This window comes from Chelonoidis abingdonii, chromosome 26 (assembly GCF_003597395.2).
Source record: "Chelonoidis abingdonii isolate Lonesome George chromosome 26, CheloAbing_2.0, whole genome shotgun sequence".
Taxonomy (NCBI): Eukaryota; Metazoa; Chordata; order Testudines; family Testudinidae; genus Chelonoidis; species Chelonoidis abingdonii.
The window spans coordinates 13904260-13972594 of record NC_133794.1 but is presented as its reverse complement, the minus strand read 5'-3'; the positions used below and the strand labels follow the sequence as shown (position 1 = coordinate 13972594).

Below are 68335 nucleotides of genomic sequence, written 5' to 3'. Positions count from 1 at the left end.
TAGGGTCACAGCATCTATTCCACCCTGCCTTGTCCAGAATGTCTGATCCGGACAGAGAGACCTGTGATCCTTGCACATTCCACTAGTTCAGTAGTATCAGCCTGGGTCAGTACTTGGATGGGAGGCCATCTGAAAGCACCCAGGTGCTGTCCAAAATGGTGTTGCTGCCCCTACAAGGTGGCATTCCTTCCTGTGAATTGACACCCAGTACTCTGTGGCATGCTCAGCAGCTGGAAGAGGCTAACGGGGAAGTCAGAGGAACTGGACTGAACTCCGTTTTAGTGTTGCACGGGCTAATGCCCTAAGGGAAGAAGCTTGGTTGGTTGGTTGATTTTTTTTGCTGAGTGGTCAGTTTTAGCCCTGACTTCTTAACGGCAGAAGGGCCGGGCTGACCAACTTCACAGCTGTGTTGTAAGACGAGGTGAAATACTGCGTGATTGTTACACGCTCCGGGCGGCCTGTACCGCTCCGGGCAAGCCCTAGGTTAGATTGCTGGTGCGACTCCATTTCCTCTGCAGTTGTGGCATTCAGTAGGTGGCCCTCCTGAAGACCATCATAAGGGTATGTCTACACTGCCCTTATACACCCAGGCCTGGTCCATGCCAGCTGGCTCGGGCTAAGTGGCTGTTCAGTTGCAGTGCAAATGTTGAAACCCTCCCACCTTGCAGGGACCTAAAGCCTGGACTTCAGCCCGAGCCCCAGCATCTACACTGCAATTAAACAGCCCCTTTGCCTGAGCCCAAGTCAGCCAGCATGGGCCAGCCACCACTGCATCTAATGGCAGTGGAGCCATACTCTTGAGTGTGTTGTTCAGCAAGGCCTGCTGGTTCCTGTAGAAAGTAGAGCGCTATGGAACTAACAGGCCACTTCAAGCAGGAACTTGCCCCTGTACCCAATCGTCCCGACACCCCAGAATCTCTGCAACATTAGCAGCACAGTTCTGTCCTCCAGTGGGTTGCTACTAGAAGTAAGGCACAAATTTGTAACAGGGTGATTGACTACTGGAACAAACTACGTATGGAAGAGGTGCATTTTCCATCTCTTGATATCTTCAGACCCAGACCAGAAGAGATGCTTTAATCACCCAAAAGTTCTTAGGCTCAGTATAGGAATACCTGGGTGAAATTCTCTGGCTGGTGTCATACAGGAGGTCAAACCAGATGGTCTGATGGTCCCTTGTGGTGGGAAAATGTAGACTTCAAAAAATGTTCCCTCATAAGAGGCTAAAGTTCAGTGGTAAGGCAAAGTGGTGCAGAAACTGGCTAAGAGTCAGGAAACTAAGAATAGGAATAAATGTTCAGTTTTCATTCCCAGCCAAAAGTCCAGTCAATGCTTCAAGGTTCTGTGCTTGGACAGGTGAGCTGTGAGGTTCTGGGGAAGGCAGGGGAGAAGGAAGGTGCAGAGAAGATGGTGAGGAACTTCAGAGAAACCTGACCAAGGTAAGTGAGTGGGGAACATGGGCGCAGATTGAATTTAATGAGTAAAGTAATGCATGTCGGGAGGAGGGTGGGGATGGAACTCCTAAATCTTACTAGATTTTGAATCAGGAAAGGGGCAGGGTCGAAATAGTAAATAGCTCCATGAAGTCCTCTGTTCAGTGTGCTGTTGCAGTTGAGAATAGCTAACCGGATTAGAACACGGAAGGAATGGATGGTGAATAATCCTGAGAAGATAACGCCATTAGAGGAATCAGTGGTGCAGACTCATCTGGCTACGGTGCTCAGCACTGGCAAGCCCATGAAAAGAAAGGCAAGTGCAGACCAAGGGTGGCTCCGAGAAGGGTGGTGAGAATGTCCGAGGGCCTGGAAAAACTCTTGTAGGGAGCGTGAGATTGTTTACCATTGAGAGGAGGTGAACAGGAGCGGAAGGATCGATGTGCACAATGCAGTGAATGGGATGGAGAAGGTGAGTTGGGAGCTTCTGTTCTTGTCTCAAGAGACAAGAGCAAGGGGACATTCCGGGAAAGATGACAAACACTGATCAAGGAAATATTTTCCCATAGAATGGGATGTAGACTCTGGAACTCCCTGCCACATGACACTGTTGAACCCAAGAGCTATGCAGCACCCAGAAAGGCCCTGGACGTTTCTCTGGCCAACTGGAGTATGCTGATATTGGAAGGATTATGAAACCTCAGCCAATCTCTGCCAGGGGGTTTGAAGATACAGCCCTGGAGGTAGATTATCCCCCAGCAGCAGCCTATTACGACTCTAGCACCTTCCTGGTGGCCACTGTCAGAGACAGGACACTGGACTCGGGGGACTTTAGTCTGGCAATTCCTCCGTTCCCAAGGAGCTGTGCCTCAGTGGGCCTTGCAGGTGAGTCACATACACATCTCTCTCACGCTTCCTCAGCAACTGGCTTCAGGCCACGGCTCTCACTGTGGCTGGACCCAGAGATCTCAAGGGGTGGAGCATTCTTAGCCCTGCAGCCCTCCCCTGGGGCTATCCTGGATGAAGGAGCGATGTGACAGGAGTGAGGGGAAGATGTCGCAGTGATGAGTACTCCAGCTGTATGGGTACTGCTTGGCCCTGGCACGCAAGGGGTTAATTCCAGTTCCTTTTCTTGGGGACAGGGTGCAGGGGAGGCGCTGCTGCCCGGACACATGGGGCAGAGGCTTGTGGGAAGGAGGGTTCTCTCCCCCAGGCTTGGAGAGTGAGCCCCAGCTGGGGCAGTGATTGTTCTGCCCCACGCGTGGCAGGTGCTGGACAGACCAACCTGTCTTCCATTTTGACTCAGTTGTACCCTAGGTCTCCTGGCTTCCAGTCCCCTGACATCACCCCTCAACAGCTCATGGCTTTGGCCTTGGAGCCCGAAAGGCAGAGAGAGGACACTGGCAAGGGCCAGAACAAGCCCACCCACCACCTTCCTCTAGGGGGCTGTGGGTTCCAATCATGCACTGGTGGGCCTGAGGGGGAGAGACCCAGTTGAAGTCTAAGGGGAGATGGGATGGTGCAAAGGCAGTAGCCTCTGATGTACTGCTGCAGAGCAGTGACAACTCCCCCACCATCTCCTTGCTGTGAGCCATGAGGGTCCCGGACTTGGCCCCTGTCCAGTCATTTGAGGGTTTGGAGATGGTTCAAGGTTTCAGTTCCCACCCACCCTGCCATTGGAGCTACACCCTGAGGAAACCTCCATGTGTCCTTTATCCCCCTCCTCTACCCTGTGCCTGTCTTGGCAACTGCTTGGGGGCAAGGAATGGATGCTAATATAATGGGGCCCTGAACTGGGGCGGGCTCTAGCCTGCCACTTTAATAAACACTATTAACATAAGAATGGCCACACTGGGTCAGACCAATGGTCCATCCAGCCCAGTATCCTGTCTTCTGACAGTGGCCAATGCCAGGTGCCCCAGAGGGAATGAACAGAACAGGGAATAAAGTGATCCATCCCCTGATGCCAGTTCCTGGCCTAATAACAAACAGGTGGTAAAATTCTTTCACTGCACCCACACCTTAGGGCTGTCTTCCCCAAACTGCCAAAACCCAAGTCCTCGCTTCAGGAAAATGAGAACAAGGTAACTGGCCCATGTGTGCATTACAGGTCCCCTGCGGTACCAATTTGCACAGCATAGCAGGTGTTACAGCCCCCAGCTCTGCTCTTCAGCTCCAGCTGAAGCAGCTCATGCTTTTAGTTCTGGAGGGGTCTGGTTTAACCTCTGGGGTGCTGGCCAAGAGGCCACCTCTCAGGTATTCACCTTTCTGCAATCTGGCCATATGTTGATCTTAGCTGAGCCATCTTCCACCCACTTACCCCAGCCTCAGCCTTCATACACCACATACTTTGGAAGGCACCAGTGGAAGTCTCCAACATGATCTTTCCTCTCCTTTGTGCCATGCTCTGATGAGCGGCGAAATACTTCACAACGTTGCATTTAAAAAACTAACTCGGATGTGAACGATGACACCCACTGAAATGTGACCTACACAGAGCTGTCCTCTGAGACTCTCTGCAAACTCTGGCAGGTGGTGGTGTGTTAGTTACTCTGCTCAGGACAATTCCCCCATCTCAGAGCCGTTGGCTCAGGCTCTCTGCAAACTCAGACCAACATCTTGGCCTCAGTCACACTGGGATCACATCCTCAAAGATTTCTTTGCAACTCTAACACCTAGAGAATGATTTAAAAAAAAGAAAAAGATGAAAGCTGAGATGCTAGGGAACGATTAGGAAGTCGGTCTGCTCTCAAGGGCTTGTCCTCAGCACACACTCACCCCGACAGCGCCCATCCCACCTCTGAGAAACACTGCCCTATGGGAATGCATGGGGAAACAGGCTTTGTAAGTTGTCCTAAAAAGTCCCAGGATCCTGGGGTTGAGGAATTAAATTCTGAAGTCTGTGCCCTAAGCTGTTATGCATTTGGAAATCAGTTGCACTCACCATCCATATTTGGGCTTGGACACAACAACTCCCACCGTGCAAACCTAGTCTGCTCTGAATTTCAAGGCAGACCATGATCATTTTAAGACTTGGGGTTGCGATTGAGCATAGTGTCCACTAGATGGCAGCTGTGCTCCACCACCCCAACCCAGAGTGGCTGCATTTTATTTAACCTGTTTTTTAATTTTTCAAGGGGGCGGGAGATAGGAGAAGAAACACAATCCACAATGCACCTGGGCAATTCATTTAAGCCCCAAAGCCCTGATCCCTGCAAATCATTGCATGCACATGCGTAACTTAACCCAGACATCACTGAAACCACTCATGGGCTGCGTTAATTGTCCTGCTCTACTGGGCGCTGACGAGGCCCCAGCTGGAGCCCGGTGTCCAGTTCTGGCGCTTTAGGAAAGACGTGGACAAACTGGAGAGAGTTCACAGGAGAGCAGCAAAAATGACAAGAGGTTTAGGAAACCTGATCTAGGAGGAAAGATTAAAAAACTGGGTATGTTTAAGTCTTGAGAAAAGATTGGGGGAGGGGAGGGGGCTGATAAAAGCCTTTATAGACTTTAAACCCAGTAGGAACCACCATGATCACCTAGTCTGACCTCCTGCACATCGCAGGCCACAGAACCTCGCCCGCCCACCCACCACAGAAGAAACGTCTAAAAGCTGTGATAGAGCTACGACAGGCCCTTGATTTCAGGATAGCAAACGGAATTTGGTACAAGTGGCTTATCAGATGTTCCTCATACCCAGATTAGAGCCACTTCAGCAGTAAATTCTGTCGCAGGGTATCCCTACACGGTATGTTACAGGCTGTTATAGAGAGGGCCTGTTCGATTGTGCTCCGTGGCCACTGGAGGTAGGACAAGCAGTGATGGGCTTAATCTGCAGCAAGGGAGATTGAGGTTAGATATTGGGAAAAGCTTTCTATCTCCATGGGGAGTTCAGCTCGGGAGCAGGCTTCCAAGGGAGGTTGTGGAATCCCCATCAGTGGAGGGTTTTAAGAACAGGGTGGACAAACCCCTGTCGGGGGCCATCTAGATTTGCTTGGCCCTGCCGCGGTGCAGGGGTTGGACGGGTGATGCCTCAAGCTCCTGTCCAGCCCTGCATTGCTAGGATTCCCTTCTCGCACACGAGCGGAAGAGTTTGCGGGATCCAGGGCCTTGCTGAACTTTGAACAGTAAGAGTCTGCAGGATGGGAGCCTTCTCAGCAACCCTGTGCTCCCGCTGACTGACCTCTGCCCCCAGCAAGGCCAGGATTTGCATCTGCCTCTGTGACACTTCCAATGATACAATAATCAATGCCCAGCTCTTACCATCATCCGTCCCACACCATCAGCTGCATAAGGCAGGAGTTCAAAGGTGACAGTTGTCCCTAGCCTAGGTTGTTTTCCCAGGCCTTCTATATTCAGCTGTAATAATGACGCTTCAGCCATTGTGCTAGGGTGCGTAACTCTCCAGCTTCTCTGTCCCTTGCCCTGCCTGGGGCAACAGAGAACTGCTTGCTTAGGTAGCCTGCTGTCGGGCAGTCATAAAAGATCCCCCAAACAGATCCATCTCTTCCTCCCGATTCTCGTATTGTGGAATCATAGAAGATTTAGGGTTGGAAAAGACCTAAGGAGTTCACCTAGTCAAAGCAGGACCAGCACCAACTAAATCATCCCAGCCAGGGCTTTGTCAAGCCGAGCTTTAAAAACCTCTAAGGAAGTAGATTCCACCACCTCCCTAGGTAACCCATTCCAGTGCTTCACCACCCTCCTAGTGAAATAGACCTCCCCGGTTGCAACTTGTTCTGTCATCTGCTACCACTGAGAACAGCCGAGCTCCATCCTCTCTGGAACCCCCTTCAGGTAGTTGAAGGCTGCTATCAAATCCCCCCTCACTCTTCTCTTCTGCAGACTAAATAAGTCCAGCTCCCTCAGCCTCTGCTTATAACTTATGTGCCACTTAATCATTTTCGTTGCTGTCTGCTGGATTCTCTCCAATTTGTCCACATCCCTTCTATTCTATCCCTTCTGTCCATCTATTCTAGCACCTCTTCATTACTCATCCTATCAGTCCAGTTTACAACATCGCTTCTCGAGATCTGAGATGTGGCATTTTTACTGATCCTGTGGGACTGCCATACTAGACTGAACATTTGGAATAAAGCCCTTGGTTCCCTGTTCCGGCTTTGATGGCAAACGTACCACCACCAGGATCTCAGAAGATGCCACCCAGATAAGTACGTTGATGAATGTTTTCTAGATAAAATCAACAGGAGCTAAGCTAAGTTTCATGACTTCTGCCTTTGATTCATTGGTCATAGGATCTACTTGCTTGGCAGCAGTTGCAAGATCACCTACCTTCCGCTGCACCTCTTCAGGGGATGAACTGCCCAAAGGCTAACACCAAACAAAGGGTTCACAGAGCTGCTCGATTCCCACTTCCAGCCCTCTTGGATCCCAAGGGCCCAAAACTCTGCTGGGTCATCCTGGCCAGGAGCTGGCCTGAAGCAGAGGTGGTTTAGCTGCCTAGGCTGCAGTGCCGTGCCTCAGTTTCCCAGTTAGTGTAATGGGGATAGGGATACTCAACGTGGGGGATGAGGAGAGTTTGTCTCTTGATTCTTGTAATGTGCTTTGACATCCTCAGCTGGGCAGTGCTGCTATTTCCCTCACCTCAGTGACTCGCTCCCGCCCCCATTTTACAGAGGGGGAAACTGAGGCACAGGGAAGGCCCAACCCCTTTGCTTTCAATGGGAGTTAGACATCTCTGAGCAGAAGTGACTTGCCCACAGTCCCCCAGCATCCCCAGGTCACCGCTAGGACTAGAACCAGGGGGTCCTGTGCACCTGTCCTGTGCTTATGCCACTAGGCCACGCTGCCTCCCTGCAGGTGCTGCCCCTCATGCTCCACTGAAACTGCCCTCGACAAACTCTCTGAGCTCAGCACTGGTGGCTCCAGCCTCGGTCTGCTGGCTGCCTTCCCCAGCTGGCCATGCTGCTCTCTGGGGTGAGCCTGTCCCCATCCCCTCAGCCCAGAAGCCCAGGGCCACCCCAACACAAGGACTACACAGGGATCCCGAGGCCCACAGTTAGGGGCCCCTCGAGTCACGCAGCTCCAGGCTAATTCACTGGCACCACCTCCCCACCCTGGCAAGCTCTCAAGGGTGGGCAGGGCTTTGCTCTGGGGCTGATGGATGGCACCTGCCTCCTGATGGTGCTGGCGAGAGCAGCCTGGCGCTGTGGCCAGCCGAGCACAGGCCGGTTATTGGGAGCATCCATCAGGTGCTGTACGTGATTGTCCCAGTGGGGCCCTGCCGCCCCCTCAGCCTCTGGTGAGCACAGCTGAGTGGCAGCGAGATCCATCACAGGGCTGCGCGGCCTCTGCTGCTGGCGTTGGGCATTCAAGGGGTGGGGGCAGGAGCCAAGCTGCAGGAGGAGGGTAGGGGCTGGAGCTTGGCTCCTCTGGGACAGACCCAGCCTGCCTGCTGCGGGGGCGGGGCACCCAGCAGACAGCGCTTGGAGGGGTGAGCCCGGCTGGTGCCACCCCAAGGCAGGGTGAGGCCAGGGCACAGGAGTGAGGATTTGTCCAGGCTCCCGTTGCCTGAATCCACCCTGGCAGAGGTTGTTGGCATCATCCCCTGCGACTGCGCAGAGGCTTTTGCCGGCAAGTGAGGTTGGCCTGAGTACGGCCCATGTGTGAGTGCTAGTGAGGTGCCCGTCGGCAGGCGTGCAAGGCTTCTGGCTTACAGTGCCCGTTGGTGTCAGCATGCACAAGCGAACATGCACGTGTGTTTGCCTGTGGGCGTGTAGTTCGGTGTCCATGTCACTGCTTTGGGCTAGCCCCAGCAGGGAGCATGCCCAGGCTACCCTGAGATCTTTGCACTGGGGGCCTGTCCCAGATGCTTCCACGCTGCAGCCGGCTCGCCCATTGCAGCCATGCCTGGCCCTAGCTGCTGGGTCTAAGCAGGATCAGACCTAGCAGCCCATCTCCCTGGCACCCCCCTCCCTTCCCCTGGCTCTGACAGGCTCCACCCTGGTAGGAGCCCCCCGTTCTGCCCAGCACATCGCTCCTCTGGCGAGGGGTGTGAGTTGCAGCTGGGGCAGAGCCCAGGAGCGATGGGGCCCAGTGGGATCCTGGCTCCCTGTCTGGGGGCGAGGGGGTGTCAGAGCTGTCCTGGGCCTAAGGGTATCTGGACACCCCTCCGGCCAAGCCCTGTGCCCTCAGCACCACCTTTCTCTAGCCCCTGGGGGGAGCTGGTCTGTCCAGAGGGCTGAGCAAACCCGATGCCCTTGGGCACTTCGAAAATCTCCTCCCCCTGCCCGGCAGGGTCTTGATCCTGTGGTGGATCTACCCTCACCCCCCATCCCCGGCCCTGGCAGGGAGAGCGGGAGGTTCTCCAGCGCTTGTGTTCCTGTCTCAGCCTGTCACTGTCACCAAGCCCCAACCGCTTGGTAAATGGGTTTCATTAAGCGGGGAAGCAGCGCCGAGGGAGCCAGGCGGAAGTGACAAGGTGGGGACCGTTAACCAGACAGATGACGCCGTGACAAATGCGTGGACTGGAGCGGGTGGGGGGATGGGGAAACCGAGCCAGTCTAACAAGGTGACCGCGGGGCAGGGCAGAGGCTGCAGGTGAGCAATCAGTGGCTGAGGGGCCCTGGTGTAACCCCCCAGTGGGCCGGCCCTGGCAAGCCGCTGTGATAAACCAGCATCAATTAGCTGTTGCTTTTAGTGGGGCTTAAAGGGCCATTTGAGTGGATTTATCCCTGTAATAATGTACAAACAGCCCGGCCCGCGGGCTCAGGCCGGTGCTGGCGCTGGATCTCCTGGGGCCGCCGGCTCCTCTCTGGGCCTAGCGTGGCAATCAGTTCTGCAGCTCCGGTCCCCAAGCCCCCGCCTTACAAATGACTGGTGAGGCTCCCCCATCAATCCCACTCGCAGAGCCCAGCCCGTGTGGTGAGCTGGGCTCTGGGTTCGGGGGGATATAAGAGCTGCAGCCGGGGAAGGCATTTGCACAGCGCAAGGCGGGAGAGGGAGCAGGACGGGGGACCATACTGCAGCCATGGAGGGGCGCCTGGCACTGCTGCTGGCCCTGCTCTCGGGCACCGTGACGACGGGCCAGTGCCTGGAAGGAGGGAGCATCTCCAAGGAGACCCTGGCGAACGAGCCCAACAGCTACCTAGAGAGACTCTCCGACTTGCTGGTGAGTGGGCGCCGCCCAGGGAGGTGGTGGCGGGCTGGGTAGGCAGGGACCACAGGTTTTGGGTGCGCACAGCTGATCGTCACTCCCCACTGGGTCCAGGCCAGTGGCCAGAACAGGGACTCAGGACTCCGGGCTCTCTTTCCAGTGCCAGAAGGGAGCGTTGGTCAGTGGTTAGAGCAATGAGCTGGGTTGTCTGGGGTCTATTATTGGCTTGCTGTAACCTTGAGAAGAACCACACCCCTGACCCCCTCTGTGCCTCAGTTTCCCCATCTTTCACAAGCCCAACCTACCTCATGAGGCTGAATTAATGAAAGGGCTCTGAGTTGCTGGTGGGAAAGATGCAACAGATGGGCAGTGGCTCCCTACTCCCCGACTTGAGTCATGGAGCACCCCCGGCATTGCAAACAATGGGAGTGGCTGAGTGCTGGGCTCTCATTCCAGGCTGGCCCTGGTGCTGTCTTGCTCGGTCTCAGATCTGATCCACTAGTTGCAAGGGGCCATGTGTGTGTGACAGGTGCTTCGCACCAGCCCAGCCCCTCCTGGCCAGCGGCGTTGGTGGCTTTGCACGGGGACAGTTATGATGCTGTCACACCCCCTCCCCCCCGCTGCCCTGCCCTGGTATCAAGCACCCTGTGCCCTTACCTACACAGAAAAGACCTTGACCCATCTGCAGTGACCCCCATCCCCAGCTGCTGGGCTCTGGGGGACCCACCCCTGAGATCATCTCCCCCAGTGGGGCTGGAGCTGCACCCGGTGCTGCAGGAACACAATGAAATCCTGTCTGTCCCAAGGCAGATCTGAGACACTGGGGGCATACCCCATCCCCAGCCAAGCAATGCCCTGGCAGAGCCACGGGGATCCATTAGGCTCTGCATCGCTCCTTGGGTGCCCCATGCTGATAGGGTGGGGCTGACCTTTTCCCCTGGGAAGCAGGAAGGTTGCAACAGACAGGGAGGAGAGACACAAGCATCTCTCCATCTGCTGGCTTCTTGCATTTCAGGTGAGGTGCCTAAGGATTTGGGCACTTGGACCCTTCTAGAATGCTGTAGGAATTGGGGGATGGGATCCCCTGGGGTTTGGTGGCAAAGCCCAGGCTCCAACCTTGAGACCAATAATATCAAAAGAGGCCACCGACCTTGGGGTGGGGTGGGAAAGAACCTCAGGCTGTTCCTTCCGAATGGAGCTAGAGCCGCCCACAAGGGGGCACTGCTGAGAATCTGGGGGCCCAAAGAATTAGTCTTCCACCCTGCCCTGGTCAGTATCATCATCCCCTTTGTACAGAAGGGGAAACTGAGGCACATCAAAGGCCAGTAGCTTCCAGGGTCACCCAGCAGGCCTGTGGCTATGCTGGGAATGGAACCCTGGTTTCCTGGCTCCATGTGCTAACCACGACTGAGCTTAGATAGTAGCTGGAGCATCTCCTGGGAGTCCATCCTGGACCCCGGTTAGCGCTGGGGGGACGGGGCAGGAGGCAGCATCCCTGTGAAGCTCATTAAAGCACATCTGTTTTTCCCTATGGGCATGGCAGCGGGGTTTGAGGTGCCCATTAAAAGGTACCTGGTGCTGCATCCAGGGGAGTCAGGGCGTGAGATGGAATCAGCCTTCCCTGTCTGCCTGTAGTGTGGTGGTTAAACATGGCTGCCGCGCCCTGTGCTCCACCCCAGAGGTAGCTGCCTCCCAGCACAGGGCAGCACCAGCCCGGGCTGCACACACTAAGGAACAGTTTGGGTTCCTGCTGGTTAAAAAGGCTGAGGAGGAATGAACAAAATTCTAACCCCCCCACCCCTGTCCCTGGGGCGTATGTGTAAATATTGCCCTTCTGCCGCAAGGGGGTGACAGGCACTCAGTGCAAATTCTTGGGAGGGGGCTCAGTGAGCCTTCATCTCCCTGCAGTCAGCCTCCCACACCACCCCCTAGATCTCTGGGGTGGTTTGGCTCTGGGGCCGCAGTTTGCAGCGTGGGGCTCTCTGCTGGGAGGCTGGACTCAGAGACCCTCGCAGGGTGAAGAGTTTGGCCTAATGGCTGGTTGGGGGCGGGGGGGCCTTGATTCCTTGATGGGAGAGTTTCACCAAGGGGAGGGGGGTGGGGGTACCCTGCCTGGCTGCCTCTTGGGGGTGTTGAGAGCCAGGCCATGCTGCCCAAGTGTGCAGGGTTGGGGGCTAATGGGCAGGGGCACTGGGCTGTTTGCCCCACTACGCTGCAGGTTGGGAGGACTGGATATGGGGGGGGGGCCAAGCACAACCCCCAGAACCACCTAGCTCCTGCTCGCCCCTGGTCTGTGCTGGCACAATCAGTGCTCTCCTGGAGCCATTGAATAGGGTGGCACTGCCCGCTGGGGGCCTAAACACCATCCCTGGGCCAAATACCCCCCCCCAACTCCTTTCCTGCGCTGGGACCCCTCTGCAGGCAGGGAGCTGTGTAACCACATCCTGTTCCCCACCCCTTGCAGCAGGAGAGTGAGGATCACGCCCTTTGGCCCCTCTCCGACACGCGCCCACCGGGCACCCTGCTTCACTCGCTGCTCTACGCCCTGCAGCGACCCAGCCGCAGCCCCTCCTTCCTGTTCCAGCCCCAAAGGTAAGGAGGGGAGAGGGGAGCACTGGGGCCCACCCACACCCCAATCTCAGCCTCCCCCGGCTGCTCTTTACAGCAGCCTGGAATTAGTGGCTCTTGGCTCTCCAACACTAAGCAGCGTCAGCCTTGCTCACTGCCTGGCTAGGAGTCCACACACCCCTCCCCCCCGGTTTTCAAGGTGAGGGTTCATTTTACCAGTATACCTGCCCCTGCCCCCCCATAGCGCCTCATACACGGGACTGGATCCTGGTTAGCTCAGGCCCCTTCCCCAGGGCTACACACTAAAGCCCCTTTGCTACTGGAAGAAGCGTCCACACTCGAGGTTAGACTAGGGGTGGGCAAACTACAGCCCGTGAGCCCTATGTGGCCTGTGGGACCATCCTGCCCAGCCCCCTGAGCTCCTGGCCTGGGAGGCTCGCCCCCTCCCCCGCAGCCTCAGCTTGCTCGCTCCGCCACCAGCACGATGCTCTGGGCAGCGGGACTGCGAGCTCCTGGGCCAGCGCAGCTGCAGAGCCTGGCCTGACCAGGTGCTCTGAGCTGTGCCGTGGCAGTGTAGCCTGGCTCCAGCCTGGCAGTGTGACTGTAGCGCTGCCAGCCACCGGTGCTCCAGGCAGTGCAGTAAGGGGGGGTCGGACAGAGGGCAGGGGAGTTCAGGGTGGTGGTCGGGGCAGGGTTTCCGGGACAGTCAGGGGACAGGGAGAAGGAGGGGTTGGATGGGGCAAGCCCAGGACTTTGGTTAGACCAAAGCAGCCAGGCTCAAGGCATCGACACTATTGTGAGCCCAGGCAGAGAGCAGTTGAGGTGCCAGAGGCCCCTGCCAGGGCAGGGGACTGAGTAGCTGAGACAAGCCCACATGATCCCAGCAGGTGACCTGTGCCCCACACTGCAGGGGAGGCAGCCCCCCCGCCCCCCAAAGGACCCTGCCGATTTGACCTGGGGGAAAATTCCTCCCAGCCCCCAGTCTGTCCCTGGTTCATCCCAGAGCATGCGAGTAAGAAAGACCCACCAGCCAGGCAACAAGAGAGGCTCCTCTGAACTGCCTCAGAGCACGGGTTCCACCCCAACAGCTGCTGGCCTGGCTCCAGCCATGCCCACCTCAGGTGATAAAGCCCAGAATCCAGCTGGCAGGACCAGCTCGGGCAGCGCTGGCACCTGGCAGCCCAGTCTAACCCTGGCTGTAGCTCCAGCAGCCTGGTGAAAGAGCTATGTGGGTGGAGACGTGGCCTGAGGCCAGCACGTGGCTGTCAGGCTGGTCCTGGCACAGGTGGGTGCAGCCCCCTTGTCCTTAGCTGTTTTGATAGCTCCGGCGGTGAATGAACAGTGGGGACGAAGGGGGCACCAGCCAAGCTTGGGCGATGGGTTGGGTCAAAGGCGCTTCTGCAGGGCTTCGTCTGTCTCCCTGCAGGTTTGGCCGAGAGACCCAGGGGAGCTGGGGCGGTGAGGGCCGGCTCAGCCAGCGGGGCTGGGACTCCATGGCCTCCCAGTTTTGGAGCATGGCAGTGCCCCAGCGCTTCGGGAAGAAGAAGTGACTCCGAGGGGCTGCTCGGCTCCAGCAGCCCTGGCCCAGATTGAAGCTCCCTCCCCACCCGTGAGCAGATTGAGCTGCGAAGACCAGCGCAGCCCAGCGGCTGGGTCACATGGCTCCGACAACAATAATAAAATGTGAGCGTCACAGCTGGGGGTGATGTGGTCAATGCTCCCGTGGCACACGACCGTTCTTCGCCTCTGGGGGCAGCACGCACCCTCACCATGACACCATCTGAAGTAGGGGAAGGAGCAGTTCTGAGCTCACCCTTGGCTCCAGCCAAATGGGCTGAACTGGAAAGGGAGAGGCCAGAGGCCACTGGTCTCTGCCTCCGCCACAGCCACAGTTGGGGGGGGGCAAGGGAGCAAAGGGCCCAGGTGGGCCCATTCCAGTGCCAGGATAGGCCAAGTTGCCCCTGCCAAACCAGTGCCCCAACGTGCCTTGGCTCCACTCGGCTGCCCACGCTCCACTACTGGCCCTCAGCTTGGCCCCCACTGCCCAGTTGCACCCACCCAGCCCAAGACTCACCTGGCCCCATCCCGTCACCCCAAAAAGGAAACACACCAACATCTTGGAGAAAACTCCTCCATCCAGTTTATTTCCCATCTCCCCCAGCACGGGTTCCGGGACTGCCCCCCACGATCCACCCCTGGGCGTCAGCACTGGTGCCCCCCCGGCACGGCGCAGATGCTGACCAGAACAGGAGACGCAAAGGCAGCTGCCCCTCCCAGAGGGGATTTGATCCTGCAGCAAGGTGCTTGTGCCCGCGGCAGGGGCTGGCTGCACCTGAATTTGGTCTTAAAAACCATTGTGTCTCGCCTTTAAGTAACAATAAAAATCTGCCCCGCCCTCACCATGCCCCCGTTCCAGTCCCACAGGGGCAGCTCCAGCGCAGACCCCTGCAGGGGGGGGAGATCTCACTCCCGGGGACCCAGGGCAGCTCCATGTTCCAAATCTGCTGGGGACCTGGTTCCTAGGATGGTGCTTTGGCTGCTGACAGCGAGCGTGTAGGGGAGCAACTCCCAGGGGGGCCAGCCCCGCCTGGGTCAGGGGGCAGTCAGAGGCTACTGACCAGTCTGGGGACAGGGGTAGGAGGGTGGGGGGCCCTGACCCTCCCTATGGCCAATAAGAACTTTTGCTCTGTGTGGCTGGAGCAGGATGGCAGCTGGGGGGTAGCATTACTCCCCCCCGCCCCCAACAGTGCAGTGGAGGAGAGCGCTGGACTCAGCTGGGGGAGGGGGGTACTCAGTGGACGAGCCCACAGCTCCCTGGAGCGCTCTCCTGCTAGGTTGGGCTACTGCACTGCCCCCACATGTGGTGGGGGTGTAGGAGCGAATGGGCCCCACCCCTGAGAGCCCAGTACATCTCTGCACCCAGAGCCCACTCAGGCCTGGTGGAGGCTGCAGGGGCAGGGCTGGCATCTCTCCTGGGGGCTCCAGATCCTGCCCCTTGTGAGTCAGAGGCAGCAGTATGCCCTGCCCTGGCCATGGGGCTGCGTGTGGGTCCAACTTGTGTCTGCCCCAGCCCCGGCCTGGGAAGGCGTGTGCCGGCGTGGCTCCAGGCACCCACCTGGCTGAGTGTCCACAGCCCCAGGGGCTCTGCTGGGCCCAGGCGCCTCCTCATTTGCCTCCCGCCATGATCTTGAGGTACTGCAGGGCGTTGCGGGCGGCGGCGGAGCGGGCGGCGGGGCGGGAGGCGGCAGAGCCGTGGCATACCGTGGTCGGCTGCGTGGACAGCTCCACCAGGCACTGGTACAGGCCGCTCAGGCTCATCTCATCTGCAGGGAGAGATGGGGCATCAGGTCCGGGGGCGCTGCAGGCTGAGCTCCGGGGGGACGTGGATGTGAGCACTGCAAGATGTGCCTGGGGGAGCTGCTGAGCCCCAAGGGGTGGGGGCCAGGGTGCTCAGGCCTGGGGGAGCCCCTGGGGGTGGGAAGCAGAGTGCTCAGTCCCTGTTGGAGGGGGGCAGGGTGCTTTTCCCACCAAAGCTGGCGTTAGCAGTAAGACTCTAGAGGTTGCTGCCCCTGCTCCCCACAACGGGCCCGAGGAGCCCCAAGCATGCAGCAGAGCTCTAAAGGGGCTGGCACAGGGCTGGGGGACCCTCGCCCCACACAGGGGGCAGTGCTGGCTCATGGGTGGAGTGGAGCCCTCGCCCCACGGCGGGACAGTGCCAGCCCTCAACAGCATGGCAGATCATTCCCGGGGGCCCAGCGGGGGCTGCATGGGATCCCTGCCCCTTACCGATGTCCAGGTAGCTGATGTCGAAGCTCTGCTCCTCAGAGAGCTCCTGCAGGAGGCTGCAGAAGCCGGCATTGAGCGCCCCCAGCGGATGGCTCTTGAGATGCAGGATCTTCTCGCCGGCCGAGTTGCGCAGCGAGTCCCAGGTGCAGCCCGAGAGCCGGCCCTTCAGGCTGTCCAGCTTGTTCCCCGCAGTCTGGGGTGGGGGAGAGAGCATCAGCTGGGGGCCCAGCTCAGCAGTGGCCGAGGAGCGAAGTGTTGGGGGAGCACATCTAGGCCTGGCCTACGCTTACAATGCTGATCTGCTGCGCTGCCTAGGGATGGGAAAAGGGACGTGCCCTGAGTGCCACAGCCCTGCCCACCTAGCCCAGGCAGGAACCCTGACTTCTACACCACAGGGCCCGTTGGCACAGCTGTGGCATAGGGTGGACAAGCCACTACTTTGAGCCCAGCTGCTCAGCACAAAGGGGCATGTTGCAGACCGGGCCTTGTAGCCTCCAGAGATTGCCACCACACCTCACCAGGCCCCTTTGTCTCTAAGCAGCATGGTGCACTGCATGCTGGGAGGTGTAGTCTCCACAGGCTGTTGTGGTAAAGCCTCCTTTCCCAAACCTGGACTTTAGCGTCCAAAATCTGGGTGTTTACCTGAAACTCCCCCAAGCTCACTACCAGCTTGGATATTTTCTCGCTGCCACCAACTAGGACTATTGGGGTTCCTAGTTACCCCCGAGTCACCCCAACCTTTCCCTGGGGGACCCCCAAGACCCAGAGCCCTGGGTCTCCCTCTCTCCTCTCCCAGCTTCCCCCCCTTCCCTGGGTTAGCCGGTGCGAGACTAGACTTCACTCCTTGAATGAAAAAACCAAGAGAGCTATTTACTTCCCCCGAGGCTAGGCATTCACAGCTAATCACAGATAACACACAAGGAGATTCCCCCTCCCTGGTCTCGTAGCAGTAACTAGAGAAAAACCTCAAACACAAGAGAACAGAGATGATTCTTTCTCTCTTTCCCCGTCCTGTTCCCGCCCTGGGGACGATAGGAAAAACCCACAGCCTGGCTTTTCCTTTCCCTTCTCTGTCTTCCCGTGAGGGAGACAGCTACCTGGCACAGAAGTTCTATCCCTTTGCCTCACTAGGAAAAGAAACTCTCACCGGTTTTCAAAAGAACTTTATATAAAAAGAGAAAGAAGATACAAAACAATAATCTTGCATGAAGAAACTCACTACAGGCTCTTGCTTATAAGAAAATATGAATAAACAGTCTGATTTAAAAGATAGCCCGATTAAACCAGTCCAGCAAATCAACATACATGTAAATACAACACAAAGCTCATCATAGCCGAATTACTTTGCTTCCTTTTTGTACTCACAGATGTTTAGGAGAAGATTTGAAAGCAGAGGGAGTTAGAAGCAAAGCTTGTTTTCTCACAGTCGAGGAAACAACAAAGACCCTGAGTATACAAATTCCCGCCCCTGACTTTTAAACAACCCAGTTCTCTGATTGGTCCTCTGGTCAGGTGTTTGGTTCCCCTTTACAGGCAAAAGAAAATTAACCCTTACCTTACCTATCTACTTATGACAGCTGTCCCCTCCATTAGAGAGGGCAAGGCCCCATTGCCTCCAGCTCCCAGCATGCGATCTGCAGTCTCCATGGGCCACCCACTCCCCTGCTGGAAGTCCAGACACCTCCCCCGCCTCCAAGCAACATGGAGCACTGCATGCTGGGAGTTGTAGTTTCTATGGACACACCTCCCCAATCAAACGGAGAGACCCCTCTGTCTCTTAGTCGCACAGAGCACTGCATGCTGAGAGGTGTAGTCTCTACAGACACACCTCCTCTATCAGAAGGTGAGGCCCTCATCTCCAAGCAGCAGGCCGTCCCGCCCTCGCCCACACTCACAATGGAGAACTGGTCCTCCTCCACCTCGGCCTCGCTGCCCTCCCGCTGGTCCATGGGCACATTGTGGATTCGCACCAGCATCTTGGCCGCCGCATTGCGCTTGGCCAGCTTCTTGGAGGTGCCGCTCCCTGCAGGGGGAGGCAGAGGGAGCTCTGTCATTGCTGATGCCCACAGCCTGGCATGGGCACTGCCTGCCCTCGGGGGAACAGGGGGTTAACTCCTGCACAGCACAGGGAAGAGGATCCCTTTGGCTGCACCAAGGGGTCCCCTAGGGCCTTGTCTGGGAAAAAATCACCAATGGGCGTGGGCCTTCAAGAGAGGCCGGGGATAGCAAGGGGCTGCGGGTCAGGATTGAGGGGCACCGGCAGAGCTGGAGTGGGAGGAGGTCAGGGCTGGGATAGCAGAGAAGCTGTGTCAGGATTGAGGGGCATCAGCAGAGCTGGGGTGGGGAGAGCCCAGGGCTGGGACAGCAGGGGACTGTGGGTCAGGACCCTGCCCAGCCCCTCCCTGGCTCCACCTTTGAACACCAGATTCACTCACCCACTTTAGGGGTGCCATGTGTCTCTGGATTGAATCTGAACAAGCCCCCCCCCACCCCACCCCAGGGCCCTCTTCTCCCCATGGGAGGTGGAGATGCTCCCATCACCCATGTCACCTCAGTACACGGCTGGCAGTTACCTATTTCGATGAACCTCTCGACCCGGCAGGTCATGGTGAATTCCTTGCGGTGGGCAGGCCCTGACTCCTGGGTGACGGTGTATTCCGGCAGCCTCCAGCCCTTCTGAACCACCAGCTCCTTGGGGAGGGAGACAACGGGGTATCATCAGAGCCTTGGCAGAATCCTCCTCAGGTAGGGGAATGGGGTACTGCCTGACCCCCACTGATCCCAGAGGCAGGCTGGCCCCAGGCACAGCTGGGACACATGGTGGAGCACCAGCAAGGCCAGTGCCAGGGACCTGGGTGTAGAGGCCTTAAGACTGGTACCAAACACCCAGGACAGGGCACTCCTTGATACCCCTTGCAGGCAGATTCCTATCCAGATAGCCTGTGACAGCAACTACCATTAAACACCAGGGACTGGAGGAGGCAGGGTAACTGGCTGGGGCAAGTCTGAATCCAGCCACAGTCAGTGCAGACCAACCTCCCCGCCCAAGCCTGACACTTAAGGGCCCATGTGAAGTTTGGGTCTCATTTAGGGCTGCCAAACTATTAAAAATATTAAATCACAATTAATTGCAAGATTAAAAAAAGTGATTAATCATGAGATAAAAAACTGAGATTAATTGCAGTTTTAATAGGACTGTAAACAATAATAGAATACCCATTTAACTTTATTATAAATATTTTTGGGTGTTATTTTTTTCTCTATTTTCAAACATATTGATTTCAATTACAACCCAAAATACAAAATACACAGTGCTCACTTTAAATTATTTTTTATTACAAATATTTGCACTGTAAAAAAAAAAGTTGTGCAAATCTACAAGTCGAAGCATGAAGGGGCATATGAATGTTTAGTGCATCTGGCACATAAATACCTTGCACTGCCAGCTACAATGCCATGAACGCGAGAACTGGCATTTGCAGGTGACATTGTGAACAAGCAGCGGGCAGCATTATCTCCTGCAACTGTAACCAAACTTGTTTGTCTGAGCAATTGGCTGAACAAGAAGTAGGACTGAATGGACTTATAGATGATAAAGTTTTACATTGTTTTGGTTTTGTGTGCAATTATGTAAAAAAACAAATAATTCTACATTTGTAAGTTGCACTTTTATGATAAAGAGATTGCACTAAAGTACTTGTATGAGGTGAAATCAAAAATATGATTTCTTTTGCCTATCTCTTTGGCAAGGCAAATATTTGTAACCAAAAATAGTAATAGAAAGTCAGCACTGGACACTCTGTATTCTGTCTTGTAACTGAAATCAAGATTTTTTAAAATGTAGAAAAATATCTCCAAATAGTTATAATAAATTTAAAGGGGGTGATTAATCACAATTAATTGTTTTAATTGAGTTAATTTGTTTTGAGCTAATCACTTGAGTTAACTACAGTTAATTGACAGCCCTAGTTTGATTGTTTTTATCATTGTCGTGCCTAGAGGTCTCAGCTGAGATCAGAGTCTCATTGTGCTGCACAGACACCAGGTGAGACAGCCCCTGCCCCAGACAGAGAAAGGAGGGGAAACTGAGGCATGGAGTGGGGAAGCAATTTGGCTGAGATCAGTAGCAGAGCCAGGAAGAGAATCCAGGTCTCCAGAGTCCCAGTCCAGTGCTCTAGCCATCAACATATGCATCCCTATGTCACCATAGCAACCTACCTGCTTTGCAGACTGGCTCAGCAGAAGCCATGGAAACCGAGAGCCCAACCAGGGTAAACTCAAGGGGAGGGTGGGGACTTTGCCCAACAGTGCCTGGGCTGCCCAGTGTCTGTAGTTGGGGACAGCCCATCTGGGCAGAGGTCCCAAGGGGGTTAGGAACCCAAATGCTATTGGAAGGGGTCCTCACATGGCACAGCCGATGCTGAGAGACTCACCCTTCAACAACCCCACACTTGAGGGGCTGAGGGAACCTGACTGCCACAGGTGAGACATATGGGACTGGGCACACCAGCTGTGGTTTGGTTCTTCCAGTAACAATCCTGGGATCTGAGAACTTCTGAAAGGGGCCAGCTGGATAGCACTGGAGTTCTGTAGCCACAGGGTGTGGGGCAGCCCAGGCAGCCCAAGTCCTGCCCCGAACCACCTGCTAGAGGGACCCCTGTCTGCTGAAGCTGTTAACAGAGATGGCAAAGCCTCAGATCCACCCATGAGCCATCAAACCGCTGTCAGGATTTGGGCCCAATCAACCCGTTCCAGCCACTCGGCTCCATCTGGCCACGCGGGGTCTCTGGTACTCGAGGGTGATGAAACCTTTTGCTTCACTAGCTTCGTCCCCAACCCAACTAGCCTTATCTGGGGCACTCCCACTCCCCATAATGAGCAGAGGCCCCCACCCCACAATACGAAGTGCCACAACCGCACCTACCTGCAGCGCCCCCACGGGGTTACACTCCGACTGCTGCGGCGAGACGGGCGACTTCACCTCCATCTGTGAGCTTCTGAGTGAGACATAATGGCACCCAGTGAAGGGGGCTGAGCATGGATTTGAGTGAATTTTGGGTGCCCAACTTGGGACCCTGAATATACTTTGGCCACCCTCGAGGGCTCAGAAACAGGAAACTGGCTTAAGAATTGGGTGATTTTTAAACAATAATCACTGTTGGGTTCTTACAGTTGCCTAGTGGTTACTAAATCTTTTGCAGCTCTTCTAGGCAACATCCAGGGCAAGACACTTATCCAGTTTTTTAATGGAAGCTGAGATTCCCTGTGAAATAACATGACTCCAGGAGCTAGGACTTTAAGAACAAATACCAAATAGCACGCAGATTGGCAGTACTGCTGATAGGGCCCTGATACTCAAGTTCCTATCAGGCACTAGCCTATGGGCCAGGCAGGCAGGGGGACTACATTGCCCACAACCCCTTGCGAAGCACTCTACTGTCCCAATGAATCCTGTGACACAGAGTCCTCACCAGGCTTCTACCTACACCCTGGATCAGCCAGAGGATTACATTACCCACAACCCCATCCTGCCCCAATGCATGCTGGGATATGGAGTCCCCACCAGCTCTTATAACCAAACCTCTATGAGGTGTCTTTAAGTTGAGCTCCCCCACCTTCCGACCCCAATGAAAAAGGAGGTGTCACAAGATTATGCTGGGTGACCTTGGCCCAAAGCCCCTCCCTGTGACTTTCCCTTTTACCTGGGAGAGGCGGCAGGCAAGATAAGTGCTGCGGGGGCCGCCGCGGTGCTGAGCTGAGAAAGGGGCTCTAGGGAGAAAGGAGAGCTTTGAAAATAAAAGGTGACAAACATTAAAGCAGGCTTCATGCCTCCGAGCACAACAAGAACCAGCTCTTTCTACCGCTAAACGTTTGGGTGTGGCACCACTTGGGGGCAAGAGAGGGATCGCGGGGACTAGGGATGTTTTAGTAACGAATAATACCACCACCCAGCTCTAACGTAGTGCTTTTCACCCACGGATCTCAAGGCACTTTAATGAGAAGATCAGTACCATTATCCTCATTTTACAGCTGGGGAAACTGAGGCACAGAAAAGGGAAATGACTTGCCTATGGTCACCCAGCAGGCCAGTGGCAGTGCCAGGAGCAGAGTGCAAATCTCCTGAGTCCTAGTCCAGTGCTCTAGCCCATAGGTTGCACCAGCTGGGGGACTGTTTCCTCAGCTGAGCTTCTCCATCCTCAACTCTTCCCCCACACCCCACCCAAATCCTCTCTACTCTGACAGGACTGGAGTGGGGAGTAGAGGATGGGTTTGGGTCTGGATGTGAGTTTGCAGGTAAGGGATCAAAGAAGTTGGGAAGCAATTTAAGCAAAGCCCCAGGTCCCTGCTCTGTCCCCCTCACCTGGATTCCTCCAATGCTGCTGGCTCCAGCATATTTCCCCCTTTCAGGAGCTTTAAGGCCACCTCTGCTGCCTTGTGCTTGGCTGCCTTCTTGCTTGGGCCTTGACCTGGAAAGCAGGGTGTCTAGCAGTCAGAGCAGTGGTGGGCTGGGAGTCGGGAGTCCTGGGTTCTGTTCCCAGCTGTGTCACTCAGTTGCTCTCTGTGCTAGTGATAGGTCAGCAGCTCCCAAAAGCCGACAGCCTCAAGCCCCCAAGCAGGGCAAGGAACTCTGTCTCCATGGCCCATTCTGCCCTGAAGAGTGGCCCAAGGGGGGCTGGCAACTGCCAAGAATCAGGGAGGTTATTTCTATGATGGAGGTACCTGTGCCACAGGAGCTGGGCTGAGACCCAGCCAACTCCCTCCACTCAGAGGCTACTAAACAAGACCTTAAGTGCTAACAGCTGAATCTAAGACCTTGAGGCCCTGGGATCCTCCAGCCAAGGATGCCCCAGGCATGGTCCAGATCAGGAGGCAAGAAGCTCCGAGTTCCACCTGCAGCCTGAATGGGACCCATGCATCAGGATGATGACTCCCATCCCCCTCAGAAAATCTTAGTCACCACCCCCTACCCAGGGTATAATTCTAGCCAAAGTCCCCTCCCCCATTTCCCCTCAGCTAATTATAGCATTAGCACCCTGCATAGCACGTCCACCCACAGGGCTAAAAGGACTTTATAAAAAAAAGCCCAGACTAGAGGCCAAGAGTCCTGATCCACAGCCCCTCTGGCTCCAAGCACTAGTGGTACCTTTAAGGCAGAGACACGACCTGTCAGCAGGAGGCAGCTCAGGATCAGGCCCCTCAAGTGGGTGGCAGTGTCAAGGTTGCCCCTGTTTGGGAGCAGTATTTACCCACCTCCCCCAAGGGTAACTGACCAGTGCAGCTGATGTCCCCGACAGTCACTCGGAAGGTGAAGTTGGGCTGATGCGCTTGTCCCTCGGCTTTGAGTAGATCATACACGGGCGTCTTGCCTATTCTTGTGCCATACTCCTGGAGAAGGCTGATCGGGGTCTTTCCGGGATTGGAGGCAAGCATTTGCTCTATACTGGGGTGGGGGACACAACACAGGGATAGGGGCTCAGAAACGACCACAGATCAGGGCTGGCCCTGGGGCATGAAACACCCAGAGCCCCCCGTGATGCCCCCCGTGTATATCCCCTCAGGACCCAGTTGGGTGGTGGGGCTCAGTGTGAGAAGCCGTCCTGCACCCCCTACCCCTGCCCGAGGATACCCCAGTACCCAGTGGGAGCAGCTTTCTCCACCCCACGATCTCCCACCCCCATACCCAGTGGGGTGGGGGGCCCATGGGAGCACGTGTCCCCCCCCCCAGCTCCCACTGGGGTGGTGGGAGGAGCTGCCCCCCCAAGACCCGCTCCCAGTGCTGCAGTGGGAGGGGCTGACCCCCTAGAAGACTCCCCGTGGTGGGGGGCAGTGGGAGGAGCTGCCCCCCAAGATCCCCCTCCCCCTCCCAGCGGGAGGGGCTGACTCCCTAGGGGACCCCCGTGGGGGGAGGGGCTGCCCCTGGGCCGCCCCTGGGCCGCCCCGTTACCTGGGGAACCCGCCACTCTTCTTGGTCCCACAGGCCTCGTCCTCCTCACTCATTCCCTCCTCCTGCCCCACCGGAGCCACCTCGCCTGCAGCCCTGGGTGGGAGCCCCTCTCCGGCCAGCGCGCGCCGCCACCGACAATGGCTGGGGAGGCCGCCAGCGCCGCCCAGGGATCCCTGGAAAATGGAGTCCGTCCCGGGGACTCCGGCCCCGGCCCAGCGGGCAGGGGGACTACATTACCCACAACCCCCCGCGCAGCAGGGCGCTGCCTCGATGCATCCTGGGACATGGAGTCCGCGCCACGCCCCTCCATGGGGCCATGTGGGCAGGGAAGACTACATTACCCACAAACCCGTGAGACGCACACGGATGGCCCCGCTGCACCCTGGGACATTGAGCTCCAGTCTCTGAGCCTAGGCGGCAGGAGGACTATATTACCCACAATCCAGCGCGGTGCGCTCAGCTGCCCTAAAACCCGCTGCGATTGGTATTTTCTGCTTGCCTTGCAGCCAAGGAAAAGAATGGGCTGGAGAACTACATTACCCACAGGCCCTTGCGCGCAATAAGTAGGGGAAATGGCGGCCTTGCGGGACGGAGCGTTCTCGTTAGCCACAGGCCGGGGTCGGCTGATGTCATTGGTGAGACTCCGCCCACCTATGAACTATCTTCCATGTGATTGGCTGCTATTTCCCATGTCCCGCCCTAGTGTCCAACCCGCTCTTTTTATTGGGCAAACCGATATTGCCCCGCCTTCCTCGGCCCGTGATTGGCTCGTTCCTTCGGTGTTGTCAATGGGTGGCTCACATTTACTACCCTGGCGATGGAGGGAGCGTTATTGAAATGGACCAACTACCTCTCGGGTAACGGCCGGGGGGGCGGGTGTGGGAGTCCCCTGGCCTGGGGGGGCCGGACCGTCCCCCGTCCATGTGACCCTCCCCCCCCTCCGACCCGGGCCAGGTCCGTGTGACCCTCCCCCCCACCCCCTTGAACCGGGCCAAGTCCCTGTTACCCTCCCCTCCTCCCCCTCGACCCGGGCCAGGCCCCTGTAACCCTCCCCTCCTCCCCCTCGACCCGGGCCAGGCCCCTGTAACCCTCCCCTCCTCCCCCTCGACCCGGGCCAGGCCCCTGTAACCCTCCCCTCCACCCCCTTGAACCGGGCCAGGCCCCTGTAACCCTCCCCTCCTCCCCCTCGACCCGGGCCAGGCCCCTGTAACCCTCCCCTCCACCCCCTTGAACCGGGCCAGGCCCCTGTAACCCCAACTAACCCGGGTGAGGTCTGTGTGACACCCACCCCCCCAAACCGGGCCAGGTCTGTGTGACATCTCCCTCTTCCCCCAAAACCGGGCCAGGTCTATGTGACCTGCCCCCAGCTGATCCGGACCAGGTCTGTGTGACCCTCCTCCCCTGAACTGGACTAGGTCTCTGTGACTCTCCCCCACCCCCGTCCACGAAATGGGCCAGGTCTGTGTGACCCTCCCCACAAACCGGGCCAGGTCTCTGTGTCCCTCCTCTCCCCCACCCCCAACCGGTCTGGATCTCTGTGCCCTCCTCCCCTGACCTGGGCCTGCTCCCCCCGAACCGGGCAGGTCCATGTCCTTCTCCCCAAACCAGGACAGGTCCGTGACCACTGGATTCACTGCCCCTGAACCAGGTTCACAGGACTGTGACCTGGACCCCCCCCCATGCCAGGCTTATGACTTCCTTCAAAGAGGGTCTGCCTCCTTCCCTTTGAACGGGGCCAGCTCTATGACCCGCTCCGCACGTTTCCAGATGGGATGGGAGGACCCCACCGTCCCTTCCCCCAGAAGGATCCATGGTGGCACCCACCTCTCTCCCGAGCTCTAACTTGGCACAAAGACTAGCTGGCCCATGGGCCGCAACCTGTTCCGTTCTGAGAGCCAGATGCCAACTGGGTGCAGGGGCCACTCTGTGCCTGGGGGGTCGTGAGGATGCAGAGTTTGCTTGTAATTCTCCCCCTTATAGGGCAAGCAACACGGGCGGACTTCAAAGGGGGAGCGGTAGCAAATAACCTGCTGTCCTCTCCAGCACCCCTGGGCTGTGTCCCCCTAGAACCCAGCCATGGGGAGACATCCTGGAATCCAACTGCCAGACTTTCCAGCACTGGGCAGCTGCCGTGGGGCCAGAAATGGGAGAGGCCCGGGTGATGTGTATCAGCTGGCAAAGCGCTGGACTAGGTGGCTGGCCAATCTGCTCTGGCTAAGCCTGTGTCCCCGTGGGCATCGCCGGGCAGTGGTGGTGGCAGGATAGGACCCGCCAGCTGCTGAGAAACGTCCTCGGTTCTGTCCTGCTGGCCCTTGGATGCTTTGCCTAACCCACACGCCTCCTGGGTGTGGCGTTCTGTCCCATCTAGTGGCACGGAGAGGAAGAGTGCGATAAAAGCCTAGTGGCTGTTAGCTAAGGCTGTAGAGTGAGATGGATAGAGATATATCAGAGGTCTCAGGTTAGATCCTGTGCCCCGACAACCGGGGTCTGTCAGCGTTACATTTGCACATCTCTAGCCCCTTGCACTGGAGCACGTCACCCCCATAATACCCCACATACAGACACCGCTGGGGAAGCGCCGTGTCGGGGGCACAGACAGGGATAGGACCCAGGAGTCCTGACTCTGAACCGTCTCCTCTCCCACAGCCAGGAGTAGAATCCAGGAGTCCTGCTTCCCGGCCCGTTGCTTGAAGCACGAGGCCCCACGCCCTCCCAGGGCTGGAAATAGAACCCAGGAGTCCTGGCTCCATGCTGTAGTCACCAGACTGCCCTGTGCCTTATGTGAGCAGAGCTCCTGTGCACCAGGCGGCAGGCGAAGGAGCCGGGCTCCCTGGAGGAGAGAAGCGCCCTGGCAGGCGTTGGTGGCGTGACTGGCTTTTCCTTTCCCCTGTAGGTTGGCAGCCACGGTACTTTGTCCTGGACAGCGGCATCCTGTCCTACTACGACTCTCAGGACGACGTGGGCAAAGGCAGCAAGGGCAGCATCAAGATGGCCGTCTGTGAGATCAAAGGTTGGTGCCCTGCTGGGTGAGACGCTCGTGCGGGTAGTGGGCGGCGATTGGACCAGGAGGGGCTGCCATGCTGCGCTGTCGACTGGGATCCTGGCAAGGCAACGGTCCGCAGTTTAACGAACACTTGGGGGCCAGATTCTCCAATGGGCCTTTCCCATCCCTTGCTGCTCTCTCCAGGGCTTTGTCAGATCTAGTACTCAAATTCCAGAAAAGAGTGTGTGGCTGTTGGAATCAGGCATCGAACCCACGTGTCCTAGTGCGCAGTCTCCTGCTCTAACCACTAGACCTCACCCTCCTTCCAGAGCTGGGAATAGAACCCAGGTGTCCTAATGGTCAGTCCCCTGCTCTAACCACTAGACCTCACCCTCCTCCCAGCGCTGGGAATAGAATCCAGGTGTCCTGGCTCCCAGGGCCTTGCTCTAGCCACTGGACCCCACTCCCACTCTCCTCCTGAAGAAACCCTGGGTCCCTAGACTCTGGCTGCAGAGCTGGATCGTGTCATGCAAGGTGAGAACAGACTCTGCTACCCTAGCACTGGACGCTCGCCCAGCGACTGTCTTGTCCCTACAGTGCACCCCACCGACCCCACGCGCATGGAGCTGATGATTCCAGGGGAGCAGTATTTCTACCTGAAGGCAGGGGGTGCCGCAGAGAGGCAGAAGTGGCTGGTGGCCCTGGGGAGCTCTAAAGCCTGTTTGGGTGACAGCAGGAGCCAGAAGGACAAAGGTGGGTCCTCCCTGAAGGGAGGGGGTGGGCACCGTGCCAGGGAAACAGTGATCTCCGTTGGGGTGTGGCAGATCTGGGCCTGGGATAGCAGGCAGGGGGGAGCTGTACGTCAGGAGTCAGGGACAGATCGAGAGGTTGGGGGAGCCCAGGGGTTGGGACTGAGGGACATCGGCAGAGCTATGCCTGCGGGCCCAAGACTGCAGCAGCAGAGGGGTGTGGTAAGCCTGGCTGCACCCTTCAGTTTTGCGGTGGAGCGGGCAGCAGAGAAGGGCTCAGGTGCGAGCATTCCCTCCTCTTTAGTAAACAGTCACTCATCTGTGCCTGCAGAGAACCGGAATTTCATCCTTCTGACCTGCTGGTTATGGAGTGGGGCCCCAGTAGTGCACGGCCTGACCCCAAAGCCTCAGCCCCCTAGAGGGTACTGTGCTGCAGGGAGTGATGGTGGTGGGGGCTCAGTGAGGGGGCGCACTCTCCCCTTGCAATGAGCAAACAGACCCCAGAGTACAGTGCTAGTAGGCACTAGTTTGCAGAGAGAGAGGCTCAGTAGGAGGCGCTCTCCCCCTTGTGTCAGCGCCCAGAGCAGCACTATGGGGTGTTGTGCAGGAGAGTGGGTGACTCCAGCAGGGGGCACTTTTTCCTCTCTGGATCAGTGCTGAGCTCAGTGCCACCACACAGGACAGGTCCACTTGTTAACAAACCCAATGCACGCTGTAAGAACTGGGGCATCAACCCCTGTGTCCTAGCTAAATTCCAACGTGGGTCATTCCATTCTGGCTCCCCTGACAGTTTCTGCTGGATCCTCTGTTTTTCTTCACTTCCTGTCTTAGACTAGTGCAGCGTTACTACAGGTTGTTAAACGGATGCTATGTTCCACCCCAGAGGTGGCTGCACTTCAGTGGCAGGGGCAAAGCAATCCCTGCATATACCATACAGGGCCTGGGGCTTCCAGGGGAGCAGGATAGGAATGAGGCAATGTTGATCTTCCCCGTCTCCCTCCAGACATGCACTTGAGCAGTGAGTCCCTGGGCCGGAAGCTGTCGGAGCTACGGCTGTACTGCGACGTGCTGACTCAGCAGGTCTTGGACGTCCAGGAGTCCACACAGCCCCAGGACAATGGCTCCCCGCTCGATATCGAGGTTCAAAGGGAGTGGGGGGAGGTTAAAGGGGAGCTGTTGGGTTTTAGGAGGATCTGGAGGACACGAGTCCTGGCTACCCTCTCCCTCCTGCCGTGGCCCAAAGGCTGCCTGATTCCAGCAGCTCAGAGAGGGCTGCGGCATGCAGTGTAGAATCAACCAGCAGAACTCACCGCTGCAGGGCTGTGCTGTGATACCACCACCTCAAGTGGCGGGGATCCTCATGGGGTATGAGGCTTCGCAGCATAAGCAAACAGGGCGGGGTCCAGAAGGGAAAGTGTGCATGGATGTGAGCCCCCGATCTAACCACTAGACCCCACTCTGCGCCCAGTGGCAGAGAAAGAATCCAATAATCCTGATTCCCACTCCCCTGCTCTATCCGCTAGGCATGACTCTCTCCCCAAAGCTGCTTCTCTTCTGAGCAGTGCCTTGGCACGCATGTCTATGATGCAACTGAGCCAGCTAAAAAGGGGCGGGGAGGCCACTAACTCACTGGCTGGCCAGGCCAAGTCACTGCCCCTCGGTTACCCCACCTGTACAGCAGGCTTGGAGAGGCTGGTGCTACAGAAGCACAAAGGATTGTGGGTGGCCGTTCCTCTCGGTAACCCTCTGTCCTCCCTACTCCCAGAAGATGAACGAAGCCTCCTCTCTGCTCAGAGCCACCTGCAGCCAGTTCATCTCCACGCTGGAGGAGTGCATGAAATTCGCCAACGCCCGCCTGGCACCCGAGCTCTACCAGCCCTCGCCGTCCCCCCTGCCTCAGGACTTCGTGGGCACCAAACTCCCGCATTCCCATAGAGTAAGAGCCTCCCTGGGGCAGGGGGGCAGCATTTGGACAAGCAATGGCATCTACATAGGACAGATCAGAAATCCAGCACGTTTCACTTCTTTGCCAGCCCCAAGTGCGGGGAAGGGCTGTGTGGGTCGGCTGGGAGCTAGCCGGGCTCTGGGCATGGCCCCAGAGAGGGCAGAGCCCGGGAAAGCTTCTGAGCACAGTGTCTGGGGTCAGTTTATCCTCGGCCTCTTTGCTAAGGACATTGCTATGATCCCAGCATGGCTCAAGGCTGGTCCCCCCGGCAGTCATCAGATTTGTGCCCGCGCTGCCAGTCTGAGCTGGATCTGAACTAGCTCCAGAGCCGCCTGGTGCTCCCAGCTCGCTCAGTTCCATCTGACCCTCTCCCACTTTCTGGCCTCGCAGGTGAGACGCTCCCTCAGCCACACGGGCATCGTGTCCCCCGACAGGTGAGCAGGTTGGCCGTGGGGGAAGGGAGGGAGGCTTCCAGTGGCGCAGCTCTGTGCTGGGTGAGGATCCTGCCGTCCCTGCGCTCGGCTGGGGTCTGAGACTGAGCGGGATGTGGGCACAGGCAGGCAACCGGCTTCTGGGTCCCCACGACATGGGTCCTGGCTCCCTCCAAGCCAGGCCCTCGCCCTGCATGGTGCCGCCCCAGCTCCCCTAGCTGGAGATGGGGAAGGTTCCCAGATCCCCTTGGGTGGGTAGACTGGATGGGGTGGGGGGAGCAATCAGCCAGGCTCTCCCTTGGGTGCCACGCTAGGTGCCCACCCCAAGCCAAGGCTCTCACCCCGCCCCCCTCTCACAGAGGAGCAGAGCCGCCCCGGCCCCCAGTGCCGCCACAGAAGGGCGCCGTGACAGTGGTGCGCAACCTGGAGGAGATGGTGATGTTCCGCTCACAGCACTGGAGCCAGCAGGGCCCCGCACCCGACAGCCCTGTCGGCACCATCGTGGAGGAGAGGGAAGGTAGGCGCCATGGGGCAGCCTCCCTGCCACCAGGGGAGGCCAGCACAGTGCAGCATGGTCACATGGCCAGCTCGGGCGGGGTGGGGCTGGCTGCTTGTCCCATTGCAGATGATTACAGGGATTGAAGGACAGCATCAGCCCCTGACCCGCCCCAGCTCCACCGCAGAGGGCACTGTCTTCCCCCCGCCCCCCGCAGCAGGCTCTGCCTTTCCTGCTGGCCTTGCCCCACACTAGCCATGCCCCAATGGGCCCTTTGGGGCTGAGGTTCATGGCTCCCATGTGTCACACTCCTAAGCTATGTCTCCTGTGGGCAGGTGTCAGTCTCCATGCAGATGGACAGCCAGGGCCCCATTGGTGAGAGGGGAGCAGGGGAAGCAGATTCTAGTGGACAGAGCACAGGCCTGTGAGCCAGGACTCCTGGGTTCAATTACCAGCTCTGCAAGACAAGGGGCGTGTCCCTCCCTGTGCCCCAGTTTCCCCCAGGATGGCAACGCTGACAGAGCCTCTGGAGGTGGCAGTGGTGGGTTAGGTGAGGCTGTCCTGCGCAGGAAGTAACAGGCGCTGAGTGACTCTCTCTGAGGGTACCTTACGCATGCCCCCTGCCTGATCCAGCCTGGGGACTGGAGCCCCGAGCTAGAGCCCCCCAGAGGCCAGAAGCTGCTGCTCTCCCTAATTCCTCCTCCCCTCCCTTGCCAGAGGCACCGCTGCCCACGCAAGAGTCCCTGGTGGAATTGGCTGGCAGTGACAAGCGGAAGTGAGCGGCACCAAGATCCGGGCACTGCATCCACCTCACGTTGGGGGCTCAGGAACATCTCAGGCCCAGCCCTGCGAGAGCACGGCACTTCTCTGTGCTTGGGAGCTGCCAGGGACCAGCAGAGAACAATGGGGCCGTGTTCTCCTCCCAACTCCTCAGGCTGGCCCCCACCTGCTTCTCCCCTCGCCCTGCGCTGGTCCCAGCTCCGCAGGGGCGGAGTGGTGCCCTTCTGGGAAGGGAGTAGCATCTAGCAGGTAGAGCAGGGGACTGAGCATCAGGATGCTTGAGTCCTGTGACCCAGGGCAGGTCACCTCCATGCTCTGCGTCCATTTTCCCGTCTGCAGGGAGGAGGGTCTGGAAATGGCTTGGATGTGCAGGCAGAAGAGGGCAGAGGGGCACTGCGGGGTGGTATTGATCAGCGGGTGCCATGGGTGGTGGGAACGCAGGATCTCCGGGATGAGGGGACAGAGCTCCCATCCTGGGGTGGGGCAGAGGGGGCCTCGTCCCAGGAGCAGAAGAGCTACGTTCTCCTTGGCGCTGATCTCCCCTGGCGCCTGTGCTGGCCTTATGCCCTGTCCCTAGGTCTGAGGGAGAGGGAGAGAATCTGCTGAACATGGAACTGGAAAACTGCCCCCTCTTTGCTCCCCAGCCCACGGAGCCCAAACGCCTCCTACTCCGGCCTCTTGTCCCCTCCACCTTGCTTTGATGCTATGCATGATGCCATCAGTGCCGGAGAGGGGGGATCCGGGGTGTCTGCCATCACCAGCCAACACAGTATTAGAGCCTCAGAGAGCCAGCCAGCATGCGGGGGCTAATGGCCAAATATGATCCAGCAGGATCCCCTGTAATCCGTGGGAGCAGAGCCGGTGTCCCCATTATGTGGCGTGTCAGGGGAGAGCTCTCCCTGCCCAGGAAATAGTACTGCCCCCCCAAAATGGAGCTCTGAGGGGATCTTGCTCTTCTACCCCTCATCCCATCCAGTTGGTGCCTAGTTCGGTGCCATGGTGCATCAAAGCACCTCTTACAACCAGGCTTCACCCAGCAGGGGGCGCCCTCGTCACTTTCTCGCCACAGCCTCTGGATCCAGCAGGCAGGTGAGAGGAGGCTGGTTCCTCTGATCTGGCAGGGCGCCTCCCTCTGGCCAGTTCCCGTCTGCGCCCCGCTGACGGTTCAAGCCAAGGCCAGAAGCGAGAGCCCAGCTGGCCCTCCTGCTGCAGGGGCTGCTGGGAGCAAAGCGTGCGTCTTGGGGACAGTAGAAGCAGAGGTGAGAAGAAAGATGGTGCCAGGGGAGGGTTGGCTCCTCCCACCCGGACTTCACCTGAGTCAGGTGACTGCACCCAACGCTAAACTCTTTGAACACTACAGCAAGGACCTGGCCGATTCTAATGGAGCTGCAAAACGGTCCCTGCTCTCGTCCTCTGGCTCTTTGTGCTTTGACACAGGATTTTGTGTCACCAGGTTGGGGCTGTTTTTTTGCCGAGGGAAGGCAGCTGTTTCTGCGGAGAGCTCTGCCAAAGATCAGGCCTTGCAATAAAGACTCTAATTTTGAAACAAGTGGCTCGTCTCCATGTCTCTCTTTCCCCCTTGGGGGGTTTCCCCCAGGGCCTGTCGAAGGAGCAGCTGCACAGTGTGGGAAGGCGGCTCTGGAGTCGCTAAAGCCTGAAATTGCTGCAGAACGAAACTGCTGCATCGGAATCGGCAAGCGAGAGGAAGTGCCCGAATCTTCGTGGCTCTGACCCAAACCGCTGGGTCGTTCGTGGCGGCTACTGTTTGTTCTTCCCGTCTTGATCCAGGCATCGTTTCGAGCTCTCCCAGACTCTGGGAGCGACAGGAGGTTCCTGCAGCTCCCCGAGTGTTTAAGCAAAATACCGAACTTGCCTCAAAGTCGCTGTGAAATTCTCCTGCTGCAGCTCGGCACTTAGTGTTTGGATCCAACGCAGCCTGTTTCTTGTTCTTTAGCTCCTGGGTGATCTTGCTTTTGCGGAGACAGTATTTTAAAGAAAGAGCATGGTGAGTTTGCTGTGTGTTTTACCCAAATGCGCAGAGAGGCTTTATTCCCTTGTGGTTTAGTGAAAGACCAGGCTAGAGTTGTAAAGCCATCCCGACTATTCATAGTACAATAGAAAAAATCAAGAGCTGTTTGCAACTGAAGTTCTTTCAATCAAATGATCAGGCCTGAAATGCCCTTAGACCAGTGAATTTCTTGCAAATAATTGGTAACAGACACTAGCTTCTTGCTGATGCTAATGCCCCTGTTGCGGGCCAGTGCCGAGGGGTTGTTCCTCTGCTCAGGAGCAGTGCTCCGTTGTGGCCTTTCATGGCAGATTCTCAGTGGGAGGGGAAATTGGGGAAAGGGAGTATGTCCCAGGGCCGCCCGGTAGGGGGGGCAAGTGGGGCAATTTGCCCTGGGCCCTGCAGGAGTCTCCCATGAGAGTTTTTCGGGGACCCTGTAGCAGGGTCCTTCACTCTCGCAGTGCCCAAGCCATCGGGTCCGGAGCTTCTTCTGCTCTGGGTCTTTGGCGGCAGGGGGTCCTTCCGCATCTAGGACCCACCGAAAACCCCAGGCCCCATGAATCTTCTGGGTGGCCCTGGTATGTCCACCTGTCCTGGAGCAGAGGCCGGGTGCTTTGCTCGTACAGGAACATCTGTGTACTATAGTTTGTCATGTCAAGCTGGCCAAAGAGAGCGCCTGCAATCCCTTGGCGGAAGTCTCAGCCTAAACCCCAGCGCTTGGTTCAGGGAATCAGCTGGGCCCCAGCCCCAGTTCAACAGATTCGGGCTGAGACCGATCTCTCTTGCGCCTTGCACCAGCGAGGCATGACCTCACACAAGGAACAACAACGCAGCATTGCTTCCAAGGCCGAACGCTGCCTGCATGCTCCCAAAATGTCCTCGCGTGGCTGTGCAGCAACACTGCCTGGTGGTGTCGGTTACAGTGGCATGCAGGGCTGTGGGTGCAAAACAGAATTGCGCCCAACTTGATTTCCATCCGTTCCCAGTCTCGATTGAGGAGTTAACTAAAATCACTGGTTAAAATTTCATTTGAACTCTTAACAGCAATGGGAGGAAACTGTCTCCTGTTTCCTCCCAAAACCAACGGTGAGTATCAGTATTTCCCCTTGCAAAGCATTGTTCAGTTGCTCCTAATCTGGTCTTTCCCGCTCCCTATCTAGACAGGCGATTCATAGATCCTAAGGTCAGGAGGGGCTGCTGTAGGCACCTTTCTAACACAGCCCCTGGGACTTGCCTGAGTCACTACTTGTTTACAATAGAGCAGATTTTTTAGAAAAACATCCAATCTTGATTGAAAAGTCTCCATTGATGGAGAATGCAGGAGGGCCCCTGGTAAGCTGTCCCAATGGTTAATTCCCCCCCAGCGGTAAACATTTGCGCCTCTTTTCCAGACTGAATTTGAGATTTGTTCTTTGGTAAAAAAATCCGAGGGGTCAGTTAATGTCCAGAAACAAACTTGTGTTGCTCAGCACTTTTGTAAACCTTTAATTTTCACGACATCCAGCCTGTGATTGATGGGTGTCTGCTCCACAGTCAGCAGCCAGGGACTGTTCATGGCTCAAAGGGTGGAGGAGTTCCTGTGATGATAGACTGCGCAGCTGAGCCGGGAAGGCAGATTGAGGGTGCAGGGGACTCTCCCCACACACACACACGCACACTCTCTCTCTCTCTCTGATACTTCAAGACGAGTGGGGGAAAAGTAAATTCTGAGAGCCCTGTTGCTGTGTCAGTTTTAGGCAGCTACAGCCCCCTGCAGCCCAGATCCCAGCCGCCCCCTCAAATGACAAGTCCCCTTTCACTTCAGGACTAGTCTGACTGCCAGCCCTGCCAAGGGCACCTGGCTGCATAGAGGGCCACACACCAGCCCCTCTGGCCCCCTTCAATATCAAGTCTGCACTCCTCTAGCCAAGGTGGTCTAGGATGTTAATTGCCAATGGGAGTTCAAGTCCGGGGATCCAGCTCTCTGCGATGTCCGTAACAATCTACCCATTTCCTTGGTGTACAGCGGGAGATGGGATGTTTGAAACTCCCAGAGCGAGGCCCCAGCAAGTTGTGTTATTTGTATTGTGGTAGCACTTGACAGCCCCAGCTGCGACGAGGCCCTGGTGTGCTGGGTGCTGCATGTCCACATTAACTCGTTAAGGACATGCTGCATTGGGGTTAGTTTTGTGATGCAGTTTCTTTGGCAGAGGAGCTGGTTCAGGCAACAGGAGCATTTGTTCCCTGCCTCACACTCTCTAATCAGAGTCAGTTCTTAGGGAAGAACTGGGCACTGGTGGTTGGGCTGCAGCTTCTGAAAGGGGATTGGCTGCCTGTGGTTTGTGACCACCTCTGTTCCAGGACAGGTGTGTATAGTGTGACCAAATGAGCTACGTGTCAGGCTCTGTCACTGATTTCTCCTCCTGGGCAGGGAAACCGACCCAGAAGGCCCTGACGTCTGCTCCCATTTGGCAGAAGGGTGACTGTCATTGGCCAAATGAGGCAGTACCTACACCTCAGGGGCACGTCTCCCTCTGGCTGTCTCTGGAACGTGATACCCTTCGAACGCCATGGCCGATCGGTTTCAGACGTTCCGGGCATGTTCCAGGCAGCAGCGGGCAGAATGCTGGAGATTTTGGTGAAAAACCAAAAGGGGAAAATGGGGGCCACATGGAGACTCAGGCATCTGGTTAACAGAGCTAAGGGCTCCACCTACCTTTGTCATTGTCTAGAGCAGGTGTTCCCAAAAGTGGGTCACGACACAGTCCCAGGTGGGCCGCCACCTTGGGCGGAGTTTGGGGGTGGGAAGTGGTGATACCAGGCACTCTGTGCATCCAGATCAGTTTTCATATGTAGGCTGGGTAATGGCTACCACCCTTCAGGCTCAGCTGGGTGTAGTCCTTGGTGCCCGCAAACCACTGGGTACTGGTGACCACGGTTTCCATGTAGGACAGCATGTCCCAGCCTAGGCTGGTGTGCACCAGGCCACAAGGAGCGGCGCTGCCCACGCTGCCAACTAGGAACGGGGCGCAGGGCCGGGCCCCGCAGCATCAACCTGCCTCTGCCTGCACCCTGAGCACCTCCAGCCTGCACCCAGCCCCTAGCTACCCCTGCCTGCACCCTGAGCTACCCCCAGCCTGCATCCAGACCCTAGCTACACCCTGCCTGCACCCTGAGCACCTCCAGCCTGCACCCAGCCCCTAGCTACCCCTGCCTGCACCCTGAGCTACCCCCAGCCTGCACACAACCCCTAGATACCCCCTGAGCATCCCCTGCCTGCACCTAGCCCCTAGCTACCCCCTGCCTGCATCCTGAGCTAACCACCAGCCTGCACACAACCCCTAGATACCCCCTGAGCATCCCCTGCCTGCACCTAACCCCTAGCTACCCCCTGCCTGCATCCTGAGCTAACCCCCAGCCTGCACACAACCCCTAGATACCCCCTGCTTGCACCCTGAGTACCTCCTGCCTGCACACAGCCCCTAGCTACCCCCATGCCTGTACCCTGAGCTATCACCTGCCTGAACCTAGCCCCTAGCTATCCCCTGCCTGCACCCTGAGCACCCCCTGCCTGCACCCTGAGCTACTCCTTGCCTGCACCCAGCCCCTAGCTACCCCTGCCTGCACCCTGGGCTGGCTGAAAGGCTGAAAATTGAAGATGAGATCAGATTGAGCCTCACTAACATATGTTCCCAGCTGGAGAAACTGTGTGAGGAGGAGCAAGCACGACCATCCCAGTCAGAAGACTCCTGATTTGTAAGTCATTTTATAATTTTATTTACAATATTTGATTCTGTTCTAATTAGTAGAGAATAGGGCTGGGTCTTTGCTTATACAGCACAGACATTCAGATCCCACCCCCACCCCACCCCCCAAAAAATTGAACACACACAATAGCGTGCAAAGTTGGACAACAATTTTGTTTTAAGAGAAAATACCCCAGCGTTTTTTAAACAAGGTTGTGAACGTTGTTGTGTTGCGCCTGGTTCCGTTTTATTCACCATTGTGTTTTCCCTGTCTGAATGCCACATTTTGCTCTCTCCCTGCCTATTGCAGCTGCCCAGGCGGCCTCGGGTTGGGAACCCCTGGGGTTCGGGGTTTGAGATCAAAGAGCGGGTTGGTGGCAGCCGTTAACACTTTCCAGCATAGGAATCCCCCCATCTCAGCTCAGCCCCTTGTCCTCATGGAGTTTTCAAGTACTGGCACCCTGATTGATTTCTCTCCCAGGAAGAAAAACAATAATGGGTGGAGAGGAGTCTCACAGAGTCCCTGTCAGGGTGCGGAAGAGGGACATGGGGTCACTCCCCCTGGCATGCGGGGAATGAGGTGCAAGCAGAGGCCCTGCCATGGTGAAGTGGCAAATAGGGGGCACACGGAGCCTTGGCAGTGAGGGGTATGTATAGCCATTGCATCCCTGGCATACCCAGCCCCAACCTGGGTCTTCTTAGGGCTAATTCACATGCCCGAAGGCCTTTGAGATCCCAGGATGGGGACAGCGCCGAGAACGGCAGTTTAGTCTTGATACTTACTGGTTCATCCGGCACAGTGATGATTCTTCATACGGCACCCATCCACCATAGCATCTGGTCACCTCAAAATCTTTTATGTCTTTATCCTCGCATGCCCTCTGTGAGGCAGGGCACCACTATGATCCCCAGTGCGGAAATGGGAACACGGCCCGTGCAAGGATATTTTGCGTCCTGGGCGAAACTTCCACCTTGCAACCCCTCCCGCCCTGTAACATCGGTTCATTGAGGGGCAAATCCCAATGAGACTTTATAGACCCCAGGGGCCAGCCATGCCCAGGGGCTGCTCCCAAGACCAGGTTCCCCCCTCCCCACCCGCTGAACTCCCCTGGAGGGTGCACAGCGCCCACCCCATGAGCCCTTCCCACCCTACTCCACCCCACCCTAGCAGCCCCCGCCCCGAGTCCTCACTGGCTTTGCCGGGCTTGGGCCACTGCAGCAGCTCAGCAGGGAGGAGCTGCCTTCTGGGGGCTCCTGCAGCAGATGCATGCGTCCAGAGGCCCCCGTGCGCCCCCCCCGGCTCCCCCGTCACCATGCTTGGGCTCTGCAGCTCCCGGGCATGTGAGCTGCACCCCGGCGGCAGCTAACATGCCCGGGAGCCGCAGAGCCCGAGCGTGGCGAGGGGGGAGGTGGGGGGCGCACAGGGGCCTCTGGCCGCATGCATCTGCTGCAGTCTGCAGGAGCCCCCTGTGGGGGCGCCAGGCCACAGCCTGGCCAGGAGGGGCGGGGGGGCGGCTGCTCCCCACTAGTGGCGGCACAGCCTTTGAGGGACTCTTGCCCCGCCAGCTTCTCCATGGCTGGGGCTCACCGCCCCCGCAAGCCGACGCTCTGGCTCTCCAGTGCCTCTGGAAGGCGAGTCCTCTCTGCCGAGCCAGGGCACCACTTTTTGGCGCCCGCAGGGCCGTCCTTAGGATTCCTGGGGCCCTATGCAGTATTATTAAACTGGTGCCCCTACACCCGAGACACCCGACCTGCCTAACGGTGGCAGAGTCACAGTTCCCCGCAGAGTCCCCTGTACCCTCTCCCTCATGCAGAATGGACATCCAGAAGGTACCTAATTAAAAGCACTAAACTTGGGAATAAAAAATGTCAGTCACAGGCTTTTTTATATGCCCTGAAGTTTGTCAGACATTTGTTTGCAAAAACTTTGTAGTAAAGGTGAGTCAGCTGACTTGATGAATACAACGTTAAATATTATGGAATACATGATGCAGCTCTTCTCTGTTTTACAGTTTCTTAATCAGTATTTCTAAGCTGATTTTATATTTTAAATGTACTCAACTCATTCCAGATTACTACATATTTAACTCACTGAAACAGAACTTATTTTAAATTAATCAGTCACAGAGGTTTAGTGCGGTCATAACAATGTTCGTTGCTTGCAGAAAAAGGGAACCCTAATTTACTGTGTGTGATCTCCATAACAACACACGTTTATGAAATTTCACCAACTTTAAAAAAGAGGTTTCCAAAGATTTTAGGCGTAACAAAGGATTTTGTATCTTACTAAGGTAGTGATTTTGCTTAAAACTAGTTCATCAGTTAGTCAAAAGTAAAGAAAGGTAAACTCTTTGTCCAGCTATCTGGAAGCAAAGGGCTGTTGCTTTCTTCAGTGGGGGATGGGAAGGAGAGGGGAGAGGGGGAGAAAGGACAGGAAGACTTTGAAAGTGAGGTTTTTTTACTATAGTAATTAAAATATGTATTTTAGATAAGGGTGGTCTTTTGAAGAATTTATTTAAAAAGCCATATGTCTGAAGATCGAAGCATATTTGTGCATCTAAAAATCTATGCAAGGATTTTTTAGAGCTGTGATGTTATAATCTTCACCAATGAAATATTTTTAAAGCAAATTTTAAACTAAGGTCCTGTAGACTGACATGTTCTGAGTAAAAGGCGAAAGATTTATACGAACTGAAGAGAAAGCAGAGTACCTACAGCCATGCACAACTATTTGTCAGTACAATCAGAAACTGACAGTAGCTACCTGGGGGTTGGCAAATGCCTATTAAAAAGAGCTATTCAAGGGGTAATGAAGACATTTAACAGTTTCAGTGTTGTGCTAATAGGTCTGGCAGGCTGGAGACTTTTTCTCTTTTAAATCTCCTTCCCAGGAAGGCTCAGAGCCTGCAGGAAGGGTCAGAACAGGGACAGGAAAACCAGTAGGGTGGATACTAAGACCCAGTGGTGCCCCAAATTTTCAGGTGCCCTACGCAGCTGCCTATGCCTGAGGACGGTCCTGGGTGCCCCCAACCACTTGCCGCCCTAGGTGACTGCCTAGTTCATCAGTGGTTGCCCCGGCCCTGAATGGGAAACTGAGGTACAGAGGCTCAGATCCTCAAAGGATCTCGCCTAAGTGACTTGTCTAAGCTCCCACAGGAAAGCTGCGGCCCAGCAGGGAATTGAAGGCAGGTCTCTGGCATCCCAGGCTAGTGTGCGAACCCCTGGGCCATCCTCCCTCTCCATTGTTTCATATTAAGGCCTCCTTGCCGCCTGCTGTCTCCAAAACCAGCAGGACCAGATTCCCAGTTATTGTAAACCAGTGTGACTCCAGTTTTGCGCCAGTTGAGGAGCTGACCTGCTAGTGAACTGCCACTGTGATATACAAATATTTGTCAGTGATCATCAGGAGCCCCATATGCACTTGGGGGAACAGAAAACTGGTCCAGTGCAAGAGCCCCATGGACCCACCCAGCCATCGCATGGATACTGTGCTCACTAGAATTACATCCCCAGATACAGAGTAGGTTTAAGCCCTGCAGGTTTGGCAAAAACTCTTATCTAGACCTGTACAGCACCAAGCCAGATGTGGCCCTGATCCCGAGTGAGGGCTGGGCAGATTAACAGATTTTAAGGCCAGAAGGGACCATTGTGTTAGGAAAATATAGGACTTGCAAGACTGGATCAGATCTGAGGGCTGTTCAATCCAGTGTCCTGTCTATGGCAGTGGCCAGTGCCAGATGCTGTGGAGGACGGTGTGGGACAATCGGCCCCCTGTCAGGGTTCGCTCTTCACTCTGAACTCTGGGGTACAGATTTGGGGACCTGCAATAAAATCCTCCTAAGTTTATTTCTACCAGCTTAGGTTAAAAACTTCCCCAAGGCACAAATTCTTCCTTGTCCTTGGACTGTATTGCTGCCACCACAAAATGAGTTAGACAAAGGTTCAGGAAAAGGACCACTTGGAGTTCCTATTTTCCCAAAATATCCCCCCAAGCCCTTTCACCCCCTTTCCTGGGGAGGCTTGAAAATAATCTACCAACCAAATAGGTAAACAAGGTGAGCACAGACCAGACCCTTGGGTTTTTAGAACACTAAAAACCAATCAGGTTCTTAAAAGCAGAACTTTTGTATAAAGAAAAAAGTAAAAGAATCACCTCTGTAAAATCAGGATGGAAAGTAATTTTACAGGGTAATAAGATTTAAAACACAGAGGATTCCCCTCTAGGCAAAACTTCAAAGTCACGAAAAACAGGAGTAAACCTTCCTCTTAGCATAGGGAAAATTCACAAGCTAAAATAAAAGATAAGCTAATGCATTTCCTTGCTATTACTTACAATTTTTGTAATCTTGGATGCTTATTTCAGGTAGGGTTTTAGGAGATGGTTTTTCCTGCCCTGGTCCCTCTCTGTCCGAGAGAAAACACAAAGAGAGCACAAACAAAACCTCCCCCCACAGATTTGAAAGGATCTTCTTCCCTTATTGGTCCTTTTGGTCAGGTGCCAGCCAAGTTATTTGAGCTTCTTAACCCCGTACAAGTAAAGGAGGGATTTTATGCTACCCATAGCTGTATGTTTATGACACCACCAACCCCTGTGCCAGGTCCAATCCTGGCTCTAGAGATTGGTTTAAGCCCTGAATCAGGAGGTTTAATATCCCTGCTCACATCAGCATTCACTCATCTAAGTCTGTCTATTCCTGCTATCTATAAATCTATCCAACCCCTCTGGGAAACTCCGAGCCTCTTGGCCTCAATGATTTCCGATGGCAGGGAGTTTCTCCAGCCAATTGCCTTTGACCTTGATCACCTAGGCTGAGCAAGAGCATAACACAGGCCAGCAAACCTGTGTGTGGTGGGGAGGGATGGCACAAGGGAGGAGTTTACTATTCCTACCAACAGATTAGATAGAAAATGATTGATTGCTCATGTGTGTGGAGATGGATGGATGATAGACAGATGTTTGGGGGAATGGATGTGTGTGGGGATGGATGTTTGGGGGAATGGATGTGTGTGGGGATAGATGGATACCGGGATGGATAATTAGCTAGCCGTGTATATGGATGGCTGGCTGTTTCTGCAGATGGATGGAAGGATGGCTAGCCAGCTAACCGTGTAGGGGGATGACTAGCCACTGATGGCTGGCCATGTTGATAAATGGAAAATAATGCACACTGGGAAACATCCTTCTGACTACACATTTAAAATGATGGGGTTTAAGCCAGCTGTTCCCACTCAAGAAAGAGATCTTGGAGTCCTCGTGGATCGTTCTCTGAAAACATCTGTTCAAGGAGCATCAGCAGTCAAAAAAGCCAACAATGTTAAGAACCAGTAGGAAAGGGATAGATAGAAAATATCATCATGCCTCTATTAGCCTGTATTATGCTCACACCTTGAAGACTGTGTGAAGTCCTGGTCACCCCATCTCACAAAATATACATTAGAAATGGGAACCGTACACACAAGGGCAACCACCATGATTAGGGGTATGGAACAGCCTCCAAATGAGGTGAGATTAAAAAGACTGAGAATGTTCAGTTTAGAAAAGAGATGGGGGGGGGGGGGCATGACGGAGGTCTATACAATCATGACTGATGTGGAAAAAGTGACAAGAGAAGTGTTATTTACCCCTTCATGTGACACAAGAACCAAGGGTCGCCCAGTTAAATGAATAGGCAGCAGGGTTCGAACAACCAAAAAGTACTACTCCACACAACCCACAGCCTGTGGAACTCATTGCCAAGGGGTGTCAGGAAGGCTAAAAGTATGACTGGGTTCAAAAAGAATTAGATAAGTTGGTGGAGGACAGGTCCATCGATGGCTATTAACCAAGATGGCTAGAGATGCAGGCCCATGCCCTGGGTAACCCTGAACCTCTGACGGCCAGAAGCAGGGGGTGGACAAGCAGGGGGTGGACAACAAGGGATGGATCATTTGATAATTGCCCTGTTCTGTTCGCTCCCTCCGAAGCACCTGGAATCGGTCACTGTTTGAAGACCAGATACTGCAGCAAGGGAGATTTAGGTTGGACATTAGGAGAAAGTTCCTAACTGTCAGGGTGGTTAAACACTGGAATAAATTGCCTCGGGAGGTTGTGGAATCTCCATCTCTGGAGATATTTAAGAGTAGATTAGATAAATGTCTATCACGGATGGTCTAGAAGTATTTGGTCCTGCCATGAGGGCAGGGGACTGGACTCAATGACCTCTCAAGGTCTATGAATCTACTGGGCTAGATGGACCATTGGTTTGACCCAGTATGGCCGTTCTTATGTCTGGGGATGGAAGGATGGATAAACGAATGCACATGGGGATGGCTAGCTAGCTGTATACAGGAATGGATGGATGGACGGATAGCTATGTGGCTGTGTATGGGGATGGATGGAGAGACAAATGTACATGGGATAGCTAGCTAGCTTTGTATGGGAATGGCTAGCTGGCTGGGTGCAGAATGGAAGGCTGGCTGGCTGGCTAGCTAGCTGTGTAGGTGGATGGCTAGATAGATGTACATGCGGATGGCTGGCTGGCTGGCTGGCTTTTTGGGGGTGGCTGGCTCTGCATAGGGGTGGCTGGCTAGCTAGTGGGGTAGCTGGTTGGGTGGCAGGGTGTCTAGCTGGCAGGGCAGGGTGGCTGTCTGGGGCGGGGGTGACTGGCTGTCTGGCAGGGCAGGACAGGTTGGCTACCTGGCAGGGTGGCTGTTGGTGTGGGAGGGAGGGGGTGGCTGGCTAGTCAGCAGGGTGGGATGGCTAGCTGGCTGGCTGGGGTGGTGGTGGCTGTCTAGCTGGTGGGCAGGGTGACTAGCTTTGCATGGGGATGGCTAGCACAGTACCCATGGTACAACAGGTGGTTGGCTGGCTGGAGGGTGGCTAGCTGGTGGGGGTGGTTGGCTAGCCAGAGCGGCTGGCTGGGAGGATGGCTAGCTGGGGGAGTGGTTGGCTAGTTGGCTGCGGGGTGCCTGGGAGTGACTAGCTCGGCATGGGGGTGGCTAGTTGAGGGGGTGGCTGGCTGGCCAGGGGGTAGGGTGTCTAGCTGGGGAGTGGCTGGCTGGCTGGCCGGAGGGGCGGGATGGCTGGCTGGGGTGGTGGTGGCTGTCTAGCTGGTTGGGCAGGGTGACTAGCTTTGCATGGGGGTGGCTACCACAGTACCCATGGTACAACAGGTGGTTGGCTGGCTGGAAGGTGGCTAGTTGGTTGGGGGTGGTTGACTAGTTGGCTGCGGGGTGCCCAGGAGTGACTAGCTCTGCATGGGGGTGGCTGGCTGGCCGGGGGGGTGGGGTGGGTCCTAACTGGGGGTGACCTGGCTAGCTGGCCGCGGAGGGGCGGGGTGGGCTGGCTGGGGGGCGGAGGGGCGGCCGTGACAATGGCTGGCCCGGGGGTGGGGTGGTTCACGTCGGGGGCGCGGTGACTAGCTGGAGGAGTGGGCTGGCTGGCCCGGGGGTGGGGTGGCTAGATCTGGAGGAGGTGGCTGGCTGTGCGGGGTGGAAGACCTGATACAATAAGGTCGCGGAGGGCAGGACCAGCCCGTCCCATTGGCGATCAGAGAGGCTGCCGTTCGCGCTTATAAGAGTGCCGGCGCTCGGCTGGCGCATCGCTCACACGTCTTCTGCCTTAGCCTCCGGCAGCTTCCCGCCCACCCCGCTCATGCAGCGTGTCATGTCCCCGGGGTGCCGGCGCCGGCGCGGGCCGGAGGCAGAGTCTTCAGCCCGGGCTGACACGGAGGCGTCGCTGGGGATGCTGCTGGCTCTGTCTTAGGGCTCTGCGCGCTGCAATTAGGACAGATTCTGGGCAACCGGCCTGAGCCAGGAGCCCGGCTCGTGGTGGTCCCGGCCCAGCCCGGCCGGCTTTGTTGCTATGCGCCGGATGCTTTGCTGGGCATTTTACGGGGAAGGAAATAGATCCAAGGAGGACCCTCCAGCCATACATACGTGACCTGAGAGGTGAGTAGAGAGGGCTGGGGCACGGCCGTTGTGGGCCCAGGGGATGGGGTGAAGGTGGGATCCACTGCTGGGGATCCGGGAGGAGGAAGGTTGGATGGAGGAGATTCAGGGGGAAATCAGGGATGAGGTGAGGGGACCCTTTGCTGGGGATGGAGGAGGAATGGGGACAGGGAATGGAGAAGAACCCTTTGCTGGGGCATCAGGAGGAGAGAGGGGCCGGAACAGGGATGGAGGAAGGGAACCCTTTGCTGGGGATTGGAGGAGTGAAGAGGGGGAGCAGGGATAGGAAGGAAGGGACCGCCTTTGCTGGGGAATCGGAGGAGGAGAGGGGGGCAGGCGCATTGGAGGAAAGGGACCCTTTGCTGGGGATGGAGGAGGAGAGGGGGGCAGGGATGGAGGAGGGGACCCTTTGCTGGGGATGGAAGAGGATGGGGGGCAGGGATGGAGGAGGGGACCTAGTGCTGGAGGAGGAGGGGGGTAGGGATGGAGGGGGAGACCCAGTGCTGGAGGTGGAGGAGGAGGGGGGCAGGGATGGAATAGGGGACCCAGTGCTGGGGATGGAGGAGGAGGAGGGGACCCAGTGCTGGGGATGGAGGAGGAGGAGGGGGACCCAGTGCTGGAGGTGGAGGAGGAGGATGGGGGCAGGGATGGAGGGCGGGATCCAGTGCCTGGGATGTGTGTGTGGAGAGGGGAGGTCTCTTGGCTTGTCCTGTGCATGCTCCAATTGCTGCTGGGCTGAGCTACAGCCTGAGGTTCCCCCTCCCGCCTACAGGGAAGGGATGCAGGGAGCAGAGCTGACTCCCCCCAGCCCCAGGCCTGGCCCCTGGTACCAGGGCTGGTTTGAGTGTGTGAGCAGCAGAGCGGTTGCATTTCCCCCTCTGTGTGCTCCAATCACTGCTGGGGGAGGGTTCACCCCCACCACCCTGGGCAGGTTGTTTTGGGTGTGGGTGGGAGAGGACCCTGGACATGCTCAGATGGCAGCTGGTGGGAGGGAATGGGGATGCAATCAGAGTTATTTCCCCTGATTTCCCGGGGGGAGGGAGGCAGAGATGAGTTGTGTTGCAAGCTGCTGGTGCAGATCTTTGTGGGGGTAGTTCTCCATTCCCCCTTCCCCGGCTGGATCCTTTGGTGAGATGTTTCCCTTCCCCCAGGTGCCAATATTCTGTTAGCAGCATGGAGACTCCAGGATGGGGGGGAGAGAGATTGAAAGGCCAATATGGCTGTGGATGCTGGCAGCCTCAGTACATGTTTGTGCCCGCTCTGGTCCTCGCCGCATGCCCATCTGTGCTGGGTATGCAGTCCCTGTAGGAGCTGCTGCGCTGGCTGCCTCTGCGGACCCAGGTCTCCCTCCTTGCCCTGGGGCAGTGCTGGTTGGGTGGATGTCCTAAAGGATGCCAGCATGCAGAGAGTCAGGTGGCACTGGGGGTTGGAGCTGGGAGCTGAAAGAGAGGGAAGCCTGGTGCGGGAGGGGGTAGGACCCTGCTCCATCCATCTGAAAGATGGGGACTGGGCTCCCAGACCCCAGTGGGGTGAAGCAGCCGTGTCCAGAAATGACTCTCTCCAACGTGAGAGAGCAGGGGGCGCTCTCAGTGCCGCTGCCAAGGAGAAGGGGGAGCTGCCCCCCCAAGCCGGGGAGGAAAAGCCGTGGACTTCCCCTTATTTTAATCCTGGCCCCTCTCCATCCATCCCGCTGTGGATCTGCCCGTTGCCCATCCATCTGTGCCCCCACCCCACTCTGCTGCTGCCTGGCACCTGGGGTGAAGAAGTGATGTCAGGGTAGCAGTATCCCCACTGGGGGGATACCTACCTCGCCCACCTGTAGCTGTCACCTGGGGAGATGTTCTTTCAGACAGAATCACTGCTGCCCTGGCCTCCCTCCTCCAGCCTCTGGGGATACTGGGAAAGAACCAGAGCTAGGGGGAGGGAAGGGAGGTGATGTGTCCTAGTCCCCTCCTTCCCCCGGCTTCTGTCCCCTTTTGCTGGAGAGGACTCCCCAACCTGCTGAGAACATCCTCCTCATTACATGGGTGGTTGCGGCTGCTCCCCATCGCTTTCTGTATTGGCTTGACAGGCCCAGAGGCCTCTGGGTAGGCCTAGAGCAGGAGGGTGGGGAGCAGTGGGGAGGGACAGGTGACCCCCCCCATACACCCAGCCCTGAGCTGCAGGCAAGAGAGGTGGTCTCTGAAGTCCCTGTGAAGCTTGGCTTGTTGGGTGAGGCTGCCAACAGGAGAGGTTCAATCCATGCCAGGAGGGCTGCGTGCTTTGGGATGGGACTGCGTCGGGAGCTGGTCTGAGAACCCACCAGCTCATTTCATGAAGGGAGCTGCCAGCCATCGAAGCAGAGCTAGATTTGAACTGGCGGGCTGGAGGTGAAGCCTTTCGGGTCCAGTTGGGTGTGGGGATCAGGGGGAAGGCTCTGGATCCCTTTCCCAGAGCCTTTGCCAGCATTTGGGTTTGCTGCTCAGTTCTGACATATGGAGTCCAGTTCACTCCAGGGGAAAGCAGGAGGGGTCCAGGCCAGGGGGTGTCCTTGAGACCATTCTCCAGGAGTGGAGTGGGGCAGAGCCATCTCTTGGGAAGGGGGGAATGAGCCATCCGAGTGGGATAATTAACCTTGGTGTCCCTTTGCAAGCTGGGGGGAAAAGGCTGCAGCCCCTGACAGAGTCCAGCAGGGGGCACTGCTCGCCACCACTCCAGCCGCCTGCTCTGCGGGGACAGTGGATGCCAGGACCTGGCCACGTCCCAGCTGACGTAGAAGGTGGTGCTGGAGGTGGCGATCTGACGCCTCAGCTCCAGGACCATGTCCCAGACAGGTGGGTTGTGAGCAGGGAGAACAGTCCCCCTGGCTCAGGCGCATCCCTGCTTGGAGAGACAAGGAATCCCTGTGAGCAATGACAGGTGGGAGCCTGTCCCATCTTGGTCCAGGTGGAGGAGATGGTGGAACCAGGGTCTTACCACTATGGATCAGCCCCCTGGGCCCATCCAGGCCAGGATCCCTGCCTCCCCGGATCAGCCCAGTGACCATCCAACTTCCTATCCCAGGTCCTACCACGCTGGGCCAGTTCAGTTCCCTCTTGGTTCTGGTTTCCTGCCTCTGGCAGTTGCCAATCACAACGCTTTAGAGGGCGGAGAAAAGCCTTCCTAAAAGGCTGTGGCCCCTCGGAGAGGAGAGTGGGGAGGTCCCTTTCTGAGCCCCAGGGGGCTATTTCCACACGGTTGGATCCATTTCTTCCCCTCCCATCCATTCAGTTTCCATGGCTACCGCTGGCATGGACTGGGGTCCGTGGCAGCTGAGGGGGTCACGCTGCCATGTGCCCCATTGCCTGGATGTTGCAGGCTCCCAAACTTGATTGCGCTTCAAGAGAGAATTTCTCCCCAAGAGGTCCCCCTAGCACTGGGGGAGTCCAGGGTGCGCATTGCAGTGATGGGCAGAAAAGTGACCCTGTTTTGGGGGGGTGGGGGGTCTGTCTCCCCTGAGTGGCAGGGGGCGGATGCTAATCTGCCTCAGAAAGTATTAGTGTCCCCATTGCAGGCTCCCAAACTTGATTGCGCTTCAAGAGAGAATTTCTCCCCAAGAGGTCCCCCTAGCACTGGGGGAGTCCAGGGTGCGCATTGCAGTGATGGGCAGAAAAGTGACCCTGTTTTGGGGGGGTGGGGGGGTCTGTCTCCCTGAGTGGCAGGGGGCGGATGCTAATCTGCCTCAGAAAGTATTAGTGTCCCCATTTCAGGGACAGTGGGGGCCGGGAAGGGGGAAGAGGCGTGTTGAGGTCACGTGCTGAACGGGAGCAGAGATGGCAATGGAACCCAGGAGTCCTGATTGCAAGTCCCCTGCTCCAAGCACTAGGAGAAGTTTGGGAGTGAGATGTCATTAAAATAGATCTGCCACCCAGACCTTCACTGTGATTTCCCTGCACCCACCATGGGGCAGGGGGATGAAATATGTTGCTTGGTCTTTTCCCAGATTGCAAGGACTCCAGCACAGGCCCAGGGCTGCAGCTTGCAGCAGATCTTTGCTCTGGGGTTCGTGCCTTCAGGAGGGAAGTCCAGTTTCCTTGTGCCATCAGGCTTTATATTTCATTCTCTGAAGCCAGGCATGCCCCCTCCATCCTGATTGGAATTCTGGGTAGTGTAGTCCCAAAGTTACTTCCTGTTGCACTAAGAGCTACTATAATTAGACCTGCCACTAGAGGGCAACAGAAACAGGGCAGGCACATCGATCTTACACCATTCAGTGGATAGTGGGCTGCATGGGTAAGGGTTAGGGTTGCAGGGCATTAGCATTGCTTTGTGTGTGCGTGGATGGGAATAGTAGGACTCGAATAGCTGAAGGTTGGGGCGAAATGTGTTGGCTGAGCTGTGGGGGTCCCAGGGTTGGGGTAGCAGAGGGGGCTCGGGGTCAGGGATGAGGTGCATTGGCAGAGCTGTGGGGGTCCCAGGGCTTCGGTGGCAGAGGAGGCTGTGGGTGGAGCAAAGTGCATTGGCAGAGCTATGGGGGATCCCAGGGCTGGAGTGGCAGAAGGGGCTGGGGTTCAGGGACGAGGTGCATTGGCAGAGCTGTGGGGGTCCCAGGGCTGGGGTAGCAGAGGGGGCTGGGGGTGAGGAACGAACTGCATTGGCAGAGTGGTGTGGAGGTGACGGGGCTGGACAAACCTGGGCTGCTGTAATTCTTGCCTTCCAAGGGGGTTGCTATGCTGGATGGAAGTTTGTTTGCAAAACGCTTTGAGATCCTGGATGGCGCTGGAGTGGGGCAGCGTAACTCAATCCCCAGCTTCTCGACATGGGGGGGGGCAGAGTGTGTGCTGATGTCTCTGTCCCTGCTGTGCTATCGGCGGCCTTGCAGCTGTAGGCTGGTGCGTGGGCTGGGAGCTGGAGTCCATCCCCTTGTGTATTTCAAACATCACCTCATGGAACGAGCAGGGCCAGTGCGGCTGCGTGGTAGTTACAGTCATGCGAGGTCGGGAGGGGATTCATTTCTACAGGCATCTGAGGGACGTGAGCCCGAAGGCAGGAGGGGGCTCGCTGGGGATGCTTCATGGTGTTGGCGTTGGGTGAAGTAGTGTCACAGTTGTGCCTAGCGACCCTCGCTGAGATGGGAGCCCCATCATGCCTGACATTGCGCAGACACAGTCCCCTCCCCAGAGAGTGCTGTCTAAATGGGCAGAGTGGGAGGGGAAACTGAGGCCCAGAGAGGGGCAGTGCCTTGTCTAAGAGCCAGGAATAGAGCCCAGGAGTCTCGAATCCCAGGCCAGTGCTCCATCCATTAGGCCACACTACCCATGGGGATTACACAGCAAGCTCTAGGCAGCTGTGGGATTCTCTCTTTGTCACAGGACATGGGCTTGCGCCATTTACAACCCCTGCCTGTGGAGGGTGGGTAAGTTTTATTATCTCATTTTACAGAAGGGGAAACTGAGGCACGGAGCAGGACGTGACTTGCCCAAAGCTGTACAGTGAGTCAGTGGCAGAGCAGGGAATAGAACCCAGGTGTACTGACTTCCTTTGCCCTTCTCTATCCCCTGGACTGCACTGCCTTCCTAGAGCCAGGAATCCTGGCTTCCCAGACCCCTAATCTAACCACTCGATGACTCTCCCTCCCCAAAGCCAGGAATAGAATCCAGGAGTCCTGGCTTCCCAACTTCTGAGCTAACCCCTAGACCACACTCCTTTCCCTCAGGAAAACTTTCAAAAACATTGACCGTGCCTGTAAATTGCCCACACAATTTGCCTTTAAATCTGGGCTGGTTTGATGCTGTTCTGATACACTATGATTGGGACACCCCCCTCAGGCTGGGGGTGGTGGGGAGGTGCTGTGCAGGGGGAGAGGGCAGACTAGTGAGGGAGCAAGCTCTGAGAGAGGAAGGATGACCCAGTGGCAGGGCCGCCCAGAGGATTCTTGGAGGCCTGGGGCAAAGCAATTTCAGGGGCCCCTTCCATTAAAAAAAAGTTGCAAAACTATAGAATATTATATTCTTGTGGGGGCCCCTCGGGGCCCGGGGCCTGGGGCAAATTGCCCCACTTGCCCCCCCCTTCTGGGCGGCCCTGGCCACTGATTAGGGCTCTGGCCTGGGATGTGAGAAAGCTCAGTTCTTCTGTAGACTTTCCTGTGTGACCCTGGGCACATAGGCTGCGTAGCTGGGGGCTACCTGGGGTGTGGCCTGACCACATTTTAGCCTGCCACAGCCCAGCCTGGGGCAGGCGATCTGGGAGCACCAGGGCCAGGAAGAGGGCAGAGCGTCACTGGGCATCAGGAAGGGAGGGAGTGGCCCACCTGCGTGCTGTGATGAGAGCCAATGGGGCCGGAGCATGGAGCCACGCCAGCCGCAGGGGACAGGTGGGTTCATTCTACAATCCCTGCCCCCCGGCTCTATCACCTGCTGGGGACAGGAGCCGATAGCCCCCTTTTCTCCTCTCCCCTCCCCCCGGGGCCTCCCACTGCAAATGGCATCCCACATCCCCTGTTTGTGCAAGTCACCTGAACGATATTAAGACCATGGCAGTTGGGTGCCAAAAGGCCCGTGAGGACCTGAGCCTCTCTGTGCCTCAGTTTCCCCTCTTTACAATGGGGATAACAGCCCTGCCTCTCAGGGGTTGTAGGAATAAATATGTTAAAGGGTGTAAGGTGTTCAAACACTGTGGTAACGGGAGCAGAAAAGTACCTTAGATAGGTTAAGCGAGAGTGAAAGGTGTTACAGGAGGGCAGACTAGATGTTTGTAACGGTCTCTTCTTGTCTTAAAAATCTATCGATTCCCGATCTTGTTCCCCTCATGCTCCCCTGGATGGAGCCAGTGGGTGGGGCTCTCATCTGGGATGTAAAAGGCCTGGGTTCAAATCCCAGTATTGCCTGATCTGGAGCTCAGGGCCTTGACCCCATGTCTTCCGTATCCTCTGGTAGTGCCCGACTAGCAGGCTGTGGGATATAGTCCAGCCGTGTGCATTCTCTGGGCCTGAGGAACCTTCCCAAGGCAAGTCAAAACCCCCACATTTGTGCAAAAAGTTGCACTTTTGATGAATTGGTGTTTTCTGACCGGGCGGGGTCTGTCCAGTTCTCGTCTTTGTCCCCCTTTAGTGGCCACTCTGCATAAGAGGCCAAGGAAGCTGTAACAGCAGTTGCTCTTTAGCTCAAGCGGCAGCTGCTTTCGCGGCTAAGATTCCTGGGTTCAAACCTTGCTGGGGGCCTAAGCAGCCCTGATCACAACAGATCCTTTCCTTCCAGAGATCGCATTGTTCCAACCGAAGGGGTAAAACTGGGGTGAGGAAAGGACCCTCCCTGTCATCCCACCCCACTGCAGATCTAACCCCGTTTCTGAGCTCAGGAGATAGCAGTTGAGGCCAGGAACTGGTGCATGCAAGGACTGGTTCTTGGCATGGACATGGGAGCAGATCTCTGCAGGGAGGCTGGCGGCAGAGTGTGTGGGGGAGGGGAGAGGGGGGGGAAATCTTGTGATGCTCACAGGACACAGGGAAGTACAGTTGAGGGAGGGGAGGAGCGGGAGCAAGGTTTGTTGTGGGGACACTGAGTCTCAGCACCTTGGGGGGCTTGGGGTCAGCATTGTCCCTGGTTTGTGGAAGCTGGGGTGTGTCGGGGCTCTGCTGCAGCCTGGTCATCCCAGCCTACCCCCAAGAATCTGCATGGCCAGGGTCCCTTTAAGGGTGCTCTCAGGACACAGGCGGGAGTGGTTGGGATGCTGCTCCACCCTCCCCCTAGCTGAGAGGCAGGCCTGGCAGCTGCCAGCTGGTGGGGGTCCCTGCTCCCCATCTGTGCAATCTGGGCCCAGCTAATGAGGCCTGAGGCAGAGGTGGGGGAGGGGGAACAGGCTGCATCTCAACCTGCTTTCTCTATCCCCCTCCCTCCTTTGACTGATTGCTGGGTGGGGGGCAGAGAAATGGCCGGGCTGGGTAGGGGGTAGACGCGCGCCGACAGAGACTCGACAGGGCTGCGCAGTCTAATGTGAATCCATTAGCGTCCATTATGGTGGGGGAGGGGAGCTCCCAGGGGCCTGTGGGGGGAGGGGTGATGGTTATGAAACCCTGGCTTCTCTGCACGGCTGGTCCCTTTCGCTGTTCTTCGCTCTCCCCGCTGGCGGGCTCTGCAGTGCTTAGGGTGACCAGCCAGCAAGTGTGAAAAATCAGGACAGCGGGTAGGGGGTTATAGGAGCCTATATAAGAAAAAGACCCAAAAATCAGGACTGTCCCTATAAAATCGGGACATCTGGTCACCCTATCAGTGCTGCAGGAGGAGTGACTTTGAGGCTGTTGGGAGCCAGGACACCTGGGTTCTCATCCCAGCTGTGGGAGATAGGGGGAGGGGTCAGGGTCTAGCAGTTACAGCAAGGACTTGTGGGTTCTAATCTTGGCACGATGAGGGGGAGGGTTAGAGTCTGAGGGCTGGGAGTCAGGCCCCCCAGATTCTCTCCCTGGTTCTGGGATGGCAGTGGGGTGGAGTGGTTAAAGCAAGGCCTGAGAGTCAGGACTCCTGGGATCTAGCCCAGCTTTGCAACAGATTCACTGTGTGACAGTGGCTCAGTCACTGTCCCTTGGTTTCTATGATCTGCAGCGCTTCGGAGTTCCAGTCACAGACTGTGACCACATTGTGCTAGATGCTGTACAAACCCAGTACAAAAGATGGTCTCTGCCCCAAGGAGCTGTTAACTAGGCTGGGACTTTGCCTGGAGTAAATTCTGACCCCCCCCCCCCCCCCACACACACACACCGGGCTGCTGAAAACTTTCCCTGATTGCCTCAGAGTCACCATTTTCTACCCCCAGCTCTTGTGCTATCAAACCTGCTCCCTGACCCACTGGACCTGCACTGTCCATTTAAACCACCTCCCCTTTGCCAGGATCCCTGCTTGGGTCCCCCCGATGAACTCTCCTCCTCGCTGCTAGGATCATGGCAACAATTTCTAGCTCTGATTTAGCCCTTTCCACCAGCAGATCTCAAAGCGCTTCACAATTGGTATCATGATCCCCATTTTACAGATGAGGAAACTGAGGCACAGAGGGGGGCAGCGACTTGCCCACAGTCACCCAGAGGCAGAACCGGGAATACTGCCTAGGTCTCAGTCCCACTCCAGTGCTGTACCCACTAGCTGGTACTGCCTAGAAGAGCCCCCCTCCTCGTGTGCATCCTGTACGCTCTCGCTTCAGTCGCCAACCTATGCCGCTCGCCTTCCTGCTGTTGTTTCCAGCTGATCTGGAAGTAGACTGCTTTGTGGTGGGGGTTGCCCAGCTGGGGAAGGGAGGCACTTGCTGGTCCCTGGAGGGCTGTTTTCTGGGTCTGTTCATTCCCAGCTGCTCAATCCAGGTGAGCAATAGCTGAAAACACAGCGAGACTCCCCTGGTGTTAGTTTTCCAGGTAAGAAATTGGCTGTATGTGCCACGGGAATGTCACGTGATCATGGAGGGGTGGGAGGTGAGGGGTGATCGGGGAGGGAAGCTTACCCAATAGGGTCAGCCCCTGCTTCCCTCCCCAATCCTGACACTCTCACGGCAGGGTCAGGTAGAGCTGTAAAACAGGACCTTAGTTTTACAAGCCCTGAGATGGAAAAATATACATGAGAGGTCCTCCCCTATTGAAATGTTTTTGAGCCTAGGGGAAGGTGCCCCTTTCTGGGAGTCAGGAATTCAAATCTCAGCTCATTAAGGTCACCATAGGTGGTCTCAGCCCCATTGCCTTTCACAGTGGATGTGCCAGAATTACGGCCCTGGGTGTGCTATCTGTCACCACCACCATAATGATCCTGTCCTCCCTTGTAAAGTGCTTGGAGATCTGTGGATGGAAGGTGCTACAGAAGAGCAAGCTGGGGGTATTATGACTCCAATCCCTAGACCATGTGCCCCAAGCCAGGAGCAGAACCCCAAGTCCCAGCAGCCTATGCTATCTAGCAAATAGTTGGATGCACTCTGCCAAGCACACTAGCAAGTAACAGCGTGTCCGTGCTAGCAGTTGTTCCTGTGGGGTAGCTTCCAAGGTCACGGGGTCTGGCCTGGCCGATGACCCACGTGGATGGGTCTCATGGGTGCACACGGTAAAGTTTCCATTTTGTTTTTTCACCCGTTTTCTTGTTCTTTGTTTTAACACGACATCAGTGGTCGCATGTGCAAATACTGGCCTGAGCCTCTGCTTTCACCTCCTATCTCTAAAACAAAGGGGAATGGACCCACTTTTCAAAATCGCCCAGACTGATCTCCCAAGTCACCTGCATGCTTTGCGCAGTCCCTCACTAGTTCACAGGGCTGTTGGGAAGACAAAGCCAGGGATGAACCCTGGTGAGAGCCCCATAGGGCTGTCCTGTGACTGGGGCTCCTAACCGCTACAGCTAATAATAGAAACCAAGGGACAGAGAGGGGAAGTGTCTGAGTTACTGTCTCACAGGGGGTCGGTGGCCAAGCTGAGGTAGAACCCCAGAGTCCTGACTCCCAGTCCTTGCTCTAACCCAGTTGTTCCCAAATTGGGGTTCACAAAATGTTACAGGGGGGTTTGGGGAAAAAATTTCCTAATGGCAGACAGAGCTGTCCCTAGGGACCCCGGGCAGCACAGGGCCAGCAGCCCGGAGGCCCTGGATTTCCAAGAACTAAGCAGATCAAAGCAAGCATCTCTGTTACACTGAGGCAATGTAAGGAGTCGTGACGTTTCTAACAAACAGAAAGGGAGGTGGATTTTTTTTGCTGTTTTTAAAATTAAATAGGCCGCTAGTATTTTTAAAATTATGAAGAACAAGTTTAAGCTTTGCTGTAACCTGCACTGTTTGCCTGGACTGCTCGAGACCTGAATGCTTGTGTAGGAGGAACTCTTTGAGTTGGCTTCTTAGGCCACGTCTAGACTACGCGCCGGATTGGCGCGTTAAAATCGATTGCTCGGGGATCGAAATATCACGTCTGGTCTGGACGCGATATCTCGATCCCAGAGCGTGCTTAGATCGATTCCGGAACTCCAGCTAGATGACCGGACTTCCGGATTCGACACAGCGAGCCGCGCGGATCGATCCCGCGCGGTGAAGATGGGTGAGTAAATCGATTTTAGATATTCGATTTCAGCTATGCTATTCTCGTAGCTGAAATTGCGTATCTAAAATCGATTTAATCTCGTAGCGTAGACCTGGCCTTAAATACCTTCCTGCTGTTTCACATCTGATACTCCTTGACGAAACATAGGAGCCTTGTCTTATAACAGGGTTATTCAAAGTGATACAAACTACAACAGTCAGATCTTGGAAGAGTGTTGCCGTTTTCATAATGTAATCAAAATACTGTAATGATAAATAATGAAGTGTGTAATAAGCATGACATAAAAACAAATTTTAGATTTCCAAGATCACTGCTTTTATAATTTATACTCAGGTAATGGAGAAAATCCCTGGAAATATTCATTTTTAGGAGGGGGTTCACGAGACCTGACGTTTTAGCGAAAGGGGTTCACAGGTTGTTAAAGTTTGGGAGCCGCTGCTCTAACCACTTGGCCTTACTGCCATTCCAGAGCCAGGGATTGAACCCAGGAGTCCTGACTTGCAGGGGTTGGATGGTGTGTGTGAGGTCACACACTGAATGAACGGGATGAAAAGCAATATCGCAGAGCTGCTCAGTCAGGGCACAGGACGGCTGGTGCTCACGTAATGAGGCACAGGGTCCTGTGGGAAAAATAGCAGGTGATCATGCGATTGAATGCACAAGGCAGAGGCAGAGGGGAGCTGAATTAAGGTGGCGTATGCACCCTTAGGATCTTACCCAGTGGTGCTTGTGTGTTGTATCAAGCACTCAAATAAGCGTTGTGGCCACCAACCAGGGATCGAATCAGGGACCTGCAGAGCCAAGAATTGTAAGATGCCCTGGTTTGAGCTGAAGCTCTGTGAGTCAGGGTTGCCCGGGGTGGGCGGGGGAGGAGTGTCAAGTAGCCCTGGCCTGGCGGTGGTCCGGGTCAGCGGCAGCATGGCAATGGGGGGCCCTTCAGTGCTGCCGAAGACCTGGAGTGACTGAAGGGCCCCCTGCCCCCAAAGACCCAGACCACCGCTGGGTGAGTACAAGCACCACAGCACCCCTGCTTTGCCCCAGGCCCCCTGAATCCTCTGGGTAGCCCTGTCGTGAGCGGAGCTGTACCACCTCATGACCACCGTGGGGCGGGCACAGAGGAGGCTTGCTAACACTCACCGGGGGGGTTATGTCCACACTTACTAGGAAACTGAATCTGGCGTGAGCTCCAGGGCTGTCACTGGTGGGTCAGTTAGCTTGAGTCCCGCTGAGGTCGGCAGTCCTGGAGGACCTTCCCTTCTAAGGTGGCTCCATCCGTGAGATGAGTTCGGCGGATCTCAGTTTCCGCTGGCTGGCAGATGAAGCGGAGGGCCCTAGACACTGGTCTGTCCCTAGAAGGAGTCTTTGCTGCTGCCCTGAAATGCCAAGCAGCATTTTAGCTGAGTTGGACCCTGGGACAAGATGCGCCGCACCAGGCTACAGTGTACGTATGCCAGTGCCTAGGCGACCAGTTTGCTCTTCGGGCTAACATCCCAGTGCAGATAAGGTGTGTGAGAGGCTAGGTTCTCCACAGAGCTCAGCACCTGGGTGCTGTCACTGAGAATCACCCCCCCACACACACATTTGGAATTGTCCGTCCACCCCAGGAGTGGAGCATTGGTAGGCACAAGAGCTCAGAAATTGTGGCTCAGGCCTCTCCGAGGCCACAGACTTGGCTTAAAAATCCTGAGATCAAAATAATAATCAATGTTGGGTTCTTTTTATTGGGCTTCTGAGCCCTAAAGGGTCACGTCTGCAGGAAACCTCAGATTCTTTTCCTGTGAAGCACCTGGCACTGGCCACTGTTGGAAGACAGGATACTGGGCTAGCTGGACCTTTGGTCTGACCCACTATGGCCATTCCTATGTTCTGCCACCTTGCCATGACTCCAGGGGCTGGGACTTGAGGGACAACGACCGAATATCACGAGACTCATGATAAAATCGTGAGAGCAGGCAATGGTGCCACCATCTCAGCTTGGCACCTTTAAGCACGGTGCCCTCCTGACAGTGAGTGTTTCTGAATTTCACATTTAATTATCCCTCACAGTGCTGGTAGACATTAGAGAGAAAATGGTCAGGGTTCTAATTTGGGACTTGAAAGACAGGAGTTCAATTCCCGGCCTCTTTCACTGGTCTCCGATGTGACCTTCATAGATTCAAAGGCCAGATGGAATCCACTGATCATCTGGTCTGACCTCCTGAGTAACACAGGCCATGGGACTTCCCTGAATGAACTCCGGTTTGTACCAGAGCAGATATTCCAGAAAAAAACAGCCAATCTTGATTTAATAATTGCCGGTGATGGAGACTCCACCACGACTCGGGGAAGTTGTTCCAATAGTTAATTACCCTCGCTGTTAAAAACGTGCACCTGTTTTCCAGTCTGAATTTGTCTAGCTTCAACCTCCAGCCATTAGGTCGTGTTAGACTTTTTTCTGCTACACTAAGGAGTCCTCTAGTGTCAAATTGCTGTGCCTTATGTAGGTTCTTCTCAGCTGGGATCAGTTAACCTTCTCTTTGTTAAGTTAAATAGGTTGAGCTCCTTGGGTCTATCACTATAAGGTGGGTTTTCTAAAGGAGTGCTCAAGGAAGACAAGGCCATTATGGAGAAGTTAAATGACTTCTTTGTGTAGGTCTTCACTGCAGGGGATGTGAGGGAGATTCCCACGCCTGAGCCATTCTTTTTAGGTGACAGGCCTGAGGAACTGTCCCAGATTGAGGTGTCAGTAGAGGAGATTTTGGAACAAATTGCTAAATTAAACAGTAATAAGTCACCAGGACCAGATGGGATTCACCCAAGAGTTCTGAAGGAACTCAAATGTGAAATTGCAGAACTGCTAACTGTGGTATGTAACTTATCACCTAAAACAGCCACTGTACCAGCCGACTGATGGACAGAGGATGTGATGCTGATTTTTAAAAAAGGCTCCAGAGGCAATCCTGGCAATTACAGGCCGGTAAGCATGGGCGGCAGGTATCATAGGCTGGGGGAGGCTGACCCTCCTTAAACAGCCTGGTGTAGCCCTGCCCACACTCTGCCCCCAGTCCCTCTCCTGCTTGGCAGGCGGCTCTTCCCCTGTGCCATCATGGCCCCAGCTGGTGCTCCAGGGCTGAGGAGACTGCAGCTGCACTGCCCAGCCACCCGGCACTCTGGGGCTGGGGAGGCTGGAGCCGGGGGGAGGCTGGGGCAGGGACCAGCAGCCACAGTGTGTGTGTGTGGGGGATCTGAGCACGGAAGGGGCAGGGCCTTGGGCAAAAGCAGTGGGGTTGGGCGGGCTAGCCTCCCTGAGCCAGCAGTTCATCCATTGTCCATGCTGGTAAGCCTAACTTCGGTAGCAGGCAGATTGGTAAACTATATTAAAGGACAGAATTATCAGAAGCCTAGATGAACATGATTTGCTGGGGAAAAGTCACACAGCTTTTGTAAAGAGAAAAATTCATGCCTCACCAATATACTAGACTTCTTTGAGGGGGGTCAACAAACATGTGGACAAGCCATCCTAGAACTCAGCCCTCCAGCTGCTCAGCAATCTCCCTCCCTTTGAACTTCCCGCAGTCGCCTCATGTTTTCCAGTTGCTGTTGAAATCACCAGTTTTTATTGTCCAAGAGCTTTTTATTGTGATGATTCCAGTAGGTAGTTACCAGGGACGCTTGTGTTCAATAAATCCTGACTGCGTGCGTGAGCCTGGATCATCACCGGAGGGTGGGAGCAGTGCATCTTCTCCTGGCTTTGATGCTACTTCAGCCGCTAGGGGGAGGCCAAGTTGTAGTGCTCAAGGGATCTAGCATTCCAATAATGCGGCCCTGGCTTCCCAGAAGTGTCTGAGTTTCACTCTGCAGCATTTGCATGAGCATAAAGGGACCCTATCAACATAATAAGAAAGCAATTAATTTCACAGGCCAACCCTTCTTCAAAGGCGTTTAAAAACGCTCTGCGGATTTAATCACACGGTGGGAGAATTATATAGCAGAACAGGTGATAAATTATAGATCGTAACAGTGGGGGTGAGACATACCGGAGCCGGCTCTGCTCTCGGTTTCACCTGGGTGGCTCTGCCAAGGGCAGGATCTGGCCCCACAGATGTGCAGAAGAGTCTAGGGAGAATGTGCCCTTCAGCAGCAACTTTCTAATGCACTGCCAGGAGTTAAGCAGGGGCAGGGCTCCCCGGGCAGTGCCTTTTGCGGGACAGTCTACAGCAGCAGTTCTCAACCTGGGGTCTGAGGCCCCCCGGGGCGGGAGAAGGTTTCAGGGGGTCCACCAAGCAGGATCGGCATTAGACTCCCTGGGGCCCAGGGCAGAAAACCAAAGTCCCACTGCCCAGAGCCCCACTACCCAGGCCTCAAGCTGAAGCCTGAGCAGCTTAGCTTTGCAGGGCCCCCTGTGGTATGGCCCTGCTTGCTACCCCTTAATGCCAGCCCTGGCTTTTATATGCACAAAGACAGATGTGGTGCGGTTGGGCCATGGCGTTTTTAAGCATGTTAGGGGGCCTCAGAAAGACAAAGGTTGAGAATCCCTGGTCCACAGGCCAGCTGAAGCAGGTCTGCTGCTCGGCTGTGCCACCAACTCAGGTGACATTTCCCCAAAAGCCATCTAAATACCCTCTGACCTAAGGGGTGAGGAGCCTGTGAATTCAAGCTGTACCTCTCCTCTGGACTGTGGTTGGTGTCTCTGAGCACCCTGCAGCCCTTGCGGCAGTGCAAAGCGCCAGAGGCCTCCTCCAGGGGGCAGGCAGCTACCCTTCCCCCTGCCCCCAAATCAGCTGAGGGGCTGCAGAGGGTCACTTCTAGTAGAGATACAATAGAAGCCTGTTCAAGACCCTGCTGTTTACTGGCACTGCCTTTCAGTGTCCATGTGAAATCCATGCACACCTGGGTCATTAATTAGGTTTTTTGTTTTGTTTTTTTTTAATTAGACAACCCCTAGAGAGAAAAGATGATGCCAGATCAGCTTGCAGGAGAGCTGGCTTCAATTCTTGGCTCTCCCACCAACTCCCCGGCCTTTGGGCAAGTCACAGCTCTGTGCCTCAGTTTCCTTATCTGTAGAAAGCATAGCCTCTAAACAGCAGAGAGAATGTTCATTGGGACCAGGACTGTTTTCAGCACGTATATGTACAGCGCCTAGCACTGTGGCAGAGGTGATGCACAGGGGGACAGGTGGGGTCATGAGTCATCCCCCGCAGATTTGCTGCTTGGCTTGTACTGAGCATGCTCAGTAACACTGCTGAAGCTGGGTGCCCTCACTCTGCCCCCTCACTATCGGCAGGGGTTCTGATCTTGATTGTGACCTATAGGTGCTTACTGTGAATAATAACGTAACAGACTTTAAGCCCAGAAGGGACCATAGTGACCGTCATTTGTATCTGCTTTGTAAAACCCTTGCTAGTGTTCCATACTACTTTAAGTACCATCATTGGCATCAGAGGAAGCCAGGACACCTGGGTTCTGTTCCCAGCTACAAGGTCGAGTGATTATAGCAGAGGAATGTGAGCCAATGTTCCTGGATCTGGGAGGGGAGCCTGGGCCAGTGGCCACAGCACGGACTCGGGAGTCCCGGGAATGTCTTGTGCAACCATAGGCAAGAGATAAGAGTCCTTGGCTGCTTGAAGCTGGGGAGGGTCTGTGGGTGAACCCTCAAGAAGGGTTCTGTGAGTTCTGAAGGGTAGGATTGTGGCTTTCTCTTGAAAATTGGTACCACTGCACTCGGCGCTGTATGCAACAGCATTAGGGACCTGGCCATCTCATCTGCCTGCTTCTTTTCTGGGCTACAGAGAACCCGCAATGCACTAGGTGTTGCAGAAAGCTGTCTCTCCTCCCCGCAGAGTTCCTGAGCTAATCTTAATCTGCCTCTGTCCCGACATTTATACCATACTTGTCACTGGGATCCTGGAGTCCCAATCTGGCTAGAAACCCTCCGCAGCAGAGCGGAGAAGAGGTTTATTTGCTTTAAAGAAAAAAGAGACCACTTTCCGTTGGAATTTCTCTCTCTCTTTCTTTTCACACCCACGGTTCCTGCTGCTCTGAGGTTTGCTGGAGCTCCATCCACCCTCCCCACCCAGGGTATAGGTTGGAGACTGCATTTGCTCTGCCGGGTTTTCTTTCAATCCCCTGATGTCGAGCTGAATAGATTGAGAGGTTGGTGGGGAGGAGGCAGCATGGGAGACTCAGTCTCACACCAGCCCCAGTGGGGGGTGGGGAGGGTTGTTTCAGTAACCCCGTTAACCCGAGGGCCCAGCAGATTGGTGAGTGGGCGGGGCTGAGACTGGCACAGCTGTTTAGACATCAGGGGTTGGGGATGGGGTGCAATTCCTCTGAAAGCTTTAAACTACCCCCCCCCTTTCGTATCCGACTGCAGCTCATTTGAGCTCCAGCGCTGCCCTAAATCTTGGGCACAGACACCAATGTGAACTCCTGCAGAATCTGGGACACTTTTCTCATGATTCCCCAGTCTCACCCCCCCTCTGCAGCTCTTCTCTGACTCCATCCCTATCCCAGCCACCAACCCTCCTCTCCAACAGCTTCGCACCTTCTCCTCCATTATCTTCCTTCCCTCCCTGGGCCAGCAGGAGACGCTGTGGCGGCCACAGGAGGTTCCCCCATCCCACTCACCTGAGCGTGAAGCACTGCTTCAGCTGTGGCAGGGGGTGAACCATTGGGGGGAAAGGGGGAATCTCCTCAGGATCACGTGTAACTGGATGTTTTCAGGAAGCCAGAACAATATGCTGCCCCCATGGGTGGTTTGGTGACAGCAGGCATTGAACCTGGGACCTGTGGATCTAAGAGCCTGAGCTATAAAACCTACAGCTGTAGCAGGCTCCTCTGCCTAGCCACCACTAAAGGGGGACAGAGTGCCACCAACTTATGTGGGTGCTCACAAGAGCTGGGAAAGCCTGATGCTGGCATGGAAGGGTGTTTGCAAAGCCCCCCTAAAGGATCCTCGTGAGGGACGGACCAATCCCCGGCTCTTGGCTTGCACCCATCACAGCAGCGTCGCCAACTAATTGTTCTTAGAGCCCCAGCACCTGGAGGCCAGTGATTGATGAGATAGGCTCAAGAGGTGACTTGATCCTGGTGTATGAGTACCTCCCCAGAGAGGAAATACTGGGTACTAACAGGTCTGTGATCGAGCATCAGGAACCAGGGCATGGGTGGTCAGGTTCAGTGGTTAGAGTCCTAGGTGGTCAGGCCTGGAAGGGTCAAGCCAGAGTCAGTAGCTAGGGTCCGGAGCCCAGGGTCGGAGTCAAGAGGCAGGAACTGGGAGTGAACACGAGCAGCTAACTGGGGAGTTCTCCAGGTGAAGGAGGAGTGATTACATGCCCCTGGGGGTAAATTTGTTGCCAGTAGTGCGGGTCGGCAACCTATGGCACGAGTGCCGAAGGTGGCACGCAAGCTGATTTTCAGTGGCACTCACACTGCCCAGGTCCTGGCCTAGGTCCGGGGAGCTCTGCATTTTAATTTAATTTTAAATGAAGCTTCTTAAACATTTTAAAAACCTTATTTACTTTACATACAACAATATTTTAGTTATATATTATAGACTTATAGAAAGAGACCTTCTAAAAATGTTAAAATGTATGACTGGCACGTGAAACCTTGAATCAGAGTGAATAAATGAAGACTCGGCCCACCACTTCTGAAAGGTTGCCGACCCCTGCTGTAGTGTGCGCGTTTGTGGTGTGCTTGCTGCTTGACTGAACTATACCGTGTGCTCTGTTTGTTTGGGGGACCGTGTGCTGAGCCTAGCAGCCTGCTCGGCAAGCCTGAGAGCTTCTTAACGAGGCTTTGACCCCTAGTGCCCTTAGCACCCATCAATCCTTAACCAGGGGATGAGGCTACTCAGGAAGATCAGGGCTTTAAAAAGCTAGCTTCTAAGCAACCAGAGGAGCTAGCCAATAGGAGTGGCTAACAGGGGAGTTTTGCGAGGGAGTTCACAGGGGCAATGAACATTGAAGCAAGTCAGTAGCCCCCGGGACTGGGGATGCTGCTATAGAGCAGGATGGAAGCAAGGATGGAAGCCAGAATTCACAACAAAAGGGCTCTGTCCTGTGGAGGCATGGTTGGCTTTGTTGTATACAAATTTGACAGAGGGTTGGAGGATGGCCCAGTTACCTGGGCATTGTTGCTCCAATGCTTTATTCATCCTCTGCATCTGGGGTATGCAAGGAGGCACGGGCATGGATCTGTAGTAGCTGGAGGGTTTCGTGCCAGAAATGCGAGATGAACTGGGGCCCTCGGTCTGAGGTGATGCAGCTGGGACGACATTTATTACTAGGAGCTGAGCTGTCGTCTCAGCTGAAGTCACATGGGCAGAGGAGATGAAGTGTACCATCTTGGTCAGTTGATCTATGACAGTTTGCAGTACCATGTGGCCATTTGAGTCAGCAAGTTCTACAATGAAATCCACAGCAATGACTGCCCATAGCCACGGCAAGACCTTCAGAGGCAGGAAGGTGCTGAGGGGTTTGGTGCGCAAGCACGTTGGTGGGAGTGCATAAATCGACATCAACCTGAATTTCAGCCCGCATCTGGGGCCACCAAAAGAAGCGCAGGAGGCTAAGGCGGTAGGTTTTGAGGTGCCCGAAGTGCCCTTCTGGGGGTTGTCATGGATCAGATGTAGAACCCGCCAACCAGGGACGTCCTGGAGGAGCAGATATGTGGCCATTAAAATATTGCATCCTGCATGGACCGTTGTTTCTCATTCTTGGCTCTCGGTTGCTCTGAGGAGGGGGTTCCCCCATCCCCTGGGTCAGGAGGGTCATCCTGAGAGGCCGATCAGATTAGTATAGTGTGGTGGTGAAGACGTCGTTGGGCTTGGGCAGATAGGGTTGGTCCCAGTAGCTTTCTCCCCTTTCTTGTAATATTCTCCCCTCTAGGACATGGTGTCGCCCTTGCCATTCTTGGTCCCCGGTCAGTAAGTCATCTCAAAATGGAAGCAGGAGAAGAATAAGGCCCACCTGAGTTGTCTCGTGAGTCAGTGACGTGGCACAGATAGTGGAGGACTTTGTGATCAGTAGACACTTGTACTGGGTGTTCAGTGCCCTCCCAGATAGGGACGCTGCTCTTCAAATGGTGATGTCATCACAAGATCTCATCGTCTTGTTCTGCAGGGGTGAGCTTCCACAAGTGGCGGGTGCTGGGGCCTGTATCTCAGAAAGCACGGCCTCCATGGCCAGATTAGATGCGCCTGCTTTCACGATGAACGCTTGCGTTGGATTGGGGTGGGAGTGAAGGCAATCGTGAGCTGTTCAAAGGCTTTTTGGCCTTAGGCAACCAAGTGACTTTGAGGGTCTTGCTGACGAAGGCTGTAATGGGGGCTGTTCACGCTGAGAACCCCAAGATGAAGTGACGATTAATTGGCGAAGCCAAGGTTGCGCTCCACTTCCTGAGTGTGCCAAGGTACTTCCCCGTTGCAAATAGCTTCCTCCTTGTTTGGATCCATTTTAACGCCGTCCGGACGTACCCCAAAAACTCTGCAGCGGGTTGGTAGAAAGAACACATTTCCAGTTTTGCTTACGGAACGTGCTGCTCACACCTCTCCAGGATGGTCCCGATGTGGTGTTTGCGCTGGTCCAGATTCTCCAAAAAGGCAAGTATGTCATCTAACTTGGTGACAAGGTATTGATCCAGAATGTCCCCAAATATATCACTGGTGACGTGTTGGAGGGTTGCAGGGGTGCTAGTCAGTCCGAGTGACAGTAACGAGTTCGGAAAGTGGTCTTCCATTTGTCCCCTGCCTGGCTGCAGACTGGATTATAAGCCCCCCTCAGACGGCTACTTTGGAGAATATCCGTGCAGATCTCATGTGATCCAACGTTACTGGGAATACCAGTTCCGAACTGTCACTTGGCTCAGTGCCTGCTCATCTACACAGAGGAGCAGAGTCTGCTCTTTAGTTTTTAGGACCAGGGCAGGGGCCCATGTGGGAGATGTTGAGCGGCGAATAAACCCTTTGGCCTGGTTTTCGTGAATGGAGAGTTCTGGTTCGGACATTTCTATGATTCTATGATAAATGTGGCCATAGGGAACTTTTCCCTTAGGTTGTAGGTCAATAGGCCAGTCATAGTCTTGGTGCAGAGGCAACACGTTCCTTTCTATGTTTCTTTTTTCGGAGACATCTGCATAATCCTGGCAATTTTCCCATCCCTGGCACATGCACGGGTGGACTGACCCCGGGGAATGGGTCCCTGGACCCAGTGACTTGCTCCTGTTGCTACAGAGGCTGGCCTGCCAACGTTGCTCAGAGGAGAAGCTGGTCTTTTGTGCTCACCAGATAATGGTGGGGTCAAGCCGTGCCAGTCAGTTGACCCCGAGGATCAGGGGGAAATGCAGGGAATGGATCACACTGAACTGCAGCACATCCTGGGGTTCGTGGATATTCTTCAGGAGAGCCACATTGTCGTGGGTGACGTTAGACAAAGAGACACAAATATAGAAACACGAAGGTTTTCTAACCACTGGAGGAGTGAAGTTTCTGGAACGCCTACACAAGGGGAATAGTGGGGGAAAACTTGATCGGTTAAATGTGGATTTAAGATCTAAGCTTGATAAGTTTATGGAGGGATGTATGGATGAGTGATAGCCTAATTTGGCACTGATTTTGATTATGCAGCAGGTATAGTATGGCCCATGGTTCTGTGATGGGAATGGGAATCTGAGTTACTAGACCAGAGAATTTCTTTCTGGGTGCTGAGGATGGATGAAAATACTTGCCAACATGCTCAGGGTTTTAGACTGACTCACCAATATTTGAGGGAATCAGCAGGATTTTTTCTGGGCAGATTGCAGAGACTGGAAAAAATAAAGGTTTGGAAAAAAATTTTTTAGGGTGGAAAGGCTGGGGGAATATTTGGATAAATGTTTTTTCGCCTTCCTCTGCGGCGTGGGGATGGGTCATTCTGGAGGATTCTCTGCAGCTTGGGGTCTTCAACCACAATTTAAGACTTCATAGCTCAGTTAATAGGTTAGGGGTTTGTTATAGAAGTGGATGGGTAGGATTCTGTGGCCTGCTTTGTGCAAGAGGTCAGACTAGATGATCATAATGGTCCCTTCTGACCTTAAAGTCTATGAGTAAGAGGGTCGCACTATGGCTTCCACAGTCTTCGGTGCGGATGTCTGTTGAATGGGGATTTGCAGAGCTTGAGCTGTCTCAGGCTTTGTGTATCTCAGTGGCCCTAGCGTCATTGAGTACCCACCGCAATGCCAGCTGTTGGGTTTCACTGGGGATGCGCAACTGAATTGGAGCCTGAAGCTGCGTCAAGGGCTATCAAGACCTAGGAGGTGGGAACCAGGTGTAGTCTGGTGGTTGCCCCCAGGCCGGCCCCCTTACAAGACCTGAGCTTGCTCATTTCCCCATCTTTTCCTGGCCAGCTTCCGTGATGGGCATGAAACGAGCATGTGTCCTGGCTTGCCAGAGTAGAAGCAGAGGTTATTGCACTGCCATCTTTCCTTCTCCTCCATGGTCATGTTGACCTGCATGGCTTCGGGGGATGAGCTTGTAAAAGCTACTGCTGGCCCCCCTTAATAGCTTACAAGCCAGTGGGGGGGAGGAGGGGGGGAGCCTCACAAACACAGTAGCCTAAACTTTTAAACTATCTTTTTTTTTTCCTGCCTCAAAGCAGAAAAAACTTGCTTCAAACCAGTTTTTACTAAACAGATAACAGAGTGTAAGATTTAACAACTACCAATCAAGTGTTAACACGCAAGGGTCTTTGTCTAAATATGTATAAAAGGTTTGTAAAATTTGTGTAAGACAAAGTCTTTTGTACCAAGGTACAGGCTCTCCTTTCTTCTGCAAAATAAAGCATTTTTCCTTATCCCTGTCAGGCTGTTATTGGCTCTCAGCTAGGCAAACCCAATATTTTGGTAACAGTTTCTGGCGACCCAGATGGGACTCTCCTAGCTTGGACATCGGACTCTGGACGGCTGGGGCGAACTAGGAGCGGTGCCACTGGGGTGCTTACTCCTCTTCCTAACTTCACAGCAGCCCTGGGGTTCGTGCTCCGATAAGGTGAGCCCTAATATGATAAGGAAATAGTATCTGGTTCTGGTTTGTTATCTGGTTCTGGTTCTGTTTTGGTTAACCAGTTAATGTTTTTCTGTTGTATACATTTGGGCGTTAGGTGTGTGGGCGGAACTGAACCTCTCGTTTGTAGTTCCTCAGGGTGGAAGCCATTGTGTGCGATGAAGCTCTGAGGTCGAATTGAGATCTTTCTGTCCTGTCCCCTGTGGCGGTCAGTGTATAAAAGTAGAAAAACCTGGATTAAACTGTAATTCCCTCTGCTCTCTGTGTAATTTTCTGTTCTGTTTGAGTGTCAGAAGACAGATGGGTGGGTCTCTGGATAAACCCTCTAAGGATAGTCCTTTGGATTATATGTTAAGTAAATGATCTTTACCCGGTGTTCAGAAAGAAATGTCAAGAGGAAATTGAATAGTTAAAC

General features: G+C 55.4%; 3 protein-coding genes across 7 annotated transcripts; 2 read left to right on the top strand and 1 right to left on the bottom strand.

The window, feature by feature from the left end:
- The first annotated feature begins 9375 nt into the window (after positions 1 to 9375).
- On the top strand, positions 9376 to 13812 carry NPFF (neuropeptide FF-amide peptide precursor). The gene is made up of 3 exons (XM_032786666.1): positions 9376 to 9564; positions 12014 to 12141; positions 13544 to 13812. Exons 1-3 carry the CDS (start codon positions 9424 to 9426, stop codon positions 13665 to 13667), a joined length of 393 nt encoding a protein of 130 aa, XP_032642557.1. The 5' UTR covers positions 9376 to 9423; the 3' UTR covers positions 13668 to 13812.
- Positions 13813 to 14234: 422 nt separating this feature from the next.
- On the bottom strand, positions 14235 to 24080 carry TARBP2 (TARBP2 subunit of RISC loading complex). The gene is made up of 9 exons (XM_032786731.2): positions 23849 to 24080; positions 23175 to 23344; positions 22265 to 22370; positions 21606 to 21689; positions 20828 to 20900; positions 18477 to 18594; positions 17799 to 17926; positions 15904 to 16096; positions 14235 to 15440 (listed from the first exon to the last, which is right to left on the bottom strand). Exons 1-9 carry the CDS (start codon positions 23899 to 23901, stop codon positions 15283 to 15285), a joined length of 1083 nt encoding a protein of 360 aa, XP_032642622.1. The 5' UTR covers positions 23902 to 24080; the 3' UTR covers positions 14235 to 15282.
- A 515-nt stretch (positions 24081 to 24595) lies between these two features.
- Positions 24596 to 32782, top strand: LOC116828471 (pleckstrin homology domain-containing family A member 3-like). 5 transcript variants are annotated; one of them, XM_075061269.1, is made up of 8 exons: positions 24596 to 24705; positions 26742 to 26858; positions 27429 to 27584; positions 28584 to 28720; positions 29349 to 29516; positions 29916 to 29959; positions 30316 to 30473; positions 31170 to 32782. In XM_075061269.1, exons 1-8 carry the CDS (start codon positions 24666 to 24668, stop codon positions 31229 to 31231), a joined length of 882 nt encoding a protein of 293 aa, XP_074917370.1. In that variant the 5' UTR covers positions 24596 to 24665; the 3' UTR covers positions 31232 to 32782. The 5 variants fall into 5 exon arrangements, with proteins under 5 accessions (XP_074917370.1, XP_032642627.1, XP_032642628.1 ...); XM_032786736.2 differs by having other exon boundaries at positions 29346 to 29516; XM_032786737.2 differs by lacking the exon at positions 30316 to 30473 and having other exon boundaries at positions 29346 to 29516.
- The last annotated feature ends 35553 nt before the right edge of the window (positions 32783 to 68335 follow it).

Bases quoted from the DNA above. Each gene is read 5' to 3' on its own strand.
- NPFF (XM_032786666.1), top strand. From the start codon at position 9,424: ATGGAGGGGCGCCTGGCACTGCTGCTGGCCCTGCTCTCGGGCACCGTG. The intron at 9,565-12,013 runs GTGAGTGGGCGC...CACCCCTTGCAG, and splicing joins AGAGACTCTCCGACTTGCTG to CAGGAGAGTGAGGATCACGC. The intron at 12,142-13,543 runs GTAAGGAGGGGA...GTCTCCCTGCAG, and splicing joins TTCCTGTTCCAGCCCCAAAG to GTTTGGCCGAGAGACCCAGG.
- TARBP2 (XM_032786731.2), bottom strand. From the start codon at position 23,901: ATGAGTGAGGAGGACGAGGCCTGTGGGACCAAGAAGAGTGGCGGGTTC. The intron at 23,345-23,848 runs GTAACGGGGCGG...CCCCCACCCCAG, and splicing joins AAGAGTGGCGGGTTCCCCAG to TATAGAGCAAATGCTTGCCT. The intron at 18,595-20,827 runs GTAGGTGCGGTT...TCCCTCCCCAAG, and splicing joins ACCCCGTGGGGGCGCTGCAG to GAGCTGGTGGTTCAGAAGGG.
- LOC116828471 (XM_032786733.2), top strand. From the start codon at position 24,666: ATGGAGGGAGCGTTATTGAAATGGACCAACTACCTCTCGG. The intron at 27,585-28,583 runs GTGGGTCCTCCC...GTCTCCCTCCAG, and splicing joins CAGGAGCCAGAAGGACAAAG to ACATGCACTTGAGCAGTGAG. The intron at 28,721-29,345 runs GTTCAAAGGGAG...CCCTACTCCCAG, and splicing joins GCTCCCCGCTCGATATCGAG to AAGATGAACGAAGCCTCCTC.